The sequence below is a fragment of the Neolamprologus multifasciatus genome, chromosome 10 (assembly GCF_963576455.1).
Source record: "Neolamprologus multifasciatus chromosome 10, fNeoMul1.2, whole genome shotgun sequence".
NCBI classification, from domain to species: domain Eukaryota; kingdom Metazoa; phylum Chordata; class Actinopteri; order Cichliformes; family Cichlidae; genus Neolamprologus; species Neolamprologus multifasciatus.
In genome coordinates, this window is record NC_140448.1 from 9,483,760 (window position 1) to 9,546,517 (window position 62,758).

Sequence of the window (62,758 nt, forward strand, 5' to 3'; positions counted from 1 at the left end):
ATTCAGCAAAAGCCCACAGCGTAGCACTCGCTGCATGTCACTGGAGAGTGGCATTAGTCAAACATCCCTTCGGCGGATATTAGCTACTCACAACTAGTAGCTACGCACCCTTACAAACTCCAGCTACTGCAGCATCTCAACGAGGATGACCCAGATCGGCGCACAGAATTTGCAGAATGGGCAAAACAAAAATTGGAACAGGACCCTCAGTTCACGCAGAAGATTTTGTTCAGCGATGAGGCAAACTTTTATGTGAATAGTGAAGTTAACAAACAAAACCACCGCTATTGGTCTGACACTAACCCACATTGGATGGATCCCTCCAAGACTGTTGGAACAACAAAGTGATGGTTTGGTGTGGTATATGGGGTACAACGATAGTGGGTCCATTCTTCATCAATGGAAACCTCAAGGCCACTGGATATTTGAAATTGCTACATGATGATGTGTTTCCCTCTTTATGCACTGAAGCTGGCACGTTCCCTGAGTTTTTCCAGCAAGATGGTGCACCACCACATTATGGGTGCCAGGTCCAAGCATTCCTAGATGAACAGTTTCCTGGAAAGTGGATTGGTCGTCGTGGGCCAGTTGAATGGGCCCCAAGGTCTCCCGATCTGACCCCCTTAGACTTTTATCTTTGGGGTCATCTGAAGGCAATTGTCTATGGTGTGAAGATACGAGATGTGCAGCACCTGAAACTATGGATACTGGATGCCTGTGCTGGCATTTCTCCTGCGGTGTTGCTATCAGTGTGTGAAGAGTGGGAGAAGAGGGTTGCATTGACAATCCAACACAATGGGCAGCACATTGAACACATTTTATAAGTGGACAAAAACTTGTAAATAACTCATGAAAGAATAAAGTTACGTTGAAACCAAGCACACCATTGTTTTTCTTGTGACATTACCAATAAGTTTGATGTGTCACATGGCCCTCTTCCTATTGAAAAAACAAAAGTTGTATCCAAGATGGCCGACTTCTAAATGGCCACCATGGTCACCACCCATCTTGAGGAGTTTTCCCCCTCACATATACTAATGTGCTACAAACAGGACTTTAATATCACCAACCATTCCCATGTTATTACGTTGTATCCATATAAATGGCCCACCCTGTAGTACTGCATAAACTCTACATGTGACAATTCCGAATTTTTGTATCTCATCAACTATCATCAAGCTTTTTATTTATTTTTTTTTCTGTATGTTGGTGTTTTGATGGGACTTAACTGCTTTCCCAAACAACACCTTTTGTTTTTCACCCCACAAGTTTGTTAAAATTACTTTTGTTGTTTTATCCACATGCCTGTCTGCCTCCTGGGGCATCCACTACAGTACAAAGCAAGTTCAAATTACCCAATATTGTTCCCTTATCTGGCTTCGCTTGCACCAACATTGGCAATCCTGCTAAGCAGTCACAGACATAGACAGGCCTACTAACAGCAGAGCAGAGCACTATATTTTAAAAATAAAGATCAAAATATTGGCTAAAGAAAAATAGAAGCTGAAAGCAACAGTACTGATAAAAGAAAAAGAGAAAAGCTTTGACAGGATTGTAGTATGATTATAGCTATACACTTAAATGTCCATAGAGAGATTTCACTTTTGTTACATTGTTCATAAATTGCTTTCATAGGTCTGAAAACCCAAGGTTAAGGTTACCTCGCTAAGCCCCTAATCCTGCGTCATAGGACAAACCTCTGGTGTCTGCACTCTGGCTCGGTTTTGAAATAATAATGACAGCTCTTCCAGCATATCAGCAGCCTTTCTTACCAAGTTCCCACACAGCATCTCAGTTTCTCAAATTGTAAAGTAAAAGCTACTATCTATTTGAACCAGTTCATTAGTTAACGGGGACCATTTGGTATTTGATCATACTGATTTTGCTTACTTGAGTGTTTTTACATTTTTTAATATATTTTATTTTGAAACCAAAGAAAGGAACAGAAGACGATATCGGGACAAAATAGTAACAAAAGAATCATTTGGTATAAACATTAAAATGAGTGTGTGTTTTGTGTTTGTGTGTGTGCATCATTCCTAAGCATGACTTTGTTCAGTCTAAAAGAGGATATTTGTGAAAGAGGAACAAAAAGTAAGAAAAAAACTAATGAAAAAATAGAAATAAAGCTAGATAAATAGTTAAGCGTGGTTGTGTACTTACAAAGATATAAGGAGATGTATTGGGAGTACTGGGGAAGGCACTGGCAAATTATCGATCAATCATGAGCTATGGACACAGGGGTAACTCAGGATGAAGTCCTCATCGAGACCTGCTTTGGCGGTTCAATAGGACAGTGTCTGCCAGCTTTTTATGATGTTCAATACAGTGTACTTTTATCTGTTATTAAATTATGCAGTTTTAAATTGCCCCCAGACCCAACAGAAGGGAGCCTATTAAACGCTTTTCTCTTCTTCAAAGAAAAAAGAGTAAAAAAAAAACCATGTTTACTTTTGTTATGAATTGTATTTAAATTGTGCCACTTTGCAGCTGTGGTTCGCTACAAATGTGAACTTGAACTGTTCTTCTTGTAATGCTTTAAGATATGGTTTATCAGCTTGTTTTTTTTTCCTGTTGTATGAATATAGTATTTTTTATTTTTTTATCAGAGCTAGAGTGTCTCACAGAAAGCAATTTTCTTCAAAGCTTACAGATGTTTGCCCCTCTTATCATAAGTGCTAACTGGATCATTGATGAAATCAAATGTCAAAACCACATTGTTTTGTTGATTGTCTGAGGTTGGCTGCCCAAGGCCTTGTTTAACATAAAAACACAAACTGAATACAAAAGATGATTTTTGACTCTTTCTTTATTTCATAGAGTTTAGCAGGTTAGAGGAGAGTGCTTACAGCACAGGGTATAGAAGCAGCATTACACTTGCAAATGCTATGAACATGCTGTGTTAAGACATGATCAAAAATGATACTGAATGAACATGTGCAGCTTTAGCTATCTGGAAACAAAAGCATGCCATTAGTCTGAGATCTTTATTAAAAATACATCCTCTGATCACTTCTGTAGCGATGATTCTAATCATATAAATTTCCTTTCAGTTATAGCAGTTATATTGCATTAGAATTAAGGCTTTATTGTAAATTTGTGTGTATTTTTGTTTGAGCAGTCCAAGCTGCAACCCTGTATTGACTGTGAGCATGCTTATGTACTTTGAAGCACTGTCATGAATGAGCATAAGTGGCAAATCATATTCAGAGACATGAAAGATTTATTGCCAGAGAAATGATAACACTCAGCAACACCAAAAGTAAGCTACGGAGAGAAAGAATTTAAAATAGGCATGCTCAGTAATTGTCAAATATATATAGATTATCTGCCATGAGAGGTGGGCATATTGCAGAGGGATAGCATAATAGGTTTGAGTTGATAAGAGGATGACAGAGAAGTGGTGTCAGTGAAACACAGACAGTTGAAAATCAGCTAAATCAATATTCATGTATGGTGTGCAAGCTATACTGGTACACCAAAATGGTGCCTTTCCACTCAGGAATTAAATTAAATATATAAAAAAAAATGTATTCATTTTTGACTAAAGAGCACTCTTCAATCAAGACTACTGTGATGAAACTAAACTTAAAAAAAATCATATTGTAATGTAGAATGAAAAGCATAATTTTCCATTTCCATTTTCGTTTATTTTCCTAAAAATAAATAATGGGGGCAGCATGGACCATCTCTGCGTAATATCTTAATAACCTTCCACTCATTAGTGTGCTTGGATTACAGCTGCTCTGGAGGGTCAGCAGCACAAAATAGGTCATGCATGTGTGAAGCATTATGGCTTACATTTCATTATGTTTTCAGAAAAAGAAATATTCACATGTGGCAACTCGGGTACAGAATCTCAGTACACGTTTGAATAAAATTCACTGATATGCATGTGTAGGCCCATTACTGCGACTCGAGATGCAGACCGTGGAGAGGCAGGAGAGGAGTTAACCAGGGTGCCTGATCCGGTTTATCATAGATGAAATGTTAGCTTCTCTGGTTTTATCTCTAAAGTCGGATGCTTTTCCTCATTTTCTCTGTCCCCCTCGGGTCCTCAGGTGCTGCTGCATTTCAATGCCATAAATTTTGGTGTGAAGTTTGTGTTACAAAAAAAAACAACCAAATTTTAGAATCCAGTTCTAAGTGAGTGTCTGGTTCTAATTCAGTCTATTTTCAACAAAACTTAATTTCAGCAACTTAGTCACCTGAGTGAACACCTTAACTGCAGTCCACTCAACATAAGGTCCAAAACATGACAAAATCCAGAGACTTTTAAACAGTGATTTCACACAGTGTGACATCACTCAATCCAACAGCAATTACTACCCAGCTAAACTATTTTTCTGATAAAGGTTTTGAAATGCAGATCATGCTGTGGGGCTAGAAGTAGTTAGCACTGTCAACTCACAGCAAGAAGGGCCTGAGTTTTAACCCTCCTCAAGTTTGGAATTGTTATGTTCTACCTGTTCTGCCCGGATACTCAAGCTGCCCAGCACAGTGCAAAGACATGCTTGTTAGGTTGACTGGTGATTCTAGATTCCAGTGAATGTGAGTGTACATATTTGTCTGACTCTATGTGTTGGCCCTGCAATAAACTGTGGGCCTGTCCTGGGTGAACCCCACTCCTTGCCCTATGACAACTGGTATAGGCTCCAGCCAATCCAAGATCCTGAATTGGATAACCAATTATGAAATATGGCTTGATGGGTGGATGGATCATGCTGCAGTCCTAACACCACCTCACAGATGTACATTAGAACTACAGATCAGAGGTTTGTCAGCATGCAGCTATTCTTCACTTGCTTTGAAATATGACTGTGTGTCAAGTCTACGGCTGAGCATTACTTACTAAACATTAGTATGAAAATAGAAAACATCGGGGCTAGGTTAAAGAGATTCGAACAGTAAAATTGTTTTTCTAAGCCAAGAGGGACTTTCTGAACATCAAAACATGGCTAAAGGTCTCTTTGTTTTTTCCTCGTCATTTCACTGGTAAATAATTCAGAAGCATTATATTTAAATTGATCTGACTAATTTGTTTACAGCAAGTTCCTGTTCTGTGGCACATGAAAGGCAGACCACAGGACAAAATAAAACAAAACAGAGAGAGGAGGAATGGAGAAGTATGCTGCAGCAGGATAATGAGCCCCAAAACACCTCAAAGTTTTGCAAGAACTACTAGAAGACCAAAGAGTACTGACAGATATGGATATTTCTCTAAAGTCATCTAACCTCCACCCCTCTCAATATTCATGAATTGAGAGAGCAAAGCATTCTTGAAGTCACAAGAAATTTTTTTGAAACTCTCGGATTGTGCTGACAGGAGATTTCGCACAAACTTGTTCATGCGGCTCAAGTGCGTGCTGCTTGGCCCAATGCCACAATTGCCACAATTCCAGTGAGTAAATAACTAGTGAGAAAAGTTTTGTATACCATGACAGTGAAACAGTGAGCCAACAGGCATAGTTCCTGAAAGCAGCTTAATGGTATTCATTCATTTAATAATGAATAAAAATGAAAAAAATAAATAAAAATAAAAATTCCAGGAAAATTAAAAAGTGTCTTTTCATCAAGCTTGAACACAACCATGTGGCAGCCTCTGGGACTTAAAAAATGAAGTCAGTGCCAATGACCAGTTGAAGCTGGCTTCAAAAGTCAGTCACTCCCCACAGACTCCTGTGCTAAAATTCCCAACTTGCCACATAATTGAGATGTTTACTTTGTGTTCATTTTTGGCCAAATCTCTTACAAAATCATTGATGCCTAAATCCAATGTTTACAGGTTACTGCAATAACACCATGTGACTCAAGCTCTGGGTTTTAAGAACAAAATACATGTGTGTTTTGCTAAAAAAAAAAAAAAAAAAAAAAAAAAAAAGTTAAAACTGAAAATGAAAATGAAAATTACTAAACCCCAAGCAGAAATACATAGACATACTGATTACTGGATAGACATGTCCAGTGTGAGGAAATGCCACTTTAGCTGGTTAGTATGATTGCAAATATGCTTGGTCCAGATTGTTGGTTGAACAAAACAAACAGGGAACAAAGATCTTGCGGCTTTTGCAACACATCCAAAGACACAATTAATATTCCACTCAGTGCCTTTGAAGACAGTGTCATATGCCTATTATATATCATCAGTAATACAAAAATTTTCAGTCATAAGCTATGAGACCCTCATTTTCACCAAAGTGTCTTTTTTCACACATCCTGTTTCAAATTATTATAGTGACAAAATAAGAATGCCATTGACAACATTTTCAACAACCTACAGATACCAAGCTATCATGATAAATTAACAATGCAGGTCAAAGACGTTGCAGAAAAGTCCCAACTCCTGTCTCCAGTCTGATTCTTCATCCCTGCTAGTTATGAATACAGCAAGAAAGGAGAAACTTCTCAAAATGCTATCTAACAGACTGTCCTATGAGTGAAGAATACTATTCTACACAGAGTGAGCAGTCTATGAGTTGAAGCATGCTTGTGAGCTGTAGCACAGAAACATCTGCTTGTTGGCGGGGGCAATTGTTTAGGCTGTCTGTATCCGGCAGTGACCTGAATTATTCCATAATCTCTGAGCCTGAATGGTTAAGACGAACTTTCTTCTTTAGAGGCAAAGGCATTTCCTGCTGTTGGTGTGTGTATGTTTCTCAACTGTGATGACTACAACTATTATTATTTACTGAAAAGTCAGAAAATGTTGTGACTTTGCAGTGGCAATAATAGACCTGTGTAAGAAATATTAATAAACGGTCTAGTCATGGGTCACGTGTTTCATAGTTTTAGTCATCTGCAAATAAAATCTTAATGAAAAAATGAAGTTAGGAGGAGTCAGAATGGTGCGTGAACTATTTGAATCTAGCTGGAATTGCAGATCTGCATCCATTTTTTGCACCTTGCCATGTTTTTACTCTTGTTTGGTTTTAAGAGATATAGAAATAAGATGCTGAAAGAATACTAATTACTATAATATTATACTCAATCCATATATCGCCAAACAGTCCAATTCAGAGGTCCTTCTAGTAGAGCTGGCTTTATATCCACTAATTGGATCATATGTTGACTTCTGATTTCTCATTTTTTCCAATGGAGGGTGTCCTATTAGTACGAGATTTCTTTTTGACTTGTTTTGTTTTGTTTTGTGTTTTTTTAGTTAGGGGAAATGCAAAATAAAGATAAAGCAAGACATAATGTTATCACGTAAAAAAAAACTGCTTTATTGGTCCAGGGAGGAAAGGGGTTTTATGTAAAACCTTGAGGAGACTTTAGACAGCACAGGCAAAATGTGATTTTACTGCTGTGTTATGTTAAAAACAGTACCTGTCATTGTGCTAGTTTTATGATGAATAGTATGCCGATTCTTGCTGCACAGCAATTTCTGTAAAAATCGAATGAAGACAAAGGCCTTAACATCTAATTTCCTCTCCATTCTTTCATTAACTGATTTTTTTGTTACTCTGTGGGGTAAAGAACAACAGTTTTGCAGTGCAACAAAGACTTTAATAAAAAACACAATCAAACGCACGCATGAGGTAATATCCAAATGGATTTTTTCAAGACTGTTCAATTACTTTTAATGAAAATCTGTGTTTACAGATGGATTACACAAATTGAAGTAAACCCTCTTTTTTCTCCAGTAGTGCTTTTTCTTTTACTGGGTGCATTTGATGAACTCAAATCATCACTTACTTTCTTATCTACCCTATATGAATGTATGCACACTAGACTGGCATATTATTAGCAACCTTTTCCTGTTTACCAGACTGTGGAAATTTATGCTGTTCATAGCAATTTACAAACCATGCAATGTTTGTGTTTAGCACCCCTTCCCCATTTGGTGACTGTCCATGAAATAACAGGAACACAAGAGGGGGATCTAAACACTTTGTGGCAAGAAAAACAGGATAGGTAGCTATGAATGTTCCTTGGAACCATGACAGTCAATCATGTGAAAAGACATTGTTGTCAGTTGGCTGTCGGCATTTCATGCCAGGTGATGCGTAACATCTGCAATAGTTTTGTAAGGGGTTAAATGGAATTCAAAATGATTAATTGCACTCAGAGCATGTTACATGATGAGCAGACCATTTAAGCAGAACGCAAAACACTGTTTCCAACGTTTTTCTGTTTTTTTAAAGGCAAAAGTAGGCTAACCTTTTCTAATCCTGCAGTTTTAAAGCTGAAAAGTGGTTAAAGACAAAGGGATTGATAGTCTACTTTAGCCCTTTAGTGAGGTGTGTGTGTGTGTGTGTGTGTGTGTGTGTGTGTGTGTGTGTGTGTGTGTGTGTGTGTGTGTGAGAGAGAGAGAGAGAGAGAGAGAGAGGAAGAGTCGGGGGTGACAGTAAGATAATCTCTTTTGTGTTTTTGATCCCTAAATGTGGTGGTTGTGTCCCCTTATCCCAGCTACTTAGTTTCTGCTATGCGTAAGTGATGCCATGTACTTAGGCTATGAAAAGCAGGTCAGTATGACCACTGAGAGAAAACCACATGTGCATCGCATGGATAGCCGTGGGATTATTCCTCACAAAATGTCTTAATTCCACTGTTCACTAATGATCCAGGGAAAATGCCCTCTAATCTCCATTCCATTAATTAAAAAGAGCATGAGCCAGTAGAAAACCTCACCATCTGCTGCAGTTTCATTCCTGCGGACAGATTGTGTTTTCAGTTTTAAACAGGGGAATGGGGATTTTTTTTCTTTTTTTTCTGAGCAAATGGGTGAAGTAAGCATTGAGGTGGGTAGTAAACATAATGCAACTGCTCTATTTAAGTACTAATACACTGAAATATGCTCGGAAAAAGATGTTTTAAACAGTAACAGTGCCTGCCAGGGTACTTTGATGGGGTTTGCGCTTATTCATAACATTTTTACAGCTTACAGACTTTGCAAGGATATCGCAGTCAGAATGACATTAACCTTTCAAAACTTCATTGATGTTTTGCCATAAATGAGTATATACTGATTGTTTTCCCTTTTATTTTCCTCTAACCTGACAAAGATTAAAACGAGATTCTTACACCGATGTTATTCTAATAAATCGTGATCACAGTTCCATTTTTTTTATAAGATAACAAGTTTATGAGTTTCTACACGTGTTATTAATTTCTCAGTCATTTGTAGCAGGATCATTTTTGTTCCCTTTTTATTTCCTTATTCTGATATAGTAAAGGCATTTTTTGAAAATCTGAAAGTAGTTTGATTACATTGCACAATTATAACTTTTTGCCAGTTTTGTGAGTTAGCGTGACTACACTGCAGTAAGGTGTGCTTATGTCCGATTTCATTTCACTGTTATACTCTGTTATAAGAAATTGCATCTTGTACTTTTGACCTGCAGTCAAAGTCTAGAGACTGTGACATAAATTTGATCAGGCTAGTAGGCGAAAGATTATCCCACCAGATGTCGTTTCTCCTCTATTGGAACAGTGGGGCCAATAATAAACACACACACACAGAGACACAGTAATCTGAGGCAGGCGAGTAGCCCTTGCGCGTCCCTTTCTCTCTTCTCTTCTCTTTTCTCTCGGGCATGCAGTGGCTGTTCCAGTCCAGCCAGTGTCAAGTTTTATCCCGGCTGTATGTTGGACAGTTCAGATTCAATCATCTTTTATGAGTACACTACAGACATAGTCCTTGTGAGTTGCCGAATTGCTTCTGCCTACAGATGGACATACAGGGCGCGATGAAAAGACTGAGTGGGAAATGGCATGTAGTCTACTATTTGGCATTGTTCATGTATTTCTTGGATGCAGTCTCGGGACAGATACGTTACTCGATCCCAGAGGAACTAGAGCACGGAGCTTTTGTTGGCAATATTGCAGAAGACCTGGGTTTGGATTTGGATAAGCTCTCCGCGCGCAGATTCCGGATAGTCTCTGGCACTAAGAAGCAGTATGTGGAGGTAAATCTGGAAAATGGAGTTTTGTTCGTCAATGAAAGAATTGATCGCGAAGAACTGTGCGAGCAGAGTTTGTCCTGCTCTTTTCACTTGCAAGTGGTTATAGAAAACCCACTGGAACTCTACAGGGTAGAGATGGACATTTTGGACGTGAATGACAACTCCCCTAATTTCCCGTGGACCGAATTTAATCTGGACATATCAGAGTCATCTGCGCCAGGTTCCCGTTTCCCACTTGAGAGCGCACAAGACTTAGACGTGGGATCCAACTCCCTCCGCACCTACTTGTTAAGTGTAAACGAACACTTCTTCTTGGATATACAGACGCGCAGTGACGGCAGTAAATTTGCAGAGCTAGTTCTGCAAAACCCGCTGGACAGAGAGCAGCAGAGTGCGCATCAGATGGTGCTCACGGCCGTGGATGGAGGCGCACCGGAGAGATCAGGCACTGTGCAAATTGACATCACAGTTCTGGACGCAAACGATAACGCGCCTGTGTTTGATCAGTCGTTTTACAGAGTGAGGCTGGCCGAAAACGCGCCCAAAGGTACAGTTGTTATAAAACTTAACGCTTCCGATCTTGACGAGGGTTCCAACGCTGATATCACCTATTCATTCAGTGGCCACGCTCCCATCAAGGTGCGCCAGCTTTTCAGCGTGGATTCAGAAACGGGGGAGATCAAAGTCAAAGGAGTGATAGATTATGAAAAGACCAGGATGCATGAAATTTATGTCCAGGCTAAAGATAAAGGCCCATCTGCTGTAGCAGTTCACTGTAAAGTGCTGGTCAGCGTTTTGGATAAAAATGACAACCTCCCAGAGGTGATCTTAACATCTGTATCCACACCTGTGCAGGAGGACGCTCCTCCCGGGACGGTAATAGCCGTCATAAGCGTGATGGACAAAGACTCAGGTGAAAACGGGAATGTGGACTGCGAGATCCCCCATCACGTCCCATTTCAGCTCCACTCGTCATTTAAGAATTACTACACTTTGGTTACCTGCGATTTTTTGGATAGGGAGGCAGTCACGGAGTACAACATCACTCTCACTGCCCGAGATATGGGTTCCCCTCCTTTATTCACCAGGAAAACAATTTTAGTGCAAGTGTCTGATGTGAACGACAACACGCCGAACTTTAAACAGCCTTCGTACACTGTGTATCTGACAGAGAATAACGCGCCGGGGGCGTCTATTTGTGCGGTGACTGCACTGGATCCCGATTCTGGTCAAAATGCGTACTTGTCATATTCAGTCCTAGAAGGTGACATACACGGAATGCCCGTGTCCACGTATGTGTCCGTAAACTCAGACAACGGTAACATTTACGCGCTGCGATCCTTTGATCACGAGCAACTCAAAAACTTTCAGATCACGGTTCAAGCTCAAGACGCGGGATTCCCGCCTCTGAGCAGCAACGTTACAGTGAACATCTTCATTTTGGACCAAAACGACAATGCACCTGTTATAGTTTCACATGTTCCGCAAAACGGCACTGCGCCCAGCGAAACTGTGCCCAGATCAGTTGACGCCGGCTATCTTGTTACCAAAATCAGCGCGGAGGACGCAGATGCGGGTCAGAACTCGAGGCTTTTCTATGAGATGCTCCAAGCAACAGACCCGAGTTTGTTCAGCATTGCTCTTTACACGGGCGAAATCAGGACGATACGCCAGTTAGTGGAGAAAGACCCCACGAGGCATAGACTGGTCATTCTGGTGAAGGACAATGGTCAGCCACCCCTCTCGGCCACAGTTTCCATCATTCTGTCAGTGGTTGACAGCCTGCCAGATTCCCCGCCCGATCTGGGTGACCTGTCACTAAGCCCACATCACAGCACCAACTTTACACTGTACTTAATCGTGTCTCTGGGCGCAGTGTCCTTCACATTTCTAGTGGCTATTATCGTCCTCGTTGCGGTGAGGAGACTGAAAGGCAGACCTTCCAACAAAGAGTCCAAGTTCCCCCCCATCAGCTGCTGCTGCTGCTGCTCTCGTTCAGAAATATCCACTACCACAGAAGTGTTCAAAAAGTCCAACTTAAATGTCCGCATGTCCACGGGCGCGTCAGAGGTAAACAGCAATGGCGCACTCCCCCAGGTCTATTGCTACAAAATGTGCCTGACACCGGAATCATCCAAAAGCGACTTCATGTTCCTAAAACCGTGCAGCCCGGTAATGTCAGTTCAGCAGAATAATGCCAAGAGCACAGACTACCTGACTTCTGGATGGAGCGCGCTGGACCACAATGAGCTGTCCAACAAAAGAGCAGCAACCCCAAACGAGGTAATGTGCTGAAATGAAGTGACTGAATAGACTAAGACAGTGCTTTTCCTTCTCTGTCTTACTATCCACTTTAAGGCATCACAAACTATATCCACTCTGTCATGTCTCATCCCAGCCCTCTTCCTGCTATGCTGCATTTTATAGGCCTTCTACAGGCATAACTGCCATAAAACATCTAATATGCTGGGAGAAGATGGAGCAAAATCATTTACTTTACTTTACTGATGGTTTCCGAACACATGTATGCTAATCTGTAAAATCCTGAAGTCAGATTAGATGCTATTATGTATGCTGTGTACACGCATACACACACATATAGATACATTTACATATAAAGATACATACTTACATATATTTTAAACTTTACTACTTATTTTATTCATCCTTTTTTTGTAATAAAACAAATGAGGTTGACTCTACACCTAGTAACCAATGAAATAGAAAATACAGCCTCAACCCTGTACCTTGTAGCAGTAAGCTACCCTGCTGTTTGGAAGATCACAGTGTGACAAGGTGTGTAACACTGGCATAAAAGGTGCTGCAGGGATAAAAGAGATACACGTTTTTATCACCAACTTGAAGCTATCTTTTGATGTTAACACAACTCCTGGCGCATTTGTGCTCTAGTCAGCAGCATTAGTGTCTGCACCTCACATTAGCCACATATTCTCAGATTAAGCAGTAACTCGTTTATCACTTTTCAAAGCCTTACTTTTATGTTTGACAGTCGCAAAAGATATGTAAGACAGAAAAAAATGTGTCACAAGTTTAAAGCTTTAAACTGACTTTCTGTTGGCTTTCTCTTAACTTCAAACCTATCCACCGCTGACAGCCAACACGACTACACCTACACAGCAGTGTTCTCCCTGAAGTTCTCACTGATATTCAAAGTTTCTTTATGTTTTAAACTGGCAGCTCAAGTATTCAAACAAGGACTGGACGTGGACCAACAACCAGCGCAACTCGGCATACAAGAGGTGAGTACATAGCTGACTCAGTTGGGCAAACACTCACACACACATTTGAATTTACACTTCTGTTATTTCTCTTATCTTTCCAGGTATAGCTCAGCAAATATGGAGGGCACGCTTTCACGCCAACCAAAATTTGACTCTGATGGGTTTTCCTGCTCTGTGGCACCACAGTACTGGACTTGGGGGAACCACATGAATGGTGGGTGGTAGATGTGCAATTTTGGCACATTATTGTTCATGTAAACGAGGGTGGCGGTGTGGCTGGGATTTCTGTGCCTGAGAATTTAGTGCGACATTAAAAATGGGGAAACCAAAAGGGAGATAATACCAGGCCCCTAAACCGGGGGAATTTTAATGCATCAACATGAGGATTATAAGTCCCTGAAAGAAGTGTTATTTGCACAAAAAAAAATTAAGAAATGCCTTTAAAACCGCCTTATTCAAATCAAAAAGACTGTATTTAAATATGAAGAAATAATCTCCAAAAGCAAATTTTAATGTATGCATATTTTTTCAGACTGCAAGATGCCTCTTCAAGAGCGAGCAGCTCCAAACTATTCATGGACTAACAAGTCCACACAGCCTCATCCTGAAACACCGGACTACCAGCACAACGTGTACATTCCGGGCACCACAACTGGATACAGCACTCTGAAGCTGGCACCAAGAGGAGAACTGGACGTATACAACACCTTCTCCACTTTTGGAAAGAAAAAGAAATTCATCTCAAACTATGAACACTCTTTTGACAAAGATGGCAGTCATATAAGTAATTCTATATTTAAGTAATCCAAAACGTCAGCGAGGACATGCCAAACACTTGTTGTCAATGTACTGGTCATGTGTCCGTAGCTTCTCTGTGTGTCAAAGCTGTGAATAAACTACTGTAACTGTGCTAGCAGTACTTTTCATAGGTTTCTATTAATAGCCAGCATTTAACAAATGTACTTTTAAGGTGGGATTTGTTTTCTAAAATATAAAACTACAACTGTTTTACTACGACAATAAAAGGTTTGTGCGACTAGTATCCTGCATGTCTTTATCCATTTACTGTCCATAATGCACAGGCAATGCAAAACAGTATGGAAATGTACCGAAAGAGAAGTCGAGAAAAGCAATGTAACATTTTTTTTTAATTAAAGCAATTAATCTGTCAAATATAAATAAAAAAAGAGGATTAAGTTGAAGAGTGTAAGCACTGAAGCTGTACATCTTACACTGAGGGATTTTGTTACAGGGAATAACATCACAGCTATAATATATTTCCTCTGTCTCGTGCGGCCGACCATCACACTAACACGTCACAGTGAATTGTTGGTGACATTTTGAAGGGCAATAACGCCAGTGAAGTGATGCGGATCCTGTAAAGTTATGGCAAAAGACTTACAGCTCCTGGACAGTAAATGGAAAGGATAAGAGCACATAATTCACTTATGGGTTGCATGTATTCATGATGTATTCATTATTAGTGGTTGGGCTTGTATATTAATGAGTGTTTACATAATTATTCTTAGTAGGAATTATTACTCTGTATATATGCTGTACAGAATAAATGAATAAACTTGAGACCAGCTCTAAAACTTCATTTGTTTTTGTTATGTTTTTTTTTTTTTTTTTTTTTTTGGGGGGGGGGGGGGGGTCTCTTTCGACAAAGCTGCTACATTTTTATGGCTATGTAATGAACCGAAGTTAATTTTGGAAGTTAATGTGACTCAAAAGTGATGGTCACTTTCACCATGAATAACTACGCACATGGGGTAGCTCAGGTAGTAGAGCAGGTACGAACTAATCTGAAGGTTGGTGGTTTGAACCACGTCTGGTCCAGTGTGCATCCTGAATGTCTTTGGGAAAGATACTAACCCCAAGTTGCTCTCCAGTGCCTCAGTGAGGGTACGAATGTGTGTAAATGTTAGTGCACTATGGTGTAAGAGTGAAACAAATAGATGGGGTTTTTTGCTACCTATTAAAAGAGACCACTTCAATGTGGTCTTCCATTAAAATGCTTTTAGAAATGGTGAGTAAAAATCTAATCTTCACATTAAATCAGTTGTTCTTTGCCAGCTGCTGACACTAATGCTGGTCTCCACTGGTTCCAGAGGTGAAGCATCCAGTCATATTTTAAAGGTAAAACTATGATGTGTTTGGGCATATGGCTTTGAATGCCTTTTCACCTTTTCCATGAAGCTTTCCTCAGTAAAGACACGGCTTTTAAACTGCACTGTGGGAATTATCTACAGGATCCATTGTCTTTAACTGAGCTATTACAGGCTAGTGGGTTAATCATGGGCTAGGGCCTGACTGCCTCAGTGAACTGCTTCAAGCTGAGTGCCAAGGGCCATTTTGGACTCTGAAAATCAAGTCATGAGGATAAAAACCTGGGAAAAAAAGAACATTTTACTCTGTTATACAGAGACTATTAGGAATTTAGAAAACAAGTCCAATTATGCCCGTAACAACATCCTGCCAGAAATTACAGATAACGAAGCCAAGATTTATCTTTGACTGTATCATAACCAAAAACAGCCGAGCTTAGCAGTCCCATGTGCTCTAAGCAGGGACAGACAGCATATGTCCAGCTTCTGCTTTGTGTAAAATATATTCACAGCCAAATCTGTGCTGCTTTATTTTCCTTTATCTCCAGTGACTATTCCCCCCACCAATCCATAGCTCCCACATCTCTGGCCAAGTGCAGGAATTTTATCTAATCGCCACCAGAGGGCGCGTTTACTTCATACATCTCTGGTGTGTTTTGGTGTGTCTTAAATACGTTAATAATAATAAATATTAAATACGTTCCTGTTTCTTTTAATTGGTAAGTTAGTTGTTATGTTTAATTTGTGGTTTGATATATATATGTCTGTTCTAAGAGCACTGATTGAGTTGTCAGAAGATATCCTGCTAACCTGCATTTAGTGAATAAACTTGGTAGAAAACCTTGCAAGGTTTAGGAGTGGAATAAATTCATGTTAAGGCTGTTATTTCCTGTTACATATAAAATAACAAAAAATGAAGAAATTTCCTTAACATTTCCTTAATATTTGAAATACATTTTTATGAAAGCCTAACAATATATTGATATAATATATTATATAATTATTGATCAGTGTAGTGTTCAATCTGTGTTAGATGTACATCTTTGGAAGTCACCACTGATTCATTGATAGTGCAGCTTTTTAATTCAATTATGTAAAACAGACTCAAATGACATTTTTAATTTATGTTCCCTGGAGCACATCTCCTTTCATTTGAAAGTTTTACTACTATTTCCATTATTTCAAAAAATGAAAACCTGAATTGTGTTATATTCTGAGAAGTTTATGCCTCATTGCTTTTGTTTCTTTTTCCAAATGTTTTAAAAGTATATATTTGAAAACTTTGCCAGGAGAAACCAGAACAAGATCCTGAAAACAGAAATCCAGTATATAAGTCAAAAACAGAGGTTTTACCACTCTGAGTTAGAAAGTTAATATTTGTTATGACTTTCTTTATTCTTCAACATAGCCAAAAAAAAAAACATAGCCAGAAATTTCTTAAACAAGCTCTATTGTAATTTTTTAAGTAGTCTTCAGGACTGGTTCTCCAGTCTTCTTGAAGGACATTCAAAGCTCTTTTTTGGACGTGGGTAGTCTCTTGTTCTGTCCTCTGTCAAGGTGATTTCACACTGTTTGAGATTACAGAAAATTGACCTGTTGCCAATCAGATGTTTCAGATAGTCAGATAGTATTTGCACAGCAGGACATTATTTGATGGTTCTTTTCTCCCTTCATATTTTGTCAGTTTTCACAAGTTCTCCAAGACCACTGAATGAAACACATTATCAAGGCATGACAGAACCTCTGTCATGGTTTACAGATGGCTACTGTTGTACCTGGCCTCCTCCTTACATATTGATGAGTATATAAACAATATAAATATAATTATACCCCCCCCCCCCACACACACACACACATATACATACATATATGTTAATTTAATTTAATTTTTAAGCTTGCCACCTGCAAGAAATGGGAACAAATTGGTTCTTTGCTAAGTTGTCTGTTATGTGTAGACACAACACTGGTTAATCGGTTGAGGAGGATGCTTTTGTTATGCTTGAATGATTCATAGGTAGTGTTTAACAAACAAACAAAAAATGCTTAGGTACAAGGACTGCACTGAAAACGCAAAATGAAATGAAAAAAGTATCCAGTTACCATGGATATATACATAATTAAATAATACATTTAATGTGGATGGGAGGATGGGGTGTGAGGGGGGCACTTTTCAAAAAGAAATTAGGGTTGTTTCAAGACTTTTGCACAGTCCTGTAGTTGTAATCTTTCTAGTAAACGATTATACAAGCTGAAACAAACTGATTCAGTAAATCTCTGTTCCTAATTAAGGCTCAGATGGCGTATGTGGTGCTTCTTGTTACACTTGGTGAGGAGCTTGATCTCTTCCTCCTCTTGAGTAACAGGTTAAAATGAGTTAACGTGTGTCATAATTAATTAAAATGAATTAAAACGCAAAAACAGTGGGCTATGTGAAGCTGCTGCCCTGGCAATCGCGGTTATAAGTTGAGGAAAACAGCCAACAACAGAATGTATGTAATGAACTATATTTTACTTTCTGCACAGACTCAAAGTCAACTCATGGAAAGATTGAAAGAATTCATGATAGTAATAAAAACTTATAACAGTGTTTACATATATGGCACAGGAGCAAAGTGTTTGAGCAATTCTTTCAAATGCATTAAAGACAACATGGTGTGTGCTTTGCATGTACAGTGTTTTCTGTAATTTTCTGTGTTGTCACTGGATGGAGCCAAAGGAAAAGAGAGAGATTAAGCATCACCCTCATCTTGTCATCTGCCATGTCAACACAAAATGGCTTAAGCTTGCAGAAAAAGTTGACAAGTAAAAATATGACAGCTAGGAGAAATAATGAGAAGCACTCTATGCTGCATAGGCTGTATTAAAGGGAGAGACTGAAGCTTCTTTGCAGTAGCTTAGCTCAAAAGGAAAAGGAAACTTTTCATCACAGGATTAGTAGAAGACTCAGGCTGCATGAAGACATGGAGGTAAAAAAAAAAAAAAAAAAAAGCTAAACTAAAGGGTGACGGGTTGCCTTCACTGACGCCTCATCAGTAAAGTTAGTGAAAAAAAAAATAGAAGAAGAAAGACTGCATCTCCAGTTTAAAATAACACTTTTAGATGGTTTTAAAATATACATGAAACAAGATGTGACCATTTAAAATGATTAACGTTTTTATGACATTTTTATATCCCTGGATTTTCAAGTTGGACTCTTTGTCCTTATTGCAAACAATCTTCTGTTTTTCCCCTTGCTTTTGGAACTTTAACCTTTGACTGAAGCATTACCTCCATTTAGCATATTTTTTAAGAGCTTGACTCTTTTTGGCCATTAATAACAGAATAAACCTTTAAAAATCTTTATTGTTGCAAATGCAAGTTAGCTCAAGCAAACTGAAAAAGTTTGCATGGTCCTCTAGGGAGCAGTTTCACTGGAAATGCATGCATTAAGTGGTCAGAAGGATACTCTGTCATGTTTGAATGTTTTGTGGATCCAAATGATTGACTAAGTGATTAGCTTTTTTCACTCCAAGTGGCAGCAAAAAACAAAGTCCACAAAACCTTGGGGCGACAGCAGAGGGCTGTCTTCAGAGAACAGCCTGGAAAAGAATGCAAAGGGACAATGAACTAAAGCAAACTGAAAACAGACACAGGAGGAGAGGATATGCGAAACACCAGGGTAATGAGATACTGCTGAAACTAATCCAAGAAGACAAGAAACCAAACTGGGAACAAACACAAGCGACTGAAGCTGCCCAAATAAAATAGGATGTAACAAAATGAAGGCACACCTAACACAGAAACTGAGATTAAACCACAGACACATAGAACACAATAGGGCAGGAAAAGTGAAACAGTAACTATATTTAATGATTAAAAAAGTAATCATATCTAAAACTAAGAAAACCTGAAAATAGAATCAAAAGCAGAACACGAACAATGCACATGATGCACACTGATCCAAAGATCGTTTGTCCCTTACACATACATTGGAAAAAGAACTCTTGTAAGATGATGGATCTTACAGAGCATCCGAAATTATTGTTTGTTTGTTTTTTTCAAACTGTTTAATTCATTTAATTTGGCTCTGGAGAGTCTGTAACAGCTGCTTGATTATCTTATCAGAGGCCTTTCATGTGTGCTGGGAGCCAACAGAAAGTCAATCAGTTCAGCAAATGAGGGTCTTGGTTGCACATGTCCTAAATGAGAACTAATGTGCATGCTCACAGGCCCAAAAATGTGGAAGCAGATTTAAGTACCTCATGGAGGACCTTTGGTATGTGCACTGATAAGCAACTTTCATTCAAATGAATGAGGCGCTGTCCTGAACTGCAGTATCCACTTTTCCTCAGCTCACCCCAATTGAAGCCCTATTCTTCATTCAAAGTCACTTTATTGTGTTTTCTTGTTGTTGTTTGGGTATGTAATGGACCGAGCAGTGAAGGAAACTTAGGCGAAGTCCAAAAAAGTACAAAAAGTACAATTTTTATTTAACCGAAAAACATAATTGGGTAAATCATGCAAAAAGAATCAAAATCTTGAGCCCATAAAAGAAGTCAAAATAACAAAACTCTACTCAAAGTTGACAACACTACTGATAACTCAAACAAACTGACCTAACTTAACGAGACAAAGGGGAAACTTAAATAGTGGCTGATCAGCCCACAAAAAAACACAAGAAGGGATAAAACACACATAACCTAACTAAACATAACAAAATGAACTCCAACCCCCCACCCCCCCCCCCCCTCCCCCATGGTCCCGAGTTATGGCATGAACCAATTTGCAGTCTTCCTTTAAAGCTGGCTCCGCCCCTTTTCCACCTCTTGGCTCCTTAATCAAGGGACTGGAACAGCTGCAACTAAGGTAACTCATAACTAATAATTGTGGTTAATATTATTATAATAATAATTAATCATACATAACAGTGTAAACTAAAATGTCCGCACTTATTTTAGAATGCAGTGTTATGTGGATATGTGAATTAATTCTAAACCAAAACCAGTTATTTATTGTCCTGTAAATTAATTCCTATATTTAAAGAAAGACAAATGTGAATGTAATGTTACTTATAAGCCTCTACACTAACATGGTGGGTATTACCACTGTGTGGCTGTAAGTGCAGCGATCACAGGGTAGTCACAGGGTAAAAAAACCGTTACATTTCATACATACTCTATCCATTTGGGCATTTTGGTACATTTTTCTTCTTTGTGTGGGTGCCTTAGGTTGCACTGTATCATGTTTACCGCTGAGCACCTTTGAGGGTCATAAAAAGCGTCTCCTTCATTTCTTTGTCAAGTAACAGTGAGAGCTACAGCAGATAAATTTGGCAACACCTCCATGACGTCTGTTTCTGACATCCATTCCTTTTCTTCTGCTTATCCATTTCAGAGGGGGCCTGGAGTCTATTCCAGCTGTCATAGGGTAAAAGGTGGAGTACACCGATATACTGGACAGGTCACCAGTCTGACACAGGGCAAACACAAAGAAAGAGAGCAACAACATTCACACTCACATTGACGCCAAATTTTAGAATCACCAGTTAACTTAACCCCAGTAACTGCCAGTCCCTGACAGAACTCACGCAAACATAGGGACAACATGCTAACTCCACACAGAAAGGCATCACAGAGCGACGACGGTGATGAAATGAACATGATTTCAAAAATGAGACATAAAGAGATATGATTCTGTTAACTCTTCTGACTCAATTGATTATATTGTTTGACTTTCATAAGAGGTAGCACGGTGGTTAGCACTGTTGCTGCACAGCAAGAAGGTCCTGAGTTCAATTCCACCATCAGGCCGGGGTCTTTCTGTGTGGAGTTTGCATGTTCTCCCCGTGTTTGCGTGGGTTCCCCCTGGGTACTCCTCCCACTGACCAAAGACATGCAGTTTGTGGGGATAGGTTAATTGATTAATCATTATAAACCATAGGTGTGAGCGTGAATGGTTGTCTGTCTCTGTGTGTTAGCCATGCAACAGACTGGTGTACCCTGACTCTTGCCCTATGACAGCTGGGATAGGCTCCTGCGACCCTGAAAAGGATAAGTGGAAGTGAATGAATGAATGGACTTTAATAACATCAGAGGACCAGAGATGAGCAAACACATGCTCACCAAATTTATGATTTTTCTAAAGCCTATGATATGCTCTTAATCAAAGACGCTGCTATTATGCAAAGAATGAGTAAATTATCAAATATTAATTGTAAAAAATACATTAACCAGAACTAGTTATTATTGTTGTTGCTGCTGTTTTTTCTTTGTTTTTTGTTTCTTAATTCAGTCAGCCATCTGTCAGCCAGCCATCCATTTCTTTTTTTTAAATTTTTAATCAATTTTTTTTTTTTTACTCTATTAGACAACACATGATGCAAGCTGTTGCATAAAATGCCAAAAATATTCTTTAAAAAAACACAAAGAAAGAAAGAAGGTTTCCATATGGGCACCCTTTAATTTCACTGAGGAGACCTCGCCAGTCTGCTCAGGCCCTGCTCAGACGTTGCATACGCCCCTGCAGAGCAGAGCCGTGAGAGCCCCCCCTCTCCTCCTCCAACGGCACTGTGCTGTAAATGGCCTGCTGCAGCTACAGCTACAAGTCGCGGAGGCAAGAATGACACCGGCGCTCCCCTACATCAAGACAACTTGAGCGTAAGAACGGATTTGTTTCATTAATTCCTTTAAAATAATAATAAGATATATACGATGGCGCTTATCCCTGCATCTTTACGGACACGGTTAGTGGTGGGTGTTTTTTCGTTCTTTGCAATGTGGGGATTTGCGCTCTCCATCACTCGGTACTCTATTCCGGAGGAAATGGAAGAGGGTTCCTTTGTTGCTAATCTGGCCACAGATTTGGGTCTGGATGTTCGCAGTTTGGAGGAGCGCAAAGCAAAACTCGATGTCATTCACAGTAAAAATTACCTCGACATCAATAAAGATACGGGGGAGCTGGTTATCCGCGAGAAGATTGACCGGGAAAGCATATGCATGACTAAAACAACCTCGTGTTTTCTGAAAATGGATGTCATACTTTCAAGCCCGGTTCGCATTTTTAACATCGAGCTGGAAATCATGGACATAAATGACAACGCGCCGGTGTTTCGCAGAAAGACAATGCACTTAGACATTTCGGAGGCAACCCTTCCCGGTGAGAGATTCTCACTGACAAACGCCGTGGATGCGGATGTGGGGGCGAATTCAATCAAGACCTACTATCTCAGTGAAAGCAAATACTTCAGCATCGACATCCAGACCGGCAGCGATGGCTCCAAATATGTCGATTTAGTGCTTAGTGGTAATTTGGACCGTGAGGAGCATGCTGTTCACGATTTAATTCTAACCGCTGTGGATGGAGGTGTGCCTCCTCGCTCCGGCACAGCCAGCATCATTATTAACGTCCTGGATATCAACGACAACGCCCCCATATTCAGTCAGCCGGTATATGCAGTCAATGTCTCGGAGAACTCGGCAGCAGGAACGGTGGTCATGACCTTAAATGCAACAGACTTAGACGAAGGCACAAACGCCCAGTTGGTATACTCACACACACTGTACACATCGGAGAAGACACAAGAGCTATTCTCACTTGATCCAAATTCAGGTGAGATCAAGGTGAAGGGGGTGATCGATTATGAAGAGAGTCAGAGTTTTGAGATGCACATACAGGCACAGGACAGAGGGACGAACCCTCTGTCCGGACACTGTAAAGTCACAGTGTTTGTGACAGATCTCAATGATAATTACCCTGAAGTGACCATCAAGTCTCTGAAAAGTTCTCTGACTGAGGATGTCTCTGTAGGGACGCTGATTGCAGTGGTCAGTGTGAGCGACAGGGACTCTGGAGCCAACGGAGAAGTGGAGCTCTCTCTAAATAGGCAAGAAACGTTACCGTTTCTCTTAAACAAGTCCTCTGAGGGTTACTTTGAAATGCTAGTGTCAAAACCACTGGACAGAGAGGTAATAAGCAAATATGACATCATACTGAGAGTGACAGACAAAGGTGTGCCACCCTTATCGGAAAATGAAACCATCACTTTGGAGATACTGGATATCAACGACAATGCGCCTACATTCTCCCAGTCGTTCTACACAATCCATGTCATGGAGAATAATCCACCGGGGGCATTATTGACATCTCTGAGTGCATTTGACCCAGATCTGAATGAGAACCAGTACTTGGTTTATTTCATAATGGAGAAAGAAATCGTTAACACTTCTATGTCGATGTTGTTTTCCATCAATCCTGAGAATGGTGATCTTTATGCCCTGAAGACCTTTGATTATGAGAGAGAAAGGGACTTTCTTTTCCACATTGAGGCAAGAGACTCTGGTGTTCCCCCGCTGAGCACCAATTGTACCGTGCATATTATTATTCTGGACCAAAATGACAACACCCCTCTCATAGTGTCACCTTGGCGCGCACAGGGCTCTGTTGTAGAGGAGGTGATACCGAGGTCGACTGAGAAGGGACATTTGGTGGCCAAAGTGATCGCTATTGATGCAGACTCTGAGCAGAACGCCAGAGTCACATATCAGCTACTTCAGATCAGCGATTCAACCCTCTTTAGCCTGGATCAGTACAACGGTGAGATCCGGACAACAAGGATGTTTAGTTACAGAGATCCAAGACAACAGAGGCTGGTAATTGTTGCCAAAGACAATGGTCAACCTTCTCTTTCTGCTACTGTCACCATCAAGATATCAACAGTGGAACATGCAATGGCCTTTTCAGAGACTACAGAGCTTCCACTAGACTATGACATGTTCACTGACCTAAACCTCTATTTAGTGATCGGTTTAGGAGCCGTGTCCTTTCTGCTACTGATAACCATCTTAGTTATTATTGTGCTCAAGTGTCAAAAACCAAAGCCAAAGGCCATCAAGATCCCTCCAGCCAATAGAAATAGCGTGATCAGCAGGAACAGCGTGATCAGCCAGAGAAGCTCCACTATCGCAGATTCCACGCTGATCTCCAGCGATGCCTACTGGTACAGCTTGTTCCTCGCAGAGACCAGGAAGGGCAAAGTGGTCGTGAGACAGCCCATAATTCCCAAAGGAGCTGGGTATTTTGTTTCCAGCATACCCAGGAGCATAGGGCCAAGTGAGACCACAGATTCCAGAGCATCAACACTGGAGGTATGTAGAAATATCGGATGGGTTTGGTAAAAAGCTTAAAAATGTTGAAATTGCCCATATGGAAAAGATATATATAAATCTTATAAAGTTTGTATCTGTCTTGTGTGAAACTTGTATGAAAAGCATACAAGCGTGAACACAGATATAAGATCCCTTGAAAAACTATATAAATGAAACTTGTATGTTTTGGATACTTCCTAAAGCAATTTATGAAAGTAATGAGAAAGTGGCCACTTTCATGAGTAAATCATATAAGCCTTATATGATTTACTATATGAAGCAAGCTAAAGCTGATGCAAGTCTTTTATAAGCTTTTCCTATTTCTTTTCCTTATGGGTGAGCTTTTGATAGAGCTGACTTCCTGTAGTATAAAAAGTGCACACATATACTTTTTTTCTCCTGGAGAGCAGAGGAATATTTTCTTTGTAATACCCCTCTAACATTAACAGGTACAAACACAACATAATGCATTGCATGTTCAATAGGCCACTAACAATTTTCTCAGTATCAGCATTTCACATTTTTGGTAAATATTTTGTTAAAAATTAAGCTTTAGATTAATTTTGAGTTGAAGTTTCCTTCAACCTGCATTCAAGTATAAATCAGAAATACCATACTTATACTCGACAACATTTCAGAAGTAAATATTGCAGGTTTGAGGTTATTCCTGAAGTGAAGATTTTACCAAGTCTTGGGATCCCCTGAAGGAGGCCAATCCCTGGTTTAGTTTAAACTATTGAACTGTATATAAATCAAATGACGTACTGTAATATGTAATAATGTGTAATTTTTGTGTGTAATATTTATGGAGGATTTTGAATGTTAATTTGGGCTGTTTAAAAGTGTAGGACTGGTACTTTTACTTGGGCAAAGGATCTTAGTACTTCTTCCACTGCAGTGACTCCTCGCTTGTACTTTGAAATGCATTCAGGATGACACGACTGACTGAAAAATCAAAGCGCTTTCTATTATTTACCTTGGGTCTGTGTCATGGGTCTGATGGGCTAGTTTTCTCTGCAGTCTGAAATCTGATACGAGTTGAAAATAAAAGTGGGGCTAAAGTTTTTAGAATGGGTGAATTTGATAATAAGTAATTTCATTGACATTAATCAAGTGAAATGTATATTGTAATGAATAATAACGCACCTATTTTCAAAATTATTGGAAATAAGTTACAAGTAAGAGGACAGCTCAATTTATTTAGTTTTGTTTTGTTTGTTCATCAAGCATGTGTTTCTAGAGCAAATCATCAGCGCTGCTATTGCATAATTAGGCCAAACAAGCCCACCCCACAAAAAATTGTCACTTTTTGATGTCTTATGTAGTATGTAGGTCATGTACTGCAGATGCATAGCACAGAATAATAGCATAACTGGTAGGTGCAAGAGGGGGAGTACTACAAAGAAGATCAAACGTGGGAGGGTTGTCTTCAAGGACAAGCGAGATGCCTCATGAATCTCTAGCAGTGTTCTGGCACACTGTAGACTATCAACAATGCATGGATGCTAAAAAAATGATCCAGATGTTGTTTATGTTTGTACAGCTGGACCTGCAGAGTAAACTGAATCGAGTGATCCGCTGAATGATCAGCATAAATATGCATGTTGTATGGGGGCATACGGAGGGAAAGAGACAAACAGCCATGTATGATGTGGATGTATTGTGAGCGTGAGTTCGAGTGTCTGCATTACCACTGAATTTGTCTCTTTTTTTCTATTCTTAAGTACTCAAAATGAAAGGAAGTCCATTCTACAACTGGAGGTATGCTGGTTGCTAACTACATCTGTAGAGCCACTATAATTGTGTAGACATTTTCTATCTCTTTCTATTTGGTGTTCGTTCTTCGTTTGGCTCTAAAATTTGGATTTTATACAATTTTTTTTTCTGATTCTTCCTTTTTTTTTTTGCTGAAATCCTTTCCCAAGATATTTTCCTGATTAAATAGAACAGGTTACAGTAGCCCACAAAAAACAACACTCCCCTCTAATTCACTGCTACTGTGAGCACTAAAATCTAAATTGGCTGGTCTCTGAAGTGAGAAAACCATGTATCAGCTTATAACAAGAGCTGAGATTAGAATAAAATTGGCTGCTTGTCAGATCTGTGTTGCGCACATCTGGCTAGCTTGGTAGAGATTCAGAGCAAAAATGATGGCACAGACATAAAAAAGGATTAAAGAATGAATTGCCCTGAGTGGATTCTCAGCATACCTGAGAGCAGTGACTATATAAACTCAGATCTCCACATATAAACTCTGTTAGGTGACGTTTTAAATGTCGCAAATTTATTGTGCCCTATTCTTTTTTTCCCCCACGTCAAAAAACATTAGACAGTTTAATATTGGCATACCAAAATACCAAATAGCACACTGTGATGCTTGCTTGTGCATGTCACACCTTTTGCTTCCCTTATTTCAGTTAATGACTTTGATATTTTATTTTAGTCATGTATGTTAGTCAAACTATTTTTTTTGTATTTTTAAATTTGTAGATTGATTTTTTTTAAAAAAAACAAATTTAAAAAACAATCCTGATTATGATCGATTTAGTGACTTATCTTTCAATTTAAATGTCCCTAACGTCTATTGACATGTCAATGATGGTGGCAGTAACCAGTCACGATCCACTGTTGCATGAGTGAGGACTTTCTGTAAGTTTATATTAAGACTTACTTCCTGTGTTGGCTAATTCTATGTTCTTTCTCTCAGCAGGGGCCCAGAAGAGAACTGCCATGATATAATCATCTCTTCATGGGAGTCTTTGGCTAAAAAATCTTCCCTGTGACTCACAAAGAAGATGTAAAAAAAAACCAAAAAAAAAAAAACCCAGAAACAAAAAAAACATCTGCTAGTCCCTCTGCTCCAGCTGTTCTTTCTCTCTACTTCCTCCATTGACCACTAACCACCTCAGCCTTCCAGCTTTGTTAATCTTTTAAGCATGAATCTGCATGATTCTACAACTAAGTATTCAGACAACAATTTGAAATAGTTTCTGGCAGGATATGTGGACATTACTGAGCAGACCTCATGTCATAAATCATTCCCTTCATGATGTTCTGAAACTTTTAAATAGACAATTTTGCCTTTTTTTTCTCCAGAGTTTAAGCTGAGTGTTGTAGTTGTAGAAACCTTCAGTACTTTGCAATATTCTTAAGTTCAAGTCAGGCAGCATTTCATATAAGCAAGAGTTCAAAATATGCCTAAACCTAAATATACAAGTGAATCAGGGTGAATATGCTTCTTCCATAATACTGATATAACATAACTGCAGCTGGTTATGTCACTGATTCAGCCTTTTTGTCTTGTTTCTTTTTCGGTTTTTAATAAAACGTTTCTACTCTGTTATGGGTCTTGCTGGTTAGTAAGATTCATATACTTTTAGTTGAGCTGTTTTCACACATGTGCTCCAGAAAATATTGAGAGAATTACTGAAGGACATTGTCTACAATTGCCCTTTTCACATGTAGCACGCAAAAGGGGAATAGTCGGTGTCAGATGCGTTCTCATTACCGGATAGACGAGAGTGCTGCCTTGGCGGATTGTGCAGAAAGCACACTTGCTGTGATTTCACTGGGCAATTACCTGCTCTAGTCTCAAATGGATGCATTCAGATGTTACATGGTGTTTTTACTAAAGAGCTGTCAGGGTAAAGACTGTTAAATGTCCAAAATGACATTTGCTTTCTCATGTAGAGCTCTGCTGGTTAATGCTGAAAAAAGTTTAGGCCCACAGTGCAAGTGTGAAAACAGCTGTAGTAAGTTTCTAAGAAAAAGAGCAAAAAAAAAAGGATTTTATTCAATTTTACATTTTTTAAACAGTATTTGTTGTACTAGAGAAGTTATGAATGTGTCAAAGTGATGAAAAAGAATGAAAGACAAGAAAACTAAAAAAAAAAAACACACATTATAGGTGATACATTGTTTCTCTTTTCATTTGATTGTAGATAAATTAGTCGTATAGGGACGATAACAAGATTACAAAAGTTAACTAACAACAGATTTACGTTTTCTATCTGACGTGTATGAGCTACACAAAAATATTGATCAATTTTCATTTTCACACTGTAGTTTGAGCCTGTCTCATTACGTTGTACTAAGCAAGGGGGTCTGGAGGAGGGGTGTGCTTACACCTCTTCTTTTTTCTTTTAACTGAGGTAATCACAGAGTGGGGTGAGGCCAGAGTGGGGGACATGTACAACTCTCAGACACAATGAACCGTATTTTGAAAAACACAATCGAATATCAAATGTCAGTTTAACTGTCTGTAAGAAGATTTGCTTATTACAAGCTATCATCTCTTCGGGCTCATTTCCTTAAAAGTTCACAGTTCAAATAATAACTGTGTTCACTCATTGCACAAAGTGCAAATTGATTAATTTAATATGAAAACAAAGGAATAATATAGAGCAAGTATATCCAAATGTATTTATCTTTGCCAGGGTACAAAGGGATATCAGGTACAGGCAAAGCAATTTAGGAATATTATTGTTTTTATATATTTTTTGGTAGTAACTTTTAATGCTGCTTTTGTGAGCTTCTTTGAGGGCATTTTTTTGTTGCATATTTGTAGTTTAGTGTACGTAATGTTGTTTTGATGGTGTACATATTAATATATAAATAATAAAACTAGAATACTTCTCTTGACCTCAAAAGTAGCGCTGTTGCACTACGAATAAGCCCAGGACTTTCATGACTCAGAAACAAGGAGCTTATTAACACCACTTAGTAGGGTGCTAATTGATCAAATGTAACTGTATGTGGTAAAAGTATTGGATTATGAGAAGAAGAGCGCAGTGTTAATTATGCTCACAGCATTAAGGTGCAGACTCTGCATGTTCAGAAATCTGCTGAACCCATACGTGGAGCGTGAAAAGCATTAAGCAGATGCCAGCACTTTGAATCTGAATCTAAATGTGATCGGAGCACTCCCTTCAGTAATGCAGTGAAGGTAGAAGATTTCAGGAAGTATCAGTCTTCACATTTAGAGTCAGTGAAATTGAACCTCTCTTCCTCTCTTTTACTGTTGAAGCAGGCTTCCCAGACATAAACACATCTTTCTGGCTGTCTGTCAGGCTAACGATGTCACGTAATAAGCGATTTCTCGCTGTGAAGAACGTTTTATATATTTAATTCATGCCTGAACCAATTCGAACAGTGTTTAAAATGATTTTTTTTTTTTTAGAATTGCACATACGATGAGCTCTTTGTGTGCCTTCTGCATTGTAAAAGATAAACATGACTGTTGATGAATGAAATAATGGCATTCCACTAGTATTACAAATTACACTGACACCCATGATACAATACCTTGAATTTGTTGGGTGGGGCTCAGCCTTTTGGTTTCAGAGCAGGTTTTCAGTTAAAAACAAAGAAACAAACAAAAAAAAGCAACAAAAAAACATGCATTTACTGTAAAATGAACTGCTTTGTACTTTGTTTTTTCTACAGTAGACCTTTTTGATATTTTCTGTATTCACTGTGACTGAATGGCACAGGAGGTGCTTGTGCTCAGTATTGTAAACGTGAGTAATTCTCATGCGTACACAGCTCAGTTTTTTTTTTCCTTTTCTCTTTCTCGCTTATTTGCCAGTCAGATTGTACAGTATGCTTTGAGAGTCGCATCAAATGTTAGCCAGTTCCATCCCATTTAATGGATCAAAGACAGTATGGGTGAGAATGGTCTTGCTTTGTTTTCAAGTCTAGTCAATTGTCAGATTTTGATGTTGCTTATTTGGCTTAAATGTTCTGCCTGATCATGCTAGTTTGAATAAAGCTTTTTAATCTGTCTTTCTATTGTTTCTCTAATGAAGAATGAAGCTGAAGTGATCAGAAGTGACTTCTTGAATATGATGTTCTCTCTTCCCCCTCTTCCTTGCTCTCTCAAATTCCCTCACATACACAGATTTTGACCCAGTTTCTCTTTATAACGCTCTGTACTAATTCTTGGAAATTGAAAACTAAATAAAGGAGATGCGCCTGCAGTTCAAATCACAGAAGCAGACAAATAATAGCTTTGTCAGGATTAGTAAAAGCCATGAGCCAAATTGCAGTAGTCTGCTCTTCGCTGTGGCCACACAGGGCTTTTAGTTTGTAGTCCTATGGCAGACTCGTGTATGAGAGTCCTGTGAATTTGTATCACTAGCTATTGCCACTGTTTTCAATAACAGCAAATTTTTTTAACCTGAAATATCTGTCAAATTTTTTAACAGATATTTAGCCAGATCTGTTATCTGGCTAAATAATAACAACTTCCATACCTGGATTGATGTGATTTACAGTGTCTTTCACAGTAATGATCTGGCTTGCTTTTCAAACAAAATCAATACCTGTATATAATAAAACTATTAAGAATAGTATTGACTGAAATCTAGTAGATTTGGATAATAAAATTGAGAAGCAGTCCTGTGTCTCAGCTGTATGCCGGTCAGTTCAGAAATACAGCACCTTGTAAAATTACACACTACTATAGAGAAGGCCCAAACGTTCTTAAGTAACTTGTGCTTTAAAAGACCCTGAAGTAGGTCAGTGCAAATGAGCAGTGCAACTGTGGCTATATCCCATGTGCTGAGTGCTGTTCCCGCCAACTCTTCCCTCAGGAGAGCTACGTTTTTTAAACCAATGCAGTCCATGTTATTGAAATTGTTGTGCAACCCACCAGTGATAAACACAAGCAGAGTGCAACTACGGTTCAAAAGGGTACTTTTAATCACACTGGTTCCTAGAATGTTTAACTGTTTTACAATGTTTATAAGTACTGTACTGCACAAGGTCATCATACTGTAATTAAAAGGTAAACCAAAATCTAAAATGTAAATACAAATTAAAAAGTAGATTTCAGGAGGAAAGAAAAGAATTATTTTATATACTTAGAACATAAATGTAAATTGTCAGAAAGACTAAACTGAAACGGTTCCCACCAATAAAAAAGTAAACTGTCATGATTCACTCTGGAAGCCAAAACCTCTAATAACTGTGCTGCAGTATTTAGGGCAGCACTGTCTAGCCACCCAGCTCTGATCTGTTTAGGGATCCACACAGTTTCAATGCAATAAAACTGGTGACCTGCCCAGGGTGCTATGTTTAGTGATTCTTGTCCCATCGTGAACCCAAACAGAGCAGGCAAATGTGGAAAATCAAACCGATGTTAGGTCAGGTTAAGTGTTTTCAGAGTGCACTTATAGTGAAGCAGCAGCACTTAAAAAAACAAACTCCTCTCTGCTGTAATCTGTAATGTAGTAGAAGTTGTTTTGGTTTTTTTTCAGACAACTTTGTGGTCTGAAGAGGTATGCAATTAAGCACCCCATTACACATCATCACCACTTTTTTCTGCAATGCTGCAGTGCTTCCATATCTAATGTGTGGGCTTCATTATAAATCATTTTAAAATCTATCTGCCTCACAGTAAAAAGAAATGTTTTTGTTTGCAGCTAGCTCATCACACAGCACTATATCGATCCGTTAAGTGTGGCAGTGTGTTTTAATCTTTAGTACTGATATACAATATTCAAAACAGAGCTTTGGGGAAGCTGCTTAAGCATATTTTTACCAGATTATCTGGACTGACTCAAGTCTATATTTTGGCCACTGTAAAAGCTTCTTTTAGATCAGCTTTAGATCAGCTTCAGTGTGTGGATTTGCATTAACTATAATCAACCTAAAACAATTATCCTTTTTATGAATTAATGTGATTTTGATTTAGTTGCTTTAAACACATGTTTAAGCAGGGTTTTTTCTCCAATAAACGAAGTTCAAAAAAGGAGTCAATGACCAAATATTATACCTAAAATATAAAGTAGACATCTGGTGCCTACATTGTGGATGGTCCACTCTAGATAACTCTATATAAGCCCATATTATATCTCTCCCATCCAAATGATTGAATTTAGATGTTCCAATCACTTCCACAGCCACAGTTGTATAAAATCAAGCATGTAGGCATGCAGACGGCTTCTACAAACAAGAATTGGTCTCTTTCAGGAGTTCAGTAAATTCCAGTGTGAAACTGCAATAGGATGCTACCTATGCAACAAGTCCACTTGTGAATGTTCCTCACAGCTAAATATTTCACCGTCAGATGTTAGTGGTTGTGTAACAAAGTGATTGGGAGGGCACATAAAATTACAGATCGGGGTTAGTGCACAAGGTCGACAACTTTCTGCAGTCAATCACTACAGACCTCCAAACTTCATGAATGTGGTTCCATAGCCGAGCAGCTGCATGCAAGACTTACATCAGCAGCTGCAATGCAAAGTGTTCGATGCAGTGATATAAAGCACACCGCCACTGGACTCTAGAGACGTGTTCTCTGGACTGACAAATCATGCTTCTCTGTCTGGTAATCCAATGGATAGATCTAGGTTTGGCAGTTGCCACGAGAGCAGAACTTGTCTGAGGTTTGGTGGAGAGGGGGATTATGGTGTGGAGGTGTGTGGAGGCCCCATTAAGAACTCTTAATGCTTCAGCATATCAAGATATTTTGGACAAGTTCATGTTCCCAACTTTGTGGGAACAATTTGGGGATGGCCTCTTTTCTTTCAACATGACATGACAAAGCAAGGTCCATAAAGACATGAATGGTGTGGAAGATCTTGCCTGGGCTGCACAAAGTTCTGACCTCAACCTGATAGAGCATATTTGGGATGAATTAGAGCGGAGACTGCAAGCCAGGCTTCCCATTCAACATCAGTGTTTGACCTCACAAATTTGCTTCTGGAAAAATGGTCAAAGATCCCCATAAACATACTCCCAATCCTTGTGGAAAGCCTATCTCAGAAGAGTTGACGCTGTTATAGCTGCAAAGGGTGGACCCACATCATATTGAACCCTAAAGAATGGGATGTCACACAAGTTTATATGTGTGTGAAGGCAGACAATCAAATACTTTTGGCAATATTGTGTATAGAAAATCTGTGAGGTCGATGCTTACACTACCAGAACACTCAGGCAAAGTCAGATAACCTTGGCAAAACTATTATTTAGAAACTCTTAATCAATGTGAACAATGGTAAAATGTGCGTACTCTTAAGACTTATTGTATTTGCAATATTAAGATTATCCTTTAGCAGGGAATCTCTACTCCAACTTAGCATTACAGTTTATTCTAAACTAGGTTTCTACTACTACTGCCCGTCACCACTCCCAGGGTATGGGCCACCAAAGTTAGATCTCCAGAGTGGTTCTCCTGGTCGAAAGGAGAATCGGTTCGGTGGCTTCCTTTCGGCTTTCACCACCTAGCGTCATTCGTCCCTGAGCTGTCGGGGGTCCTCCATCTTCCAGAAAGTTAGTCTCTATTTTTCTTATTGGCATTTCCTGTAGTGGTTGAGATTTTCTCTGGGGTGGGGTTGCTAACCCCAGGCCCTCCTCCTCCTTTAACTCCTCCAACGGCAGAGTTAAACAAGGTTTACCTGACCCATATTTGTTAAAATCGGATAATAAAGACATCACTCAGATTTGGCAAGAAGCCACTGGGTCAGTCTGACTTCTGAGGATGGAAGAGGAGCAATGCTGGATCGTCCAGTATAAAATAGTTATCACACTTGTCATCTGAATGTGGTGTTCAGAAAAAAACAATTTTAAACGTTTGATCTAATCAGGTCAGATCAGAGCAGCTTTACCTGCTACACAAGCTTACCCTTTTGGTTTCATTTAGGAACCCATGTTGCTATTAGATTGGCAGCATTATCGGTCAAAGTGTCAGACAGCATGTGAGAACTTGACCCATTTATGCATGAGTCAGATGAGCAGCCAAGATACCCTGGCTGGAGCCCATGCACAATGGGGTCATGAGTCTTATCACCTAGAGCTTTGGTCTGGACTACAGCTAAAAGAAAACTAAAGAGGTTTCCTGCAAAGTATCCCTGTCATTTGTTTGATTTTGTGAGGAGGCTGTGTGACAAAGATAAAACAGTTATTACATTATTGCAGAAAAGGACATGACCAGGCTGTCACTCTGATTTAGAGAGACACACTGGACAAGACACTGATATAAATCTGTTGCAGAATCTACAAAATTTACCATTTATTTCACTAGATCTCCACAGACAACATCTGTCTTTTTTTGTATGTTTGTTGTAATTTGTTGTATGTATTGAATATTAAAGATGTGGATATGCAAACATGAATAACCAGGATACCAATAAGCAAGCTTCCCACTCGCAGGGAGACCAGTGATGGAAATAGTGAATGTCGAACTGGAGGGTAATCTTCTGAATGTACTATGATGGAGTGAAGTGCAGTGTGACTTATGCTCCATCTTGAGTGATGCCTGTGGCCGGTTATCTATGTGCATGGTTGCCTTTGCCATGGGGTTACTGCTGCACTCATTTATGATGCGTCTGCTGGTTGTTTTAGATGCAAGCAGGAGTCCATTAAATACTGTGCAGTTTGGCAAAATGGCCATGTCTGTCGCAGAAGTCACAAAAGGCTTGTGTTAAATCGAACATTAACATGAACAGGCACAGACTTTCCCCAGCAGGCAAAGTTAAGATCAGTTCAAAAATCTCTGTGGTGAAAGGTGTACTCCCACACTTCTTTCTTTGTTGGTAAGCGTAACACAGACCTTTCTTTATGTTGGAATATAAATAAGCATAGATCTGTGTGAGGACAGCACATCCAATTTAGCTCACATATTCATCAAATTGCTGTTGCTATGGAAACAGAAGTCTTATGCAACAAATGCAAAATGGTTCCTATAACCAGATGAACAGGTGAAAAGCAAGGAGAATAACTGAATGAAAAATGTGTCGATCTATAACATGCACACACACACTATACTATATATATATATATATATATATATATATATATATATATATATATAGGCCTCTCGTAGAGCTCGGGTCCTCTACCAGAGGCCTGGGAGCTTGAGGGTCCTGCGCAGTATCTTAGCTCTTCCTAGGACTGCGCTTTTCTGGACAGAGATCTCTGCTGTTGTTCCCGGGATCTGCTGGAGCCACTCGCCTAGCTAGGGAGTCACCGCACCTAGTGCTCCGATTACCACTGGGACCACCATGACCTTCACCCTCCACATCTTCTCGAGCTCTTCTCTGAGCCCTTGGTAGCCCTTGTTCCTTCTTCCTGATGTTGCTGTCATTCGGAACCGCTACATTGATCACTACGGCCGTCTTCTCATGTTTGTCTACCACCACTATGTCCGGTTGGTTAGCCACCACCATTTTGTCCGTTTGTATCTGGAAGTCCCACAGGATCTTAGCTCGGTCATTCTCCACCACCCTTGGGGGCGTCTCCCATTTTGACCTCTGCACTTCCAGGCCATATTCGGCACAGATGTTTCTGTATACTATGCCGGCCACTTGGTTATGGCGTTCCATGTATGCCCTGCCTGCTAGCATCTTGCACCCTGCTGTTATGTGCTGGATTGTCTCAGGGGCATCTTTACACAGCCTGCACCTGGGGTCTTGCCTGGTGTGATAGACCGCAGCCTCTATGGATCTTGTACTCAGAGCTTGTTCTTGTGCTGCCATGATTAGTGCCTCTGTGCTGTCTTTCAGTCCAGCTTTGTCCAGCCACTGGTCGGATTTCTGGATATCAGCCACCTCCTCTATCTCCTCTCTATATATGGCGATATTCAATAATTACTTAATTATATTTTTTATTACATTATTATTATTTTATTATAATGTTTCATAACTGTGTGCAGTTCACACATTAGGAGGTCTGAGACTTAATATTGTAAACCTTTAATTCTTTTGTGCCTGTTGTTTTTCACTATCATAACCCTGCATTAGCACCAAGATGAAATTTAATAGCTTGTAAAAATCTAAATTAGGGACTAAAGGCATGCTAATTCTAGGGCAGGATGGGAAACAGCTTCGTGCAAGTAGCAAAATATCTTCGGTGTACTAAATAAAAACACATCGATGGCTGTTTTAACCTATTTTCTCCTCATTTTTTCTTTACTTCAGCTATGTGGTGATTCATGATATCTCAGTAGCATATGGCATTGACATTAAAGTGATGTTTTGTTGCAGAAATACTGATAAAACTTTGAATATTATTGCAACACATTCTAGTGGTCCAGCTAACTGTGCATAAATAGCCAAAGGAGCCATTATGGCTTTCCTCCATTGGATGCATTCATCCAGTGATCTATTCTGCTTAAGGCTATCAGGACAGCCTTGCCAGCTGTTGTGACCGACTTTGCTTGTCTGATTTGGAACGATTTCCCAGACGTTAGCTTAATCAGAAACAAAATGCTGCCCTTTTACATTGAAATGATACAAGTCACTCTTTTTTTCCAGTGGTTTGCTAGCTTTCACCTCAAATTGCTATTACTCTTCCTTGTTATTCACCATAAAGCTCTGAGCTTCATAATGTGTAATCAGTAGAGCTTCCTTTGTATTCATAGTGTGAGAGGTGTTATGTTTTGGCTCTACTGCAAGCCATGGTTACTGACCTAGCAAACCTCCGTCATGGTTCCCGTTGCTCCTTTAGTACCCCCAACCCCCTTTCACACACACGCACACACACACACACACACACACACACACACACACACACACACACACACACACACACACACACACACACACACACATTAGATATCTCTAATCAAACAGCATCTTGGTTCTCTTGGCTCATCTGTTCACCTGAGCCTCAGGTACCTTGGTGTGATCTTTGATTCTGCCATGTCCCTACAACAACACTCTCGCCAGTTTATTAGGAATTGCCTTTTTCAGCTAAGAAACATCTCCAAACTGCGAACTTTGCTGTCTAAATCCGAGTTAGAAATGGTTATTCGTGCTTTTATTTCATCTCGCTTAGATTATTGTAACAGTCTTTTTCTTTGTTTGGGCAAAAGGAATCTTGACCGTCTCCAGTTAGTCCAGAATGCTGCTGCAAGGCTTTTAACTAAAACACGAAAAAGAGAGCACATTACACCAGTGTTACGTTCATTACACTGGCTTCCAGTACATTTTAGAATTCATTTTAAAATCTTGGTACTGACTTTTAAAGCTTTGAATTGTGATGCCCCTGCCTATATTTCTGATCTTTTAGAACCCGACGCTCCCTCTCACAGCCTGAGATCATCTCATCAAAGGCTGTTGGTAGTCCCACGAACTCATTTTAAGACTAGAGGTGGTTGTGGAATGCTCTCCCTCCATCATTACGTTGCCTTGATTGTATTTATTCTTTTAAAAAGCAGCTTAAGTCTCATTTATTTAGATGGGCTTTTAATTAGATTTGTGCTGTATGTTTGATTATTAATGTATTCTGTTTTATATTACTGTGAAGCACTTTGTGGTTTTTATCCTGTGAAAAGTGCTATATAAATAAATTGATTTTATTTTGATTTGATATATATATATATATATATATATACAGTGGGGCAAAAAAGTATTTAGTCAGCCACCGATTGTGCAAGTTCCCCCACTTAAAATGATGACAGAGGTCAGTAATTTGCACCAGAGGTACACTTCAACTGTGAGAGACAGAATGTGAAAAAAAAAAAATCCATGAATTCACATGGTAGGATTTGTAAAGAATTTATTCGTAAATCAGGGTGGAAAATAAGCATTTGGTCAATAACAAAAATACAACTCAATACTTTGTAACATAACCTTTGTTGGCAATAACAGAGGTCAAACGTTTACTATAGGTCTTTACCAGGTTTGCACACACAGTAGCTGGTATTTTGGCCCATTCCTCCATGCAGATCTTCTCAAGAGCAGTGATGTTTTGGGGCTGTCGCCGAGCAACACGGACTTTCAACTCCTGCCACAGATTTTCTATGGGGTTGAGGTCTGGAGACTGGCTAGGCCACTCCAGGACTTTCAAATGCTTCTTACGGAGCCACTCCTTTGTTGCCCGGGCGGTGTGTTTTGGATCATTGTCATGTTGGAAGACCCAGCCTCGTTTCATCTTCAAAGTTCTCACTGATGGAAGGAGGTTTTGGCTCAAAATCTCACGATACTTGGCCCCATTCATTCTGTCCTTAACACAGGATCAGTCGTCCTGTCCCCTTGGCAGAAAAACAGCCCCATAGCATGATGTTTCCACCCCCATGCTTCACAGTAGGTATGGTGTTCTTGGGATGCAACTCAGTATTCTTCTTCCTCCAAACACGACGAGTTGAGTTTATACCAAAAAGTTCTACTTTGGTTTCATCTGACCACATGACATTCTCCCAATCCTCTGCTGTATCATCCATGTGCTCTCTGGCAAACTTCAGACGGGCCTGGACATGCACTGGCTTCAGCAGCGGAACACGTCTGGCACTGCGGGATTTGATTCCCTGCCGTTGTAGTGTGTTACTGATGGTGACCTTTGTTACTTTGGTCCCAGCTCTCTGCAGGTCATTCACCAGGTCCCCCCGTGTGGTTCTGGGATCTTTGCTCACCGTTCTCATGATCATTTTGACCCCACGGGATGAGATCTTGCGTGGAGCCCCAGATCGAGGGAGATTATCAGTGGTCTTGTATGTCTTCCATTTTCTGATGATTGCTCCCACAGTTGATTTTTTCACACCAAGCTGCTTGCCTATTGTAGATTCACTCTTCCCAGTCTGGTGCAGGTCTACAATTCTTTTCCTGGTGTCCTTCGAAAGCTCTTTGGGCTTGGCCATGGCGGAGTTTGGAGTCTGACTGGTTGAGGCTGTGGACAGGTGTCTTTTATACAGATGATGAGGTCAAACAGGTGCCATTCATACAGGTAACGAGTGGGGGACAGAAAAGCTTCTTACAGAAGACGTTACAGGTCTGTGAGAGCCAGGGATTTTCCTTGTTTGAGGTGACCAAATACTTATTTTCCACCCTGATTTACAAATAAATTCTTTACAAATCCTACCATGTGAATTCATGGATTTTTTTTTCACATTCTGTCTCTCACAGTTGAAGTGTACCTCTGGTGCAAATTACTGACCTCTGTCATCATTTTAAGTGGGGGAACTTGCACAATCGGTGGCTGACTAAATACTTTTTTGCCCCACTGTATATATATATATATATATATATATATATATATATATATATATATATATATATATATATTGTCATCATTTTGTCATCATTCACCCGTATATCGTATATCATGTTTCATACAAGGAATGCGACTTCTGCTTTATGGGGTCCTTTATGGGGCTTCTTTAATACGATTATGTGACCTGACAGTCTGAGGTCTGCCTCTGACAGTGATCCATGTGGAGAAGAGCTTGTGATTGTCAGTACAATGCTTTCTTGCTGCTGTGCCTTGCCTAAATGATCGCCATGCGGTAGGCTGCGCTGCAGAATCGCCACTGGCAAATTAACCATCCTTGCGACTTCGGAGCAGACAAAGGACGACAAACATGAGCCAGTTCCAGGACATGTGTCTGTGTTTGTGAACACGTTTCCCCACATTTGTATTTTATTACACTGAGAGTTTCGGCGGATCCATTCATTACCACCGCCCCTCACTTCTTGCGCAATAGTGAATCCAAGAGAATCTGCCAAATAAAACATTTTAACTAAATATTCACGTTATATCATCAATTCCCTGTAAGTCTACGATTAATATTTTGCCACATGCTGCACAGCTAATTTTAATTACTGGATGAAAGTCTGGTGAGACTGGATGCATACGCCAAATATTTATGTGGTCTTTTTGTGTGGTCGCCATTCTTTTTTTTTTCTGGAGGTGCTTTAATATGTGGTTAGCTCACAGACCTTACACCGACATCGCAATGGGGGGATGAGAGGAGAGAAATGGGTGGAGGGGGAAGCGGGGAGCTGCGCCACAGCGGAGAGGAGAGAGCTGAAATCTGAGTGCGCGCTAGGGCGGATAGTGTCCTTCCAAGGTCAAGTCACCTACATTGAATTTTATGAGTTCCGGTTATCCATTCAAAATAAACCTAATATGAACAGACTGGTACTGCTTTATCTTTTTTTGCACAGAACATACTGTGTATATATTTGATCCGTAGTGCTTGGTTCATAATTCCATTTATTAAACTAAATTAAATACATAAACATAATACTTTTTAATCATGTCATACAACATGAGGCACTAAAAATGTAATACAGTTCAAGCATCACGTCTCACATAAGTCTTTAATCAATACTAAAATAACTATTTAAAATGGTGATAGTTAAGTGACGTATCACAAATGTTTATGTGATTATGAACAAAGTATTATTCATAATAGTTCAAAATTTTACAAATTTTTTGTAAGCAAGGAATTACTGAAATCCTTGACAAGCTGTGACCTTTTTCCTTTTATTTCAGCGCTTAACAGAATCCCACACATTGGATTGGTTAAGTAATTTTTTCTCCTCTTCTAGTGCAAGCAAACTTAGGCACAGACCGCTTATAATTTTATTTTGAAAGGGACAGCGGTCTTTTCCGATTCCATAAGGTAAAACTTCGCCTGCCTTGATTATCTAACGGCTCCAGCAACAGGGAAACACACCCGTCAGCAGCGCGCATTGGAGACAAAAAAAGCGCCTCACGGACAAAGGTAATATGGATGCGCTGGAGAGGATTCGCTTCAGCCGGGTATCACAGTGGATGAGCCGCTTCTGTTTCATTTACCGGGAGACCAATTAGCCCACCTTAATGAGGTGCTGGGATGCGAGATACTGCAAGCTAAAAAGGCGGAAGGCTGCATTTAATCCGTCTGCGGATCCTGTGAGCTTGCAATGGCTGTGGCTGGGCTGTGCGACCGGATAGGGAATAATGTGCCTTTTTATTTTGTGATATTTTCATTATTTTGTGGCCTTTCATTTGGACAGTTAAGATATTCGATTACAGAAGAACTAGAAAATGGGGCACTGGTTGGTGATCTGGCGCATGACTTGGGGCTGGATATTCGAAAGCTCGCCACCCGAAAAATCAAGGTAACCTCCAACAGCGGCAAACGCAATGTGATTGTCAACCCCAAAAATGGGAAATTGCTTGTCAATGAAAGGATTGACAGGGAGGCACTGTGCGATTTATCCAGCACCTGCCTCATTAATCTAGAGGTGCTGATTGAAAACCCCACTGAAGTGCACCACGTCGAGGTGGAGATTGTAGATGCCAACGACAATGCGCCGCAGTTCCCCAGAGACGAGTATCAATTGGAAATAATAGAGTCTGCTTTGCCGGGGTCTCGTTACCCAATTGAAAACGCTCAAGATCCAGATACTGGGTCAAATTCTGTTCGCATGTATCAGCTTAGCACAAACGACCATTTCGCGCTGGTTTCTAACAAACCCTCTCTAAATACAAAGCACATCGAGCTTGTGCTCAAAAAGCCCCTTGATCGCGAGCAGACGCCTTACCATCAATTAATTCTAAGTGCTGTGGACGGTGGGACGCCGGAAAAAACAGGGACGACTAAAATCAGTGTCCGGGTACTGGACTCAAATGACAATATTCCCTCATTTGACAGCTCAGTGTACAAAGTGAAAGTGTTAGAAAACTCCCCCAAAGACACCCTGGTGATCAAACTGAATGCAACTGACCTGGATGAGGGCACAAATGGGGAGATTTATTACTCCTTCAGCAGCTACACCCCGGAGAGAGTGAGACAGATGTTCAGCATGGACACTAATACAGGAGAGATAAGAGTGAGAAACAATGTTGATTATGAAGAGACTAACTCCTATGAGATGTACATTCAGGCAATGGACAGGGGCCCCGGTGCTGTGGCAGCACACTGTAAGGTGGTAGTAGAGGTTGTGGATGTGAATGACAACATCCCTCAGATAGTGTTGTCATCTCTGTCGAGCCCCGTGAGGGAGGATGCCCGTGCAGACACAGTTGTGGCCCTAATTAGTGTTACTGATCGAGACTCTGGAGCTAACAAGCAGGTGAACTTGGAGATCCCAGCAGGCCTTCCATTCAAGATCAAGTCATTCAGAAACTATTACACTCTGGTTACCTCAGCCTTTCTGGACCGTGAGACCACTGATGCCTACAATGTCACTCTGAGTGCCACAGATGGAGGAAATCCTCCCCTATCCTCCCAGAAGACTATACAGGTGGATGTGGCAGATGTTAATGACAACCCTCCACGATTTGAACAGACCTCATATACAGTCTATGTGGCTGAGAACAATGCCCCCGGGGCCTCTTTGTGTACTGTGAAAGCTCGAGATGCCGACATCAAAGAGAACGCACGCATCACCTACACAGTGCTCAATGACAACAACCACGGCATTCCTGTCACCTCATATGTGTCTGTGAAGGCCGATACAGGGGAGGCTTATGCCCTGCGAGCCTTTGACTATGAGTCACTGAGAGAGTTTCACTTCCAGGTCAAAGCCCAAGATGGGGGCATTCCTCCGCTTAGCCGCGTCGCCACAGTCTACATCTATATAATGGATCAGAATGACCATGCACCACTGATAGTCAACCCCCCTGGCAATGGCACGCGCTCCTTGGAGACGGTACAAAAGAATGCCGAACCTGGTGTCCTGGTGACCAAAGTGGTGGCATACGATGCAGACGCTGGTCCAAATGCTTGGCTGGGGTATGTGCTGGAGACAGCCACTGACCCGGACTTGTTCAAGGTGCACGAACACAACGGGGAGATCAGGACCACTCGGAGGATCTTGGAAGACAACTCCACCTCCTTCACTCTAACTGTTCTTGTAAAGGATCATGGCCAGCCTGCTCTTTCCTCCACCGCTACTATTAACGTGGCAGTCATGGAGGTGCCACCAAAAGTGGTGTCTGATCCCAAGAGGATAATGCGACCTCAAGGCCCAATCCCTTTGTCCAAAGTGACCGTCTACTTGACCGTAGCTTTGAGTGCCACGACCTTTGTTTTCCTGGTCACTGTGGTGGTGCTGGCTATCGTCCGCTGCCACGCCTACTGCACCCAGCCTGGGTCCTGTTCCCCATGCTGTGTGTCACAGAAACCCCCTCCAGATGGTGGGAACAGCAGCGTGAGTGCTGGCGGAGGTGGCAGCAGTGGAGCTCCAGGCCAGCCTAATAACAATGTGGTGCTTCGGAGAGACCTAAAAGTGGAGCCTCACTACATCGAAGTACGTGGGAATGGCTCCCTAACGAAGACTTACTGCTACAAGACCTGCCTGACTGCCACGTCTGGCAGTGACACTTTCATGTTCTACAACACAGGACGACCCATCAGCGGCACCTGGGGCAGCGGTGCCGACCGCTTTTTCACCAGTGGAAGTGGATTTGTACGCAGACTGAGCATGCCCGATGCCTCCCTCCAAATCTGCCCAGAGGTGGGTCATGAATTTTTTATTTTTACCTTTTGTCCGCATAGCTGGAAGGTCAGGAACCTTTAAGTTTTAAAAAGTGTCTTGAATTTGACCAAGGTGTAAGCAGTATTAGGCACTTTTAAACATGCCAAACAAGACTTTTCATTCCAATATTGTGCCAGTGTACAGTGTTACCATATTCTCTTTCACTGTCACTTTGTTGCTGCAGGGAGATGACATGTTGCACGTCAGGTTTTTACCCTCTCCTGAACTGAACTGAATCCCTGCAAGCTTCAGTGTCTTTGTTTAGTTCCCACTTGCACTCAGTGTAGCCTAGCTCAGCACTCACACCGAATTAGTGTCAGTTGTGATGCTTTTCAAGGGTCCTATGTTATTTCTGATGATTCAGAGATTTGTGTTTCACCTTGAGATTGTCATCACGTCTACACCAGGAACAGGTCGTGTATCATTCCTACTACTTGCTCACCCTCTTTGCATGCAGTTTTGATTTGTCTGTGTTTTTGTTGTGTGTGACTGAGTAAGGCAGTGACATAGGAGCAGTTGGGCTTTCCTGACTTGATTTCTGCTTATGGTTAGTTTTGAGGTTTATTTTTATGGCTGTATTGCATTTATGACTTCTGGGTTATTTTTTTAAAAAAAAGAGAGAATCATTAATGAGTTAACCTCATTTAATAATAGAGCTTTTTAACTGGCAATATTAAAATCAAGGGTTTGACTTATGTGATTTCCTGAGCACATTATTTGCATTTGTGTTTATGTTAAAGTTATTCTAAAGTCATTTAGATTATGTCTTAAATGACTCTTGCAAAAAAGTTTGGGGTGACATATTCTGCTTTTATCACTAATGCTTGCTGATGATGCAAATATTCATTTTTTAGTTATTTTTAGTTTTTTGCTTTTTTGTTGTTGTTGTTGTTTTTAATTTATATGATGTTGAAGGTTTGGATTTTCCACGAGTTCCCTGTCTTAATTAGCAGGTGGCAGTCTCTGGTAAATTAGTTATTTTAAAAAGAAATCTGATCAAGACAAGTGTAGCAGTGTAAATGAAATTAACCTCCACACTGTGTTCATTGGCCTTGCAAATTAAATTTACTCAAATGGGCTGGGTCTACCAGCAAAAAATACTCCTCCCTGATATGAACTAAGGAACATGATGTGCTTTCTTTATCTGGGACACTTGCTGCTGCCAGCGCAGGTTTGTTTCTTAAACACAGCTTTTTTTTTAAAAAAATTCAGCGTTGTGCATGTGCCTACTCATGAAGAACATGATTATGAAAGATAATTAATGGCTGTGAAGCATTAGCTCATTAAAACAATGACTTGCCCCTTCTATGCCATTTATATTGCAAAGAGGGGGATGTTCTTTGAACTTAAATGCAGATTCATCAGTGAAATCTACAATGACCAAAGTCCTATTAGGACTTCCACTTATTTCTGGAAGTCCTAGCAGGCTTTCAATGGTGAATAGCCTCAAGATCTGAACTTCACCAATACTTTTTAAATTTCCGTGCTCATGTGGAATGTTGTTTATCAGGTTTTCAGTGCAAGTACAGAATGTGCTATGTACTATTAAAATGTGCCCATACAGTTACCATTGATTAATGATAATTTAATGTTTTAGATGAGATATTCAGAAAAGGAGCACAAGTAAAGAGGAAATACTTTTATAAATACTATGTGTTGATAGCTGAGATAGCCGTATCTTAATATAGCAAGGACCAATGTAGGCCAGAGATATTGGATGTGGCTGGTCTCTCTTTTTTTATTGGAGTTTAAAGGCAATTATTTACCAGAGGGCTGCTGGGAATTTGAAGCACTCAGCTAGGTTCATCAGGAGCAGACAGATTTACTCCAGTGACACACAAACACATACGCATCAGTCTGTACTGTCATCATAGTATTCCTTTAAAGGGCATTACTCTCCCAGCTCACACATTTACAGAGCAGTGGAATGAGAGACTGTCCAGAAGCTGTCAATATGGCTTGCAGTCATTGTCCCTTTTAAAGTCCTTTCGTGTGTGTGTGTGTTTGTGTGTGTGCGCGCGTGCGTGCATAAGCGCGTGTGTTTGTTTGTGCTTGCAATCAGTGACACAACTGCAGTGTTCCTATCACGTCCAGAGCTGGGATGCGTATCATGATTAATTGATGAGGCCATGGCTCTGCACAGTATGAGATCAAGCTAAACTTACTCTCTTCATCCTCCCTCTCTGTCTCTACCTCTCTCTCCTTCATTTTCTTTTACCTCTCTCTCCCTCTTGCTCGCTCAGCCCAAAGCCCCGAATGCTGACTGGAGATATTCTGCATCTTTGAGGGCAGGGGTGCAGAGGTAAGCATTTTCCACGTTAAAGTCTTGTGCAACTTTTTATCATCTCAAAAAAGGTTCCACCTTTCCACTCTGCTCATCCTGCCGCCATCTAGTCTGCACCATTAGAGAGACCCCTCATTTTGCTCTCGCAGCTATAACATATACGATTCCCCAAGCAAATGATTTATTCACATGTTACAGTTACATTTATCCCTACACCGCTATGGAAATGATTCAAAAAGCTACTGCAACACTAATGCTGTAGCTTTTCAGAAATGACTGTGAGTGGCGCCTAAGCATTTGTTTGAACCTTTAACCTCAACCACTCCCTTTGGGAAAAGGCCTTTGCGGTTCGGTCACTGGATTCATAGCCGTGGTCCTCTGCAGTGAAATACTATATAGGTCATCTACATTCTGAGCATCACTCCCTCACTTGCAGTCTTTAAGCTGGAAGCATGAAGGACAAACAGGCAGATGATGACATTTCCTAGATTATCACATGCACATGTGCTTCAGTGTCTGCATGTACAACTGCCCCTCACCACCACCCCATGCATGCATTTGCATTTCTCTGTGTATCACATATTATTGTGCAAAGATGATGTTTTTTTACATCTCTAAGTTTTTCCACTTCTTATTGCTAGACCAAATCCACACAAAACAACACCTCCAAAGACATATTAAACTAAAACATTTTAATTGTTTTAAGTCTACAAACACTGTAGTACTCTAGCTGTGATTATCCTCTCCTAAAATCATGATTTCTAAGATTTGGGCTTGAAACCTCTCCTAGGTATTGTGTCAACAATAGATTGCTGTGATTTTAGTGTGCTTGCACTTTCATGAATATTCGAATATTCCCACCTACATATATCTAATTAATAAAGCACTACACTTTAAGCAGTGTCATTAGCTGCAAATCAGAGAATACTGAAATGAAGAGGATCGTAGAAAAAAGCACCAACGATTAGAAAAAATTCTACCCAAAACAAAACTTAAGTTTTCCCATGATTATGTCAGAAAATGTCATTTATTTCCCCATAAGTTGATCTAAAAACAGCAGGGACATCAGGAATTAATGTGTTTACTATTCACATGCCTATGCTTTCTGCAAAATTCTCCCAATTTTCATGGTACCAGTGCTTAGAGCTCATTTGTGAAGTCATCTTCTTAGTCTAAGTTGATTTAATTGGATATTAGTGTTAATTTGTATGGATCATGTGCACTCTGTCATCAAGTCACCGTTACATGACATGGATTCAGATAAATCATCACTGCAATTTGCCGCTGCCACTTCTTAAATGACAGTGACTGTAAAACACACAGAGACACAGAGATGGCTCACATCAACACTTAGCCGCAACACAGGCGTGCTGTAATGTATCACACACCATGTAACACCAGCACTGTTGACCCATATTCTGAGTGTAGACAGAAGTGCAATACATCAGTACTTTCTGTGTCATATTCGTATACATCAAACTGCTTAGAATACACCTGGTCATTTTTTCTTCATGGGAAAATCAAGATAATGCAGGTTGCAGATGATAGTATTAATGTGCTGTAGAAAACCTAGTCAACAACAATTAACTATATATTTATAACAAATGGATGAGGGAAAAGATTTTTTGCTAGGGTGGGTGTGGCAGTTTTATATAAGCTCACACACTCATATTTAGTCAAATATTTTGACTTTCTGCCAAATGCATTTCCTCAAATGTGATTGTTTTCACATCACGGTGTCAGCATGGTAAAGATAAAGCTATACAGCAAGCTGTCAGTTGGCTTCCCTTAGCATAAAAACTGGAGACCAGGATGGAAAGGGGCAGGTTTGCTCACTCACTCAGAAAATTGGACAAATGTCATTTATTTCCCCATAAAATCCCCTAAAATAATTGTTTTTCTTTCTCAGAACTGAGTTAAATTCCTATTTTTGCACCTAATTGTACCCTTGTTAGTCTTTCTCTCTAGCTGCCAGTGTAGGTGAAATCCAGATCTCTTCCTCTTGTTTGGGGGTTGCTAGGGCACTGGCCAGAATTAGCTTTCCTACCATCAGAAGGAGAACTTCTAGCAACCTTGTTACTGCTGGCAGATTCAGGTTGGCTGATTTAGAAATGCTGATATTCTGGCCTGATTTTCAGACATCTGGGATCGACATCTGCTCATCCTTGGTTGCAAACGGATTAACATTTGTCGGTAGGCTTATTGCACTTGTAGAAAAGTAGCAAGTGCTCTTTAACTTAAATAGTTTTGCTGTCTTCACTTCACCTACTGTGCTTCTTATAGCTCAGCCCCTGCTAACACACACAAGGTGAAGCAAAGATCAGAAGATGAAAAGCTAGCACACCCAAAAATGATGGCAAAACAAAATAGAAAGTCTCACACTGTACTAAATCTGTAATTAGTAAAAAATTTGATTGATAGACTGTTAAATGACTTTTTCACTGGTTTAACTGATCTTTTTAAAAAGCTCTATATTTGAAAAGCTCTCTATATACTATTGCCATCAGTAGTATTCTTATGTATTTGTATAAACATGTAACAACTACATTAACCTACATTATGCTATTATTTCAAAGTGAATATGAAAGTATTTGTCACTTAAAGTGTTGAATTACTTTTTTTAAAAGCACACAATGAAACATATGCATTTTATGCATTATTGTATTGTGATATCAAAGTAATTTAGACATATTCAATTACTATTCAAAACACTGAGCATGGATCATGATAGTTCATTATGCTTATAAATTTCAAAAGCTATGGAACGATTACAAGTGCAGAAATGTGTCAAGTCATATTTTACATAGAAGCTCCAAAATGAATGAAAATGAAGACTTGCAGTGCACCTTTGTTATTCTTTGCAAGTGGCACTGTTTTCAAGTAGCAAGGTGTTTGGGCATAGTTATAGTATTTTAGTGTAGTTATAGTGTATACTGGTGCGCACTGTTTTAGCGGTTCTTAATCCTGGTCAACTTCAACCACAAACACAACCACATAAAACAGCTGGTTATCTGGGACAGAACAGCTATTTTCAGTTTCCATTATAAGCAGCAAAGTTTAAAGAGCACTTCATGTAGTCCTACAGTAGTCGTCAGTAAGCATATTTCTATTCTGTGAAAAGTCGCTCATTCTTATATGTGCTCCGTCTTTCTTCATAGCTATTCCTAGACCAATTTAAATGTATTACAAAAGCCCTGAGCCTTTAGATATTCTGTCATAGGAGGCAAAGCACAGGTATGATCATCCCAGCCTGAAGGGTGGGATGGTTTGGGTTTGTTTTTGTTTTTTTAAAGTGGGGGTGGGGTGGGGGGCTGTACCCACTTGCAACAAGACCACATGAATTTATCCACAACCTCTCTTTCTGGAGAGCCAGAAAGCCACTGTCAAGGTCTAAAATAATCAGTATTGCTGTTTGAAAGTTTTTAAGCTATTTGAATACCACTTAATTTGCCTTATATTAAACAGAAATGTCATCTTATTAGACTATTATTTTAAATTGCTCAGTTGTGGATGGATTCCAGGGTCTGCACCAACAATCATTTGAATTTCATAACAAAATCTCCGAATGTTAAGGAAAACGTGTCCTATTTTTAAATATTTGAATGTTTGCAAATTTTTCACTGACTTTGCTAAATGTGATTGCTTTTCAGTTCCGTCCACATGGAGGAGTCCTCTGTGATGCAGGGAGCCCAGGGCATGCTGGTTCAGAACTGGCCCACTGTATCTAGTGCTGCAGGTGAGTGGAAATGTAGGAATCAGGATACAGGATGAAGGTTTTTTAAAACTGATTTTGTGTTAGCTAGATGTAGTTCAGAATATTTAGCTAGAAATAGTTCAGATACCCAAAATATAATTTGGGTTAAACCATCTAGGTCAAGGTCAAGTTGATTTATATAACACATTTAAAACAACAGTGTTGACCAAAGTACTGTACATTAGAAAAAAGTGTCCCAAGAAAAAGTAGACTAAAAATCCAAAACACAATATAACAAAATAAAATGAAATGAAATAAAATAGAAAACAATAAAATAAAGCAAAGGAAAAAGTTCTACTTTTTGATGGATGAGAAGCTGTTTTTGTCCTTACATCATGATATAACTTGAAGGGCAGCTGAACAGTGAAGCCCACTGCCAAGGTCAACACTTTATTCCAAAATTTTAAAGATTTTGTTTTAAATTTGACAGGTTCTTCTTTTGCCCGTGTTCGATTTCTACCTGCAACTTTTTTTGTAAGATCATTATTTTGGCCTTTTAAGCTTTATTGGATAGAGACAGTGTAGATAGACAGGAAAGCGGGGAGAGAGAGAGAGGGGAAGACATGCAGCAAAAGGCCGCGGGTCAGACTTGAACCCAGCCAGTCACCTGCTCACCCACTCAGCTAAACCAGCACCCTATAACTACTATAACTTTTTTATCCACCATTAATATTTACCATAAATAAGTAATTGACATTTGTCTCATCATGTAACTGTCAGCAAACAAACAAATTAGCATGTATGCAGAGTTCCATAGGCCAAGCAACATGCATAGTCAGATAGCCACCAGAGCCGTTGGACCCTTATGCAGAGCACTTTCATACCTAAAATATTGTCACTTTCCACAACAGCAGCAGGCAAGAGCTAGAAATCAGAAAAGGCAGCTGTCTCTTATAAGAATGAGTTAGTGAGTGGGTGACAGTGCTGAAAAATGTTGCAACACAACGGATGTGTGAAGAAAGCTGGACTCATAGACCTGTGCTTTACAGAAAGTGTGTCTTAGAGCTCATGCTTAAAAGTTTGTGTGTGGAACTTTACAAGGGCACAGAGGCTGGAAGACTTTGGTAAGCAAGATTTCAAAACCATGTTTCAGCACTGAACCGTCCCCCTATTCTTCCACCCCTGCTTCCATTCATTGATTTTCTGTCTGGCTTCAGGAATTAGGACATACGCAGACACTTGAGAGTGAAGAGTAGCATCACAGTAAATCACTTGGCAAACCAGGGAAAGAATGTGATTTTACTGCCTGTCAGTAAACATGTATAAATAAAGATTTTTTTTTCTCTCTGTATAAAAGGAAATTGGGAAATTGTTTGAGATACCAGCTGCATCATTTCCCAGTTCTAGTGTATTCCCCTCTGCCAGAGTGCAGCAAAAAATGTGCAATTTTTTTACTTACAGCAGATGGAAACCATCTGGCCAACTCTGCCCCTATAAAGACTCAAATATTGTCTCAAATATTATCTTTAAGCGGTGTGCTCAGCATACTGCGGTCCTTCCAGTTGTTGCTGATGCATTAGGAAATACATTTTTAGGAGTGGCTTAGTGCAATAGCACAGACAGGTTTATCCTCTCTGTTACACGTCATCCTTTATTGTGACACATTTTCACATCCGTAGCAAACTGTTATCACAATGGAGCCTTTAATAATTGACCAATTATTAATAATTGACCAATTATTAAAGTTGTTCATCTTCCATCAAGTGTTGCTGGAGTTCCTGCATTGTTAATTCTTTCATCCTCTCCATGCACCTTGGAAGTAGGTGAGGTTGTGCCAGAAATCTTTGCTGCGATTTATCACAATGAAGTCTTCCGACATGCTGTGATGCATCTAAATGTGGCACCTTCAAAACTGTGTTTATGTAAGTGACCCTTGGTGCAGATGAGGAGACATTTGTCTGATGCCAGAGGGGGAGATGTGCTGTTATCACAAACAAGAAAGTGCCATAAAAAAAAGAAAGATGTGGCAACATTTAAAGAAACTGTGATTAGAAGATGAACAGAGGAGACGTACAGGGGGATGGAGGGAAAAAGAGCGAGGTGTGGGGGGATGGAGAAACAGAGAGAGAAAGGTTAAGAGGATTGGCAGGTTCCTGCAGTAGTGGTGTTGCTAGGGAACACCATGTGACCTGTTGCCTGGCAACACTGTCTAACTGAGAGATTGCTGCAGCAGCCGCACCCTCCATCAGCAGGGAGTGGGCGAAGGCAGTTTCCATAGCAACCGGTCATATCTCTGAATGGAATATTTAGAGACAAAAAAACAGAGGAGTAAAGGGGAAGGGGACTTGGAAAAACCATGGTTTTAAGAAAGAAAGAAAAGGCATTTTAGAGGATATCAGGTGGAAAAGCAAGGTTTATGCATCCTATGCAGAATACATGTGGTACATGTCACATATATGTACGAGCACTGTGACTGTCGCATTTCAGTGTGCCACAAACCATCAGAGGGATTCATTTCAGATGGAACCGTGTCTCGGAGTAGCCTATTTTAAATGTAGGTTACACCAAATGAGGCTTCCGACACCCTTCTATTTTCACATCAGGTGCCACAACATGCTCCTCGCTATACTGCCCTGCTCACTAGCAGTTACAGTGTAATCCATTTGCTGTGAAGTATAGGCTGTTAAAAAGAAACACTGGCTGTGGCATGTCAGATAAACAGCAGCACAAAGGCAGCAAAGCTCTTTAAAATATTGCACTCTGTGACATGAAGAGCTTATATACACCTAAACAGGAAATGTCTGAATTAAAACGTGGGTTGTTTTTTAAATGAACAATGCCAGAGGTCTGGATTTTTTCAAGCAGTGCATGAAGCCCTAGAATGTTCCAAGACACTAAGGCGATACCCATTTGTTTCGGTGTGCTGTGTCAGTGGATATTGTACTTTGTACATCATGCAGAGAAATACAAACTTTTTGACCTCTGCTCTGTGTATACTGTATCCACACACATTTGCTACTCTAAGCAGGTAATGGTAACATGGTTACAAATCAAAATTAAAATTGTAGAAAATCTAAAGATCATCCAAACATTTATTTACTACAGATTATAGATCCAGATGTTTCCACCAACGCAAGTAGCAACATTTAAGTAATAAAATTAAGCAGCCCTCGCTCAAAGGTTAAGCCAATCCCTCCCTCCCAATGTTAAATTGCCAGACAGCAGAAATAAATATTTTTACAGCCTCCATGGAGACCAGAAATGTTTTGGCCTTTATGGGAACTCTTGAGTGAGTTTTAATATATTGAGATTACCTGTTTAAATTGCTTAAAGGCTTAACACTATGTATTATTAGGCCCATGGCCCCTTTGACTGATAGGTAGACGCTAAGCTTTACCTCAGCTAATTTGAGTCACTGAACTGGAAGTCTCTCTGGTACCTTCTGGAGTATTTTTAGTGTAGTTATCTAACAAATAATATGGTTTGGTGTGAGGTATAGACCTTCTAAGAGTTTATGCTTGAGTTTTGATATTTGACAACTGATATCTTTATATCCATTGATCCAAATATGCTCACTGCTTGTTCAAAAACCCCAGGTTGAAATTTTAATGACCTTTTAATGGCTTGTTCTCAACTACTGTGTCACCACTACTGTCCAAACTACTGTGTCACGTGTAATTTTATGGTGAAAAATAAACTGCAGGTTATAACGCTTGCCCCAAATTAATTTTAATACTGTGTTTTCACATTGCACGTTTACATACATTAACCTGTAAAAATGAAATGTAAAATGTGGAAAGACCCTTTGTGAACATTTAACTATTAGATAAGACAATATTACTCAGAACTCCCAAAATCTAAGCAAAAAAAAATCCCCTTCCTTTAAGAGGACTTATCAGGTAACAGGAAATGGTGTGTCTGTTACATAAAAATGAACTGTATACTATGTATAGAGCAGTAAAGTGCACTATATTTTCTCCCGCAGTTTTTCGTGCATTTGAGCAGCTATCTTTTCATATTTTATTACTTAAAGTATGTTCTTTCTTCTCCACATGAGAAGTGGACTTTCTCACTTTAGCAATGGAATCAGTTAAATCGGACTTTGTTGAGCACAGATTAAACATATGCTAACAGACCGTCAAATGGTATAATCCTAATCCTAAAACGACTGGCATTAGAGTTTATTAGTAGTAAGCCCACTAATGTTAATGTGAGATAATAACATCTGACACTAAATAATTACTAGCTGGTTATTTAAGCAAAGAAACAAAAAAAATGCAGAAAGTTGGGTGAATTTTAAGGAAAAAGGTCAACCAGATTACTCTGCATACCCAGGTGTTAATGTGGCCTGGAAGGATCTAGAACAGCAGTCCAGCTCCCACAGTTGGCGACTTATAAAATCTGATAGGCAGGTTAATGCTTATTACTATTGAATGAGTTCATTTTCATGCGCTGCAGACTAGCATTGCTTTCAGTGACAGCCTGGAGGTATTTGCTCAGTGGTAAGAAAATAATGATATCCCACAGCGCGCTTACACTTTCAACACATCCCTTTTTCCTTTCTCTTCCCTGTGATGCGTTCACGGCGCAGACGTAAAGTTGGTAGAGGTGCTTAACTAGCTGCCGAACAGGAGGGAGCATAAACTCGAATGTATCTTTTCAAACAGCTCAACAAATATCAGCAAACAAACAAACTCTTTCTGCACAGTTTGTCACAAAATGCATCCATCAGATAATTGCGGTATTTCCCACGGAGAGAAAATAAAACGTTAATGTGTGACACTGTCAGAGATGGAGAAACATGTAAGAAAGAGAGGAAAGGAGATCATTTTCAAAGGACTGCTCAGCAAGTTAAATTTTATAGACTAGAAACTTGAATCTTACATGTTATACCTTAATTCATTTTATACATCGGTAAAACATATAGTTGATATAGTGATGCACTATGCTGGGCTGGTTACGTCTAGGGTGCTATTACTAGCTTATACCACAATAAGCATAGCACACAGAAATGTATATTTAAGATGATGATGCCGATTAGATTCACTCACTGAATCGACCTTTTATAATTCTATAATTCTATAATAATTTTATAATATAATAATTCCTCATTGCCCCATTAAATATCACCTTAAATCTTGCTGAATTCATTTGGCTAAAGCAGTGAATATTGGGCTAGCAGCACAGGTCAGCTGATCGCAGTCTACATGCAAAGAAAATTCTACTGAGCTTGCTAAACAAATTATTAAGTAATTATAAAGTAATTCTTTCCCCCACGTTGCACTGCGACACCCAAGCTTCCAGTTCCCCCATCTGCCAAATCCCAATTTGATCCCTGGCTATACCCCATTGTTTCTGTTTTATTTTGGCTTTTTTCCCCATCATATTGTCTTCTATGTGCTAATTATAAAACGTTAAACACGTGTAATAATTAAATGATCACTTCTGCAAGCAGAAACTAATTCGAACTAATAATTTATTTGTCTGTTATCTGACTACTCCTTCTATATTAAAAACAATGACCCTTTCTGGCATTGTAGTTTCTTTATTTAATATCTAATGTACTTGCAATGAGTCGATAATAAATAATATATGAAGCATGCCTATACACTTTATATGCTCACTGAGGTTAAACAGCACAATAATGCAGAGCGACTGACTGACCAGTTCAGTAGAGACCATTACATCTGCTGTCATTGTAGCCTGTACGTGTTATATATTTTTATACTCAATGGACTCGTTGTGGGGACTTTGTGGGACACTGTGCGTCTGAAGAGCACACATTTTCAAAATAGTGTACTTCCCAGTGGGGCAGTGGTTGAAATCATTTCAGCACTCCAGCAATGTCATAAATAGCCTACAAAGAAAACTCAAACAGAATCTTTTTGTAGGGGCCCGTTTTTGATCTAAATATTATCCAGGCTGAAAGTAGGTCAGCGCAGAGGGAACTGGTGTGAGCCTGAGAGCGCCGTGTCTGCAAAACCCGCCCACCCCCATCTTTCTTACTGCCTCTCTCTCATTCACGCTCTCTCTCCCTTCTCTCTCCGTCTTCATCTCATCTAGCACCCGCTTTCTTTTTGCATTACGAAATGTATGACCCTTTGACCTCAATAGATGGGTCCTTTTCTCACGTTTCAAAATAATTATTCAATATAGGCTATAGATCCCTTCTTCATTTTTTTTATTTTTTTGTCAATTTGCAATCTGAGTTTCTTAATCTTTCACATCCATGCACTGTTGAATCCTTGTCTCTGGCTTCCAATGAGAGTAGGATTATGCTGCAGCCATCATCCAAATACAAATCGCACTGCCAAGTTAAACATCCCTGTGGTTTAAAGGTTAGTCCCCTCCTGTCCCTTCAGTGAACTGGGTTGCATTGCTCTCCTTAAAGTATATGAATCTTGGCTATTGTCAGGCCAACATTTAACCCTGTAATGCCAAACGTATCATATCATGCTTCTACCACTTACAAGCAAAATGATCAAAATATCGCTGCGTGTTAAGGCCGCAGTGAAAGAGTATGCAACGCGTATGTGTAAATGTACCAACAAAATTCCCTCATTGATAAAAGATTAATGGAAAATTGATATCAGTCAATATCAGTCAAGTTACACATCTTTACCACTTCTTTCGACAATTGATGCTTTCATTTGAGATTTTACTTCCTTAATATATCTTATATAGCTTTGATTTCAGCTCTTTTCTCCTTTTTTATCATTTCAATTTAACTTTGCTCTTTCATTAACATTTCCAAATTATTTTGGACTGTGATATTGCATTTATTTTATTTAGCTGAGTTTTTCATTAGTTGGCTTTTGGGATAGTTTAGCTTGGAAGCTTTAGAAACAAATGGATAGCTTTAGCCTAGCTCTGATTAAAGGTATTTAAGTCTGCTTACCAGCATCTCTATGGTGCAACTGGGTACCAGACAATGTGATGTTTTTAAAAAGTTAATATTTTTTTCCTTTTTTTAATCAGAATCTCTCAGCTAGAATGCTAAGTATATCGATTCCCTAAAATTTTAAACAGTTCCTTTAACAAATAAATAAAATGTAATGAATTATTCTCTTTTCTTTGTTTTTCTTTTCCCTTTTTATTCTTTTCCATTTTTTAATCACGCTTGTGTAGATGGAGAAGGTGGTGGAGAGCTATCACCTCCAGTGGGCGCTGGAGTTAACAGCAACAGCTGGCACTTCAGATACGGTGCTGGACAAGGCTATGGCCTTCCTCAGCCCCTGAAACCAGGAGAGATTCCACCTGAAGCCTTCATCATTCCTGGATCTCCAGCCATCATCTCTATCCGCCACGACCCAGGTCCTGTGGATGACAAGGGTGAATTCATAAGCTTTGGCAAGAAGGAGGACGCCAAGAAGAAGAAAAAGAAGAAGAAGGACAAGAAAGATAAGAAGGAGAAAGGAAAAGATGAAAGCGGTGATGACTAGAGAAGTGGTGATATGAAAGCAAAGCTATTAACAAACTACCCAATTTCAGAGCCAGAAAAATAAGCCAAATGCATATTGTAGAACCAAGGGAGCCTCCTTGCACCATATTTGCATAGACATTGTATAGTGGCCAAATCCTCATTAGACCAGGCCTGGCTCCAAACGTCATGCGAACTTGTTAAACAAATGCTCTTTATCGAAAGAATGGACCAAATTACAACAGAAAATGATTTATTGTCTTAGATTAGCCTTTGTGATTTGCTGCCCACCCCCACTTCCCCAACCCCTTCCCCCACCCCCAGTTTGTATAACAACAACAAAAATAGCACCCAAAAAAGGTGTACTATTTGTAACGACCATTGTCAACTGAGGCTGCCTATGATGACATCTCTGGCCCTCCTCCTTTTTGACTAGTTCAAGGGTAAGTAAAAAGTAAAAGAAATAACTTTAAAATTAAAAAAAAATAAATAAACGGGGCTATTGTCTTCAGTATTATGGAGGTGTTGTAGAAAATCTAAAAATGTGGGCTTTTATAAAAAATAAATACGTAAAAAATATAATAAAATGAGCAAAGACAACAGCATATAGTATGCGTAGCATAGGATTAGCACCTTTGAGACTACAAGGTGCCTGAAAGAAGTTAGACCACGCTCAAATAAAGAGCTCTGTTTCAGTGTAACATAGCACATTGTGGAGGCTGAGGACCTGGACTGGGTTGCACCAACTATGCGCAAGTTTGTTCCCAGGTTAGGGTATAAAGTGGTGGCCTCATAACTGCTAATTCCTTTGCAATTAGCATGTCGCTAAATTCAATGATAGAGTAGGTATTAAGACGCGAGTTCAAAGGTGAGATCTTTTGATATTATTAAAAGTTAGAATGAGTAGCAAATAAGTAATAGCAATATACTGGATGGTTTTGGGACTAGATTGGCATAAAACATGGCCGATTCTCATTTGACTTTTAAAGGAAAATGCTAGTATTTGAATGTTTTAGTCCACTTTCTACCAATCATTTTTTAAGGCTAATCATTTTCTAAAGCACATCATTTCGTTTTTGGAAATTCTATTGGGTTTTTTTTTTACCTGTTTTTTTAACGGACTATAGCACAAAAATGCATTAGCTGAGACTCGGAACTGTTTCGCACTGTTCATCAAAGTGAACACATCGAATTTTGTCCTTGCTTTAAGCCGTATTTTCATCACACTATAGTGTAGCTACTGCACTGACACAATTAACGAGATTAGGTACAGTACCTAAGGCGAGTCTCAGCGTATTATTTTTCACATTCCATGGAATCTAATGCCAACAGAAAAGGAATGACACACTAAATAGTTGAAAATAGCCCACAGTGTTTGTGCAATGTGTAGACAATGGACAGAAACATTCAAAATCATGGCTGTGGCTCTTCAAGTTGCAAAACAGCAGGGAACTGCTAAAGAAAAAAAAAATGCTGCGTGCAGAAAACTAGATTCTTTACTGTTAGTGAGTGCATTTGTGTGACTTGTATCATTTGCACCTGCTTTATTGCTTGCTTAATATTTTTAGCGTTTACTTAAGGTTATGTTTGGACAGATTTCTGTAGTGGTACCGCTTGTAATTTTAGCAATGCTTGAAATGGGATTAGTGGCAACTTCGGCCATAACTAGGGAACCTACGTGCAGCTGATGCAACCAGCCCCTGACATGGCTTCTTCTCTTGGAATATGACACAGGTTAATGGGGTCTGAATTAGCACACCCAGTCTGAAACACACATTACTGTACACAAACACCGATTTTCTCTCCGCCGCTTACACACAATCCAACAAATCAAACATACGCACACATGAACACATAAATTCAAAATACACGAAAAGAATACGCAGCCCTTTGTGGAAACTCCCAAAACTGAAGGCCAATGCCACCCTTAACATTGGAGTGTATTATATGGCTAGGAAGCAGGAACGCTGCTTGTCGCTTCATTTCTGTTCCGATCCGTCCTCTTCTGTCTTTGAATGTTAAATAGTTGTTCTTTAAGCCTTGCGCCACTGCCTCGCCTGCTTCAGTGCTTGTAGGATGTGCTTGCCCGCCGCCTGTTTCCTCGCTCTACTCCTGTTTCCTCAAATCAACATGGTTGGACATCTTTCCACTTTGCTTCAATGAACTGTACAACAGTAACATGTGTGTATTTGCATATTTACACAGATACAGACACATAGACATATAGACACATGTCACACTCTCATAGACATTTTTTTTTTTGTCTCAACTTCAGCTGAGTTTAGGCGCTTCTGCCAGAATGTCTCCTCTGGTTGCTCATTGTTGACAGCTCTGTCATCTCTCGCATGACTTGTATGCACTGAATTGCGAAGACGCCTGAGAGCTTAGCAGAAACTGAGATTATGCTGTGCTAGATATGAGGCAAGATGGAGTGCGAGTCAGAAAAATAGTAGTCATAGTAGTCCATTGTGTAGATACAGTGTAGGAGACAAAGAAACTATTGGGCAAGTCATTTCTCCTTTGCACAAGCACATGTATTGCAGTTAACGCTGACTGGGAAGTACAGTTCAGATGCAGTACAAAGAGGCTGGAGGCTGAATTCAAATTATGATAATTACTATTATAATAAAAATTGTGACTGAAAGGTAACAAAATGCAAGGTTCATTGGCTTCACCTGGCATCACCTTAAAATTTCCCTTTTTTTGCTTTATGGCTCCACATGAATATGGGGGGAAAAAGTTTGCTGGGAAATTTTGGCACTGATATTGTGTATAAACATAGTGTGGTAGAAATGGGAACAGCGTCAACATGATTGAAAGTGTCATAAAATCTCACCTCACTGTTCCTTTTATTAGACCACCATATTACCGATCACTATAGGGGTATATAGGTGCTGCTCAGTCCTTCCCATGCACACTATTCCCTCCTCACCTGCCCTGTTCTTCAGGTGTACTTCTGTGCTGTCAGATCACCAAGTGGCTGTTTGCATGTTATAAGCAAAGGAAACAGATCCTATATAGATACTATATATATACATAGATATGTTTTTCCACTGGGAAATGCGTATTGGAATATATACATATACCTCTGATACACATTCTCAAAGACAATACACACACCTCTCCATACAGACACAAACATACAGTAAATACAGACATGGCAACAGCAATTTGTGGAAAAACCTAAAAGAAACACATTTTTTTATCATGTTGAAAATAAATTTAATCTTCTAGATATACATAATGCTATTGTGTTATGCTATGAAATGCCTTTTTTTCTTTCTGTTTTTACCCATATGATTTTCATGGATAAGAAAATCAGTCCTTAAACTAACTTGTGTTCAACTTTGAAATGATGATCAAACAGACACTATTGTGAAATTATATCATTTGCTCACCCTCCGTACCTTTCCCTTGCCCAGTAGAGAAAAAGGCAGAAAAATAAGAAAAAAAAAATCAAAATACAAAAAAATGAAAAAAATAATAAAGTTGATGTATTCTCTGCTTGTGTATAGTGAATGTTCCTCAGTCGTTGGGTGTGGCGGTGAGTGGCACATACCAGTCGACTGTGACAGTGCAGATCTGTTAATAACTTTTTTGTACACCTGCTCATCATTGTAAAGGTGATCATAGTGATTCTTATGATTTAATCAATCTGGTAATGTGTTTTGTTAATACGTCACAAATAAAGTTTTTTTTTTCTTAAGTATCTCAAACAGTGTTTTGAATTCAGTTGAACTAACAGCTTATTTTCTCCTTCAGTAGACTGTGACGCCCTTTTTTTTCCTCTCCACTTTCGCAACAGTGGAATTTTGAAATGTGGGAATGCAGGAAATGAGAAAATACAGCATTAGTATCCGATGTCAACAAGATCTCAACATTTTAAAGTTGGCAAAGCCATGAAAAGGGGACTGGATGATGATTAACGTGGGACTTTAACATCCCTTCTATTTGAACAAAGACTTGTCTTTCTTTAGGAAAATAGGAAAAGCCTTTATCTATTCATTGCACTGGCTCCATCTGTCTGGAGAAGTAATTAATGCACACCACCCTTTCTCCGCTTTCTTGCTGCAGCCGACCCATACTGTTCATATTTAATAAGCATTTTGTTTGCAGCATATGTAATAATTAAAAAGGCTTTCTTTTTGTGGAATTAATATCTAAAGACATCAAATTCTACTTTAAAGATGACTTCAATCTAACACAATTCATTCTGAAGACACTGGTACATAGGACTGTGACTTTCCTCCATTCCTGGGTAGCACAGGGGGGGCAGTGGTTAACAAGAAAGTCCCTGCTTCAAACCTCATGGTCACCTTTTTCTGTATTAGCATTCTAACCAGGCCTGCTGGCTTTCTTCTGGGTACTTCCTGGCACAGCCTAAAAGCACGTATGTTAGTCTAACTGGCGATTTTAACTCATTAGTGTAAGGTAGATAAAATGGTTAAACTGCATAGAACAATGTAGTGCATGCATCTATGGTTAAATGTGATTTAGGTATGTCTGAATTGCTTTAAGCGGTCAGTATGATGGGAAAAATGTTACATAAATGTCAGTCCTTTTCCAACAGAATGATGATAATTAGCAGTCATACTGACATATTGTCAGTGATGTAAAAAATAGAAGAGGAAGAAACAGTGAAGGGGCATAATTAATGTTTATCTGCCCTCTTGTGGCAGTTTTTTTAAATGCAGCTTTAAAATGAAAAACAAAATTGCTAATTTAAGTGTTTGCATTTCATATTACAGCTGTATGGAACGCTATTGAACCTCACTAAAATATGTTTTCTCCATTGTGACTCAACAAGAATATAGCACTCTGGAAGCTGGTGAATTGCATACAGCTTTTCAGTAAATTCTCAAATATTTGATGGCAAGGGCAACAACTTTAGACTTACAACACAACACGAGTCCAATGATTAATAATGTCGCTGTCTCTGATTCACATGTACAGACTATTATCAGGAGTTCTCGTGGTTTAAAAAGATGGGCTATAATTATTCCAATATGTCATTATATTTGCCTAAAGGAAACATGTTTGAAAAAAAGAGAAAGAGCCTTAGTAAAATGTAAATGTATGCGCATCTCTTAGACCCACATCTAATATTCTAAGCCCACTTGTCAAATTATCAGTCTATTGTCACCACGCTAACAAGGCAAAATACAAATATACACCCTCGCAAGATTTTTTTATTTTTTTTTTAAAGGAAAGCGATTTCCTTTTTCAAATGTCTTCACTAAAGCATAACCAACTGTTATGATGAATAAATGCAAACCACACAAAACTCTTACAGTGACAGTTAAATCGTTTTCACTGTAGGCATTTTCCCTGATACAATACTGTGTAATTGCCCCGAGGCTATGAGATAATATTTTATTCACAAAGTCAGACTCATGTTCCCTACAGCTGCAGTGATGGAATTTGAGTGCAATCTCTTGAAATCAGAAGTCAACACACAGCCTGGTTTCCATAGTCAAATTTGCTAATATCTGATGATAACAATAGTCGGATAAATAATTATATTACACATCATATTTCTCATCTTTCCAGTCTACACGGAGCTGGCTACCAACCAAATTATTAGTCAGCAGCCAGTCTATGCTATATATTACCTATATAGAGTCACAGAATGGATACATTTTCCTTGCGCAGCAGGACTTTCATTATTTTAATAGATTAGTGTATGAAAATAAATCATTAAAGTATTAGAATATTCTTAGTTTGATTTCATTTGTTTTTGTATTTAAAATTTTTGGAGGTTTTAACATCCATGACATAATCCTTTTCATC

At 39.5% G+C, this 62,758-nt stretch overlaps 3 protein-coding genes across 7 annotated transcripts; all 3 read left to right on the plus strand.

Moving 5' to 3' along the window:
* Positions 1-9,460: 9,460 nt before the first annotated feature.
* On the plus strand, positions 9,461-14,745 carry LOC146509576 (protocadherin gamma-C3-like). Its single transcript, XM_085175601.1, has 4 exons — positions 9,461-12,188; positions 13,104-13,165; positions 13,249-13,361; positions 13,680-14,745. Exons 1-4 carry the CDS (start codon positions 9,672-9,674, stop codon positions 13,949-13,951), a joined length of 2,964 nt encoding a protein of 987 aa, XP_085031727.1. The 5' UTR covers positions 9,461-9,671; the 3' UTR covers positions 13,952-14,745.
* A 7,008-nt stretch (positions 14,746-21,753) lies between these two features.
* LOC146509577 (protocadherin alpha-C2-like) lies at positions 21,754-30,147 on the plus strand. 4 transcript variants are annotated; one of them, XM_085175297.1, is made up of 3 exons: positions 21,755-24,377; positions 26,102-26,138; positions 27,085-30,147. In XM_085175297.1, the coding sequence occupies exons 1-2, from the start codon at positions 21,945-21,947 to the stop codon at positions 26,111-26,113; spliced, it is 2,445 nt and encodes an 814-aa protein (XP_085031423.1). In that variant the 5' UTR covers positions 21,755-21,944; the 3' UTR covers positions 26,114-26,138; positions 27,085-30,147. The 4 variants fall into 4 exon arrangements, with proteins under 4 accessions (XP_085031421.1, XP_085031422.1, XP_085031423.1 ...); XM_085175298.1 differs by having other exon boundaries at positions 27,088-30,147; XM_085175295.1 differs by lacking the exon at positions 26,102-26,138 and having other exon boundaries at positions 21,754-24,377.
* Positions 30,148-40,734: 10,587 nt separating this feature from the next.
* On the plus strand, positions 40,735-60,684 carry LOC146509578 (protocadherin alpha-C2-like). Of its 2 annotated transcripts, XM_085174987.1 has the most exons (4): positions 40,735-43,549; positions 45,814-45,872; positions 49,505-49,590; positions 56,677-60,684. In XM_085174987.1, the coding sequence occupies exons 1-4, from the start codon at positions 41,009-41,011 to the stop codon at positions 56,988-56,990; spliced, it is 3,000 nt and encodes a 999-aa protein (XP_085031113.1). In that variant the 5' UTR covers positions 40,735-41,008; the 3' UTR covers positions 56,991-60,684. The 2 variants fall into 2 exon arrangements, with proteins under 2 accessions (XP_085031113.1, XP_085031114.1); XM_085174988.1 differs by lacking the exon at positions 45,814-45,872 and having other exon boundaries at positions 56,677-56,810.
* The last annotated feature ends 2,074 nt before the right edge of the window (positions 60,685-62,758 follow it).

Bases quoted from the DNA above. Each gene is read 5' to 3' on its own strand.
- LOC146509576 (XM_085175601.1), top strand. From the start codon at position 9,672: ATGGACATACAGGGCGCGATGAAAAGACTGAGTGGGAAATGGCATGTA. The intron at 12,189-13,103 runs GTAATGTGCTGA...TTAAACTGGCAG, and splicing joins GAGCAGCAACCCCAAACGAG to CTCAAGTATTCAAACAAGGA. The intron at 13,166-13,248 runs GTGAGTACATAG...TTATCTTTCCAG, and splicing joins CGCAACTCGGCATACAAGAG to GTATAGCTCAGCAAATATGG.
- LOC146509577 (XM_085175295.1), top strand. From the start codon at position 21,945: ATGGCGCTTATCCCTGCATCTTTACGGACACGGTTAGTGGTGGGTGTT. The intron at 24,378-27,084 runs GTATGTAGAAAT...TCTTTCTCTCAG, and splicing joins CCAGAGCATCAACACTGGAG to CAGGGGCCCAGAAGAGAACT.
- LOC146509578 (XM_085174987.1), top strand. From the start codon at position 41,009: ATGGCTGTGGCTGGGCTGTGCGACCGGATAGGGAATAATGTGCCTTTT. The intron at 45,873-49,504 runs GTAAGCATTTTC...ATTGCTTTTCAG, and splicing joins TTGAGGGCAGGGGTGCAGAG to TTCCGTCCACATGGAGGAGT. The intron at 49,591-56,676 runs GTGAGTGGAAAT...ACGCTTGTGTAG, and splicing joins CACTGTATCTAGTGCTGCAG to ATGGAGAAGGTGGTGGAGAG.